Genomic DNA, 72,089 nt, shown 5'->3' with positions numbered 1-72,089 from the left:
CAGACAGTTTTCTGGGTCATGTGACCATCATGACTAAGCCGCCTCTGGCGAAACCAGAGCAGCGCACGGAAACACCATTCACCTTCCTGCTGGAGCGGTACCTATTTATCTACTTGCACTTCGTGCTTTTGAACTGCTAGGTTGGCAGGAGCAGAGACAAACTGGTTCATTCAGTGGTTTTTTAAAAAAAGTTTCTCATTTTTCCTATCTTTAGTTCATTTTTCCAATCTTAGGTTCTTCAAATTTCCATATCAGTTTGCAATTTTAAAAAGGGGCATCGTGAAAATTCATCAGCATTTTCCTGAAAATGTCTCCTTATATGCACATTTTTGCAATGCATTTCTCCTAATTTAATGCATTTGGGCATGTTCTTTTTGCTAATATATTTAATGCACACTTTACCCTAGTATAACCATTTTTGTACACGTTACCCAGCTGCAAAATCACATTGCAAAACTTGGAGAACAACAAAACTTGGAGAATTTCAAGAGGTGCTTGTGTTTTGGTTTATCCTGACCCTACCCCATTAAAAATCTATTTGCCTTTCTCACTTACTGAAATCTGAAATGAGTCCCATTTGTATGCCTAATGCGTTGGCCAACAAGCAGACTCTGCCCATTTGCATCACAGCTCACAATGGCTAGTTGTGAACAGCTTGGGTACAATCTCCTTCCTGCTCCATCAATAGGAGTATAGCATCTAGATCAAGGGAAGTAATAGTGCCACTGTATTCTGCTCTGGTCAGACCTCACCTGGAGTACTGTGTCCAGTTCTGGGCACCACAGTTCAAGAAGGACACTGACAAACTGGAACGTGTCCAGAGGAGGGCAACCAAAATGGTCAAAGGCCTGGAAATGATGCCTTATGAGGAACGGCTAAGGGAGCTGGGCATGTTTAGCCTGGAGAAGAGGAGGTTAAGGGGTGATATGATAGCCATGTTCAAATATATAAAAGGATGTCACATAGAGGCGGGAGAAAGGTTGTTTTCTGCTGCTCCAGAGAAGCGGACACGGAGCAATGGTTCCAAACTACAAGAAAGAAGATTCCACCTAAACATTAGGAAGAACTTCCTGACAGTAAGAGCTGTTCGACAGTGGAATTTGCTGCCAAGGAGTGTGGTGGAGTCTCCTTCTTTGGAGGTCTTTAAGCAGAGGCTTGACAACCATATGTCAGGAGTGCTCTGATGGTGTTTCCTGCTTGGCAGGGGGTTGGACTCGATGGCCCTTGTGGTCTCTTCCAACTCTATGATTCTATGATTCTATGATTCTATGCTCCAATCTAATTCATTTCAATGGACCTAATGGAAAAGACCTCCCCACTAAATGGCATACACACCTTATTTAAAGTCATGGTAGAAAACAAGAGGCCCTGTTGGCATTTGTCAGAGTAACCTCCTTGTAGTAATTTTGCCCACTTACATCAGCAGATGATGTAACCCCATGGGTTTAAATAGCTGCTAGTGGGCAAGCCATTTTTAATGGCTTTCTGAGTTATTAAACAATCTGATGTAATTAACACCCATGCAAATATAGCTGGTTCGTAAAATGCAGGGTGTATAAGAAGCAGGGAAAATTGAAAGACAGATTTCCAGGGACTTCTTCTGAAGCATGTAAAATATTTATATACATCCTTTCAGCCCATTTTTAGCAAGGTGGACCAAGGCAGGAATTTTAGCTGTCTTCCTTTTGATTTCCCTCTGTTCAAATGCCTTGTTAGATTTCCACCGTAATGTGGATACACAGCTGTCATGTGACCATTTAAATGTAGTACAACATGGGTTTTAAGTTGAGCTGCTTTGCAGTTAAGCCTACCTTTGCCACCTGGCTGTGAGTATGCACAGCCAAGTACAGCTTTCCAACCCCCTGAATGCCAGTACAGCCATCAGAAAAGTTGGAGACTTCAAGCAATCTAGACAGAAGTCTTCATGCCTGTCCTAACAGATCTCCACTCTTAAAGAGCTCTTCTGTTAGGTGGGAAAGGAGGGGCCCCTTGCGCTGAAGTCTAGGTGCTCTCTTCCCTTGATGTATGAGCATCGCTGTCACAGCAACAATCAATCAAGCATAGTCATGTGCCCAAGCTGATCCCTTGGTTTCAGAAAAGTTGCTGGATCCACAACACTGTGCACACACATTGACGCAAGAGCTTATGCAGCCTGAGGACTAAGAGACTGAGTAATAGGTTAAGGAAATCCCTCATTTGAACATTGGCCCTGCCTCAAACTCACTAGTTACCCTTAGACAAGCAACTCTCCTTTGGCCTGTTTAACACCCCCCCCCTCCAACCAGGGGCAGACTTTGGTCTTTCAAATTTCAGTGGCGCCCTCTGCGAGGCCAAAATTCAGCGCTTCTCTGCCTCTCACCTTCCATTTTATTCAATTCAATACATTATGACACCCTGAGGCCTCCCCTAGACTCAGTGCCCAGGGCAGCAGAAATGATCATGCTGCACTGAATCAGTCTCTGCCCCCCCCCCCGCACACCTGTAAATGGGAATAATAACTGCCCAAGAATATCCCTCAGATATGCAGATGACACAACCTTGATGGCAGAAAGTGAGGAGGAATTAAAGAACCTTTTATTGAGGGTGAAAGGGGAGAGCGCAATATATGGTCTGATGCTCAACATCAAAAAAAGGAAGATCATGGCCACTGGTCCCATCACCTCCTGGCAAATTGAAAGGGAAGAAATGGAGGCAGTGAGAGATTTTACTTTCTTGGGCTCCATGATCACTGCAGATGGTGACAGCAGCCACAAAATTAAAAGACGCCTGCTTCTAGGGAGAAAAGCAATGACAAACCTAGACAGCATCTTAAAAAGTAGAGACATCAGCTTGCCAACAAAGGTCCGTATAGTTAAAGCTATGGTTTTCCCAGTAGTGATGTATGGAAGTGAGAGCTGGACCATAAAGAAGGCTGATCGCCGAAGAATTGATGCTTTTGAATTATAGTGTTGGAGGAGACTCTTGAGAGTCCCATGGACTGCAAGAAGATCAAACCTCTCCATTCTGAAGGAAATCAGGCCTGAATGCCCACTGGAAGGACAGATCGTGAAGCTGAGGCTCCAATACTTTGGCCACCTTATGAGTAGAGAAGACTCCCTGGAAAAGACCCTGATGTTGGGAAAGATGGAGGACACAAGGAGAAGGGGACGGCAGAGGACAATATGGTTGGACAGTGTTCTCGAAGCTACCAGCATGAGTTTGACCAAACTGCGGGAGGCAGTGGAAGACAGGAGTGCCTGGCGTGCTCTGGTCCAGGGGGTCACGAAGAGACGGACGCGACTAAATGACTAAACAACAGCAACACCTTGAAAACACAGTGGGAAATTTGGGACATAATGATAACCATCTTTATCAGGCCAAAAGGAGCTTCATCTTCCTACCCCCCCTGAGTCCTGGTACATCTGACAGGCCAAATATTTCATTCTTTGATGACGCAACAGTTAGTTATACTGTGTGGGATTCAAATATAAAGGGCATTTATGGAGAAATGTATGTGTTTAATGGAGGAGCTGTTAAGAGCCCTGAAAGCTCTTATGCAGCTAATGAAGTGTTTTAAGATTCCTAGCAAACACCAACCTTGCTTGATGACATACACGCTGCCCTATACTATGGGGGAAACGATGACAGAATAGGCAGTTGAGTTGGTAAAAATGACTATAGGTGGCTCATTTGGAAAAGTTTCAGCAAGATATGTTCTAAGCCATGTTGGCCTGCCAAATTTAGAGGCTGAAATCAAAGGATTAACAAGGTGAGCCTGATCTGAAACATACAGAACTAGAAACATTAATGGAAAGTGCAAAATAAACCAGTGGATTAGCATTCAAATCCGTTCTTTAATGCTGAAGCCCTCTGCACAATTCATTGGAAATAAGCACCGCTGAATGAAGTGGGATTCTGGATTGGGCTCCATGTATTCTTAAAGACTCGATAACAATTATTCATGCATTGGGAAGGGAATGCATGAGGAAATAACCCTTTTGCAAAATGTGTTGCATTTGTCAGAAGACGGGCTATATCCCTACTGAACAAACACAGAAGAGTGTGTGTGTGTGTGTGTGTGTGTGTATTGTCCAGTAGCACCTTAGAGACCAACTAAGTTTGTACTTGGTACAGTGGTACCTCAGGTTAAGTACTTAATTCATTCCGGAGGTCTGTTCTTAACCCGAAACTGTTCTTAACCTGAAGCATCACTTTAGCTAATGGGGCCTCCCCCTGCCGCCACACCGCCGGAGCCTGATTTCTGTTCTCATCCTGAAGCAAAGTTCTTAACCTGAGGTAATATTTCTGGGTTAGCGGAGTGTGTAACCTGAAGCGTATGTGTGATGGTTCTAGGGGTTGCTTGTGCGTAAATCAGCGCCACACCTGGCTGGGTTGCCTGAGTGAACCTTTTCTGTCCGGACAGCCACTCGCCTGTGGCTGTCTCAATCGCTGGCAGAATCCGTCAGTGGGCGTTTCTTGAACTTCTTCCAGCAAAGAAGCTCTTTGATGCCTAGTCTCCTCCTACTCTCCCTGCGCGGAAGCCTTCTGCGCAAGGAGGGTGTGGGCAGCGGAGGACTCGTGCTCTCCCCGCTGGTCCCCGGCGAGGAGTCGTGGGACTGCCTCGCCGACTCCCCCATCTGCCCCCCTTCTCCACTGGTGCTACGCTGATTTCCTTCCCCAGAAGATGGGCTGCTTCTCCCCATCCCGGGACGCTCTCCGGAATCCCTCTGGAGCCCTCCCTCTCCCTCTGGCTCCGATGGCAGTTCCCTGACATCCACCTCCTCCCCAGGACCCCCTCCACCCCCGGCGCGATTTTCCGATACAACCTCCTCTCTTTCCTCGGCGGACGGTGCGGGGAATCCCCTGAAGGAGCTGTCATCATCATCCTCTGAGGATTCAAAACCAGCCTCCCACCCGCTCAGATCTCTCCCCGCAGGTTGAACCTCCCAGTCTGATTCTTCTCCCTCTGACACCTCCCCTCCCTCATCTTCGGAGGCAGGAAAACCCACAAGGTCCCCTTCGTCGTCTGTGGGTCCAAATTCTTCCTCCCAGAATCTAGCTAGTGGTTTTGGCTTATCCGGGAACAAACTGTGAAATTCTTCCACCAGATAGCCGTCACTGATTGATTCAGTGGGGACCCACATGTTTTCCGACCTGGGTTCTCCCTCCCAAGCTACCAAGTACTCCACCTGGCGACCTCGCCACCTTGAATCGAGTATTTCCGTGGCTTGGTTGCGGTGTTCCCTCTCCTCTACCCGCGGGTGGGTGGTGACTCCTCCCTCCCGCCCCGGAAATTCCCGCCCCTCCCTGTACGGTGAAAGTAGGGACCTATGGAACACCGGGTGTATCTTCATGCTGTCCGGCAACTTGAGTTTGAATGCCACTGGGTTCACCTGCTGTGTTACCTCAAAAGGCCCCGGCCGCCTAGGCTGCAACTTCTTGCACCTTCCCTTTAGGGGTAACCCTTGGGTTGACTTCCGTGTATGCATTTTTAAAAAGAATTCTTTAGTTGGAGAACTGCTTTGCAAGATTCAGAGAAGTGTGAATTTCAAAGGATGGTTGTGCTTCAGTTTATATATTGTTTTGGAAATTGCAAATTTAAATAAATGCATACATGCATAATTTTATTTGTATACTTCCTTTCCACAGTTTGAGCCATGCTCAGGGCAGCTTGCAACATGAAAAACAACAACACATAACTAAAACATAAGTAGTCAAAAACCATAAACAAAACATTTTAAAATGCACAACCAAACCGAACAATTTCTACAGAAATCACAAGATCTAAAATAAAAATACCAACCCCCCCCCAACAATAACAACACTCCCACCAACAAAACTCCATCTCAAGAGTCTGTTCAGCAGCCTCAGCTTTAGTAGCCACAGTCAGTCAATGCCCTGCCCTCCCCGGCCAGGTAGGAACACCTGCAGGTTCACAGCCAAAGTATATGGACATTAGAGTGATGTTGGATAGAAATTAAGTGGTTACCAGCTGTAATGTAAAGGTTGAGTAATAAGTTACAATAAGTTACAACAAGTTACAATAAGGATTTGCTGAGTTAAGAATTTGAACTGGAATACAAAAGGGGGAGGTGAGAGGAGGTCTGGGAAACAAGTTAATGGAAATAAGTAATGGAAATTATATTTGTTTTAACTGTTTTTTTAATTTTGTATTTTTGTATTTCTATTATTTTTTGTGTATTTTTTGTTTTTTGTATTAATTTGGAAACTTTAATAATATATTTTATTTTATTTTTTAAAAAAAGGTTCACAGCCAAAGTATGAACTGAATGAACATTTCCCCATCCCTGCTCTTGAGAAGCCATCCTCTTGCCTAATGATGATGATCACTATTTAGTATCCTTCAGTGAGAGGCAATACACCCTCCTTTAGCATTAAACGTGTTGTAGGAAAGAGTAGAAAAATTGATGTGGGAGAGGGAAGGGCAGCACAGGAAGAACCCTCTCCTGGCCTGGGAGGGGGAGGGGTCTGCATTGGTTACCTTATGGAAAATAAGGGCAAGATTTTAAACTGTCTGTGTTCATAATCTCCAATCTGGAGCAGAGGAAGGAAACCTACTGGGCGCATACTGCCTCAAGGCATAGCATTAAACTGGGGAGAGACATTCAGTTTAATCTCTGGCATGACAGATACTCTTGAGGGAATTCTATGTAAATATGCAGTGCATGTTTTCACCCCTTTCTTTCTTTCCTTTCTTTAAAAAAAAGAGAGAGATGAGCTACCCTCAGTCGCATTGCATTGCTGCAGCATTTAGTTCTGCCTTCAAGGAGACGAGGTTCAGTTTAAAGTGTCCCCCTGGGGTTCCACTACACTACATCCTCTGGGCCGGTGCAAATCATTGGCATCACAGGAGATTACCTCCTGAGGTACAGAATTCCTGATGCACAATCTTTTGAATAAGCCCAGTGAAAACGCACAGCAGTCAAGACTCCCAAGCTTGTTCACAGGCTTTCCATGGAGGTTCAGAGGTCCCACACCATCTGCAGAGCACAGTAACATGAGATGAAATTGTAAGTTTCTATCAATTTGCCTTCTAGATTTGAGACCCTCGGGATATCTCAACCCCACATGCCGGTAATAACAGGGCTTTTAAAAACAGTAGTCTTGGGACTCCTCCAGACATTCTTTTTGTTGTGCAAAAAAAATTCCTTCCAGTAGCACCTTAAAGACCAACTAAGTCAGTTCTTGGTATGAGCTGTGTATCTGAAGAAGTGTGCATGCACACAAAGCTCATACCAAGAACTGACTTAGTTGGTCTTTAAGGTGCTACTGGAAGGAATTTTTTTGTTTTGACTATGGCAGACCAACACGGCTACTTTTTGTTGTGCGTTCATGATGGTTGATGTCATTGGGGCGGATACATAAAGCCCTTTCCTGTCAGCTGACGTCCATCAGTCAGAGGCGTTGCAAGGTGGGTGCGGTGCACCCTGGGTGCCACCTCTGAGGGGGGTGACAAAATGCTGTGCGGCAGTCAACAGCTGTGAGTGACACTGTGTGGCGATCACACAGGGTCCTCAGACGTTTCACCATCTATTGATCCCTGTGCCACCACTTTATTTCTCACTACCACCACCCAGGCCCTACCTGGGAAAATACTGAGTCCAGTCAGGGTTAAATTGGAACATAAACTTCTGTTTATCCAGACCTATAAACTTCTGTTTATTTATTGCAGTTTAACAAGCGTGTGGTTTCATAAACGGTCTTGGTCAATTACAGTCATGGGGTGCCTATCCAGACCTATAACTTCTGCTACCTGCTCTCACTCACTAAACCACCTCTCAGATATTTACTTGTCTTCCTAGCTCCTAACTGTTCCCGACTCAGCTTATTTCGCTACACTAACTCAACCTACCCACAGACTCTATCCCAATTCACTCCCACTCCAACCAACCACCCAACTCCCAATGAACTCCTCCTTCGCCCCTCCCAGAGCTGGTTTTATATTCCCTCTGACTCCACCCCCCTGGGTTCTGATTGGGTAACCTGTTTAACTATTTCATCTCCAGCACTCTCATATGTTAACGTCACACACTGTTACTTTGGCGCCGCAGGCTTCCCGCTGCCAAAATGGTTCCCCAGTTGTATGGCTCCTCGTTACAAGGCATGTGATTCCCCCCCCCCCAAAAAAAGCTCAACAATGTTGGCTCCACCCTCAAATGAAATAAAGTCAAACCATTGTTGTAGACAATAATAATAATAATTAAATGTGGGGGGGGGGGCATTGACAAGAAATTTTCTGCACCGGGTACCACCTAACCTTGCTCTGCCACTGCCATCAGTTGGCAGGAGATTGAAATGGCAGTGGAGGTGGACAGAAGTCCCTATTTCATCACTGGGTTCACATTTTCCTATTGGTAACTTCTGCACAGGACTGTTTCCTTTGTTGTCAGCTGCTCTCAGCATGATTTTTGTGTGTGGAAAAGCAGCACACAAAGAAAATAAATGAATGAAATGTAGAGATCCTGGTTTTGCTCCTTTTGCTGTCCAGTGCAACTTGTTCTTCAAACGTACGCCTAAGAAAGCGTGAAAGCAAACACGTGCATCATATGGCTCCATGCTTACTCAATTGGAAACTTGGACGTGTTGCCAGCATGAACAGCGGCCAGGGATAATGCAGTAGGAGTTGTAGTCCGACAATATCTGGATGGTCACAGGTTTCCCATAGACAGATACAAGAGAGAGGCAGCGGTTTCTTTGACCTTGGCCACACTCTGCCCCAACAACAGTGCATCCAAGATAGCAGAAATGTTCCCCACACCAGCTGCTTTGTAACCAGAATCTGGATGGGCATCCTCATCACAATTGACAGCCCCACCCCCTCTTAAATGCCTCTTTTGTATTAGGCAAGGGGGTCCAGCTTCATTAAAAAGATCTGATCGAGATTCTATTAGATTCACATTAAGAGCCTCGCCTAACAGCAAACTAAACAGCACTTGTGCCTAGAGTACGCCTACCAATAACCAGGGAAAGAAAGTTCTATTTATTCAGAGCCCTTTTTAGGGTGGCCTTTTTGGTTTACAACAAAAGGTAAGTCCAATCCCTAGCTAAACTAAGTCAATATTGAAAAGCACTTTAAATGAATGTTCATTTTATAAATGCTTTGCTCATGTATTTGTTAAAAGGTCATTAGATGCAGTTCCTTTCTTCAGCATCTTATTAGAAAACATGTCTTCAAAAAGATGCATTCATTGTAAATTCCTAAGAGATGAGGCCACAGCAAGCTGTTACAAAGCATATAACATGGAGATGTCATTAAAACAATGTGGGTGCCTGTTAAAATCAGAAACATTTAATTTTATTAGGAAATGTACTGTAAAGCAAAGTCTCCTATAACGCCAAACAAGCAATGCCAAATCCCTCTTCTGAAATCAGCTTTCCTCAAGTCCTAGCAAACACACCTTCCTTCCTTCCTTCCTTCCTTCCTTCCTTCCTTCCTTCCTTCCTTCCTTCCTTCCTTCCTCCCTCCCTCCCTCCCTCCCTCCCTCCCTTCCTTCTCTTTCTTCCTTCCTTCCTTCCTTCCTTCCTTCCTTTGAAAAAGCAGATGTTGTAAGGCTTCGCCAGCAACTGTAAGCTGGTGATATATACTCTGAAATCTAATATTTAAAATGAGCTGTTCCTACGAGGAGTATCCCCACGGTAACCACTAGTAGCAAAGTAGGGACTCAACTTGGCAATATGTCTGAGCTCAGGGAACTTCCCACTTGTGGAAACCAGCCTTCAAAGATGCAGCACATCTAAATTCCAAACTGATGCAGTAGCATCAGGGTATTTCTGCATGTGCTGAACAATGACACTTGCATCCAGGAAATATAAGAGAGAAAGATGTACGGGAGGCACTGAGAAGATAAATGAAATAGTTCAAAGAGGCAGTTAGAAGGCTGATCTTTTCGGTCTCCTATTCAGGCTCTATATTATATTTTAATATTTTAATACAGCACTATATAGAATAATTGGTGCTCCGGTTATTGCCCATGCACTTTCAGGGGTTATAACAGTAGATCCCACACAGCTGTTTCACCTTCAGTATCCATATCTATTTAGCTGGATATATTTGTTGCACACTTTTTGAGTTAGAAAAAATACCCATAGCATCACTTAAGAATGGTCCACAATTCATCATCACATGTACACTGGCAGCAGCTCCCCCAAGGACTGAATGGAGTCATTTTACCCCCTTCTCCTCCCCTTTTCCTGCTGACAATGAGTCCCACTATTACCAATTCCTGTCAGCTCCAGCTAGCATGGCCAATAATCAAGAGGTGATGGGAACTCTACTGTAGGGCCACAGGCTCCCCATTCATGAACTATAGGATTATGTGCCCCTCTCACATGAAGGCCTGATCAGCACGGTTGAACCAACCAGTTCAACTGAGCTAGTGTTGGCATAATATGATCTCTGTGACCTGCCTGTTAAAAGGCAGACCACTGGGTTTTTGACCAGCTGCAGCTCCTGAACCATTTGCAAAAGTAGCCTCACATGAAAGAAAACAGCAAAAGTCCGTTCAATAGTTTATGGGAGCAGAGAGAGTATGGACCCTCCACCTTCTAGATTCCTGGGGAAATATCCTTTAGCTGTCCATTCAAATGTTTATTAATAGTCACATAAATGTTGGGGGCCAAACATGTTTTAACACTGAATGCTGTGCACTGAGAAGAGTGTTCAGCAAGGTGCTTTGTGTCTGAGAACCCTTCTCCTAATTATAATTCCCAGGATTTGCTGTGATGACACAATGGCTGTTAAATCAATTCACACTTGTGGTGTACATATGCCTTTAGTGTTTGTTCTCAGATTCTTTTCTCATTATGTATCATTGGAAGGGGAGGGGATTCTGTACCCACAAAGGAGGGATGGTACAAAAATTCTTTTGGACATTGCACTATCTGAACATTTGACCCAAGTTAGGTAAGTCATTGAGGGTAAAGTGAAGTGGGCTAATTTTAATATTACATGGTTTCCATTTATTAGTTATATTAATAAATCTCAAATTCCCAAACATCAGTGTAGGGTCTACCTTCAATAATGAGGACAACAGCAGTAGAACGTATCTGAAGAAGTGTGCATGCACACGAAAGCTCATACCAAGAACTGACTTAGTTGGTCTTTAAGGTGCTACTGGAAGGAATTTGTTTTGTTTTGACTATGGCAGACCAACACGGCTACCTATCTGTAGCAGTAGAACGCTTATGTTTACTTACAATTTGTTTTATTCAGCAAACTCCCCCCCCCCACTTGTTTGTTTTGGTTATGGTTTCATATGTACATCCGTTCTTTGGTATTCAGTGGAATCTTCTAACATACTTCTACAAAAATTTAACAAAATTCTCTTTATAAAAAACCAGGGCACATTGATATAATTACTAGCATTTTTATGGGATTATATGGGGGTTTGGAGTGTTCCACAGGTGGGGAAACTATCTGCCTCTGGAGACTGATGGACCCTGAAAGTTTCCAGGTGATTTTGAGGGTTTTTTCTGGCTAATTTGGCTGGTGTCCTGTCAAAGCACTGGACAATCTGTGGCATATGGAGATGACCCCGGTGGGTAACACAATCACTCTTGAGCACCGTCTGTCTCTGAGCAGAATCTAAGATGCTCCATGGTATGCCCTGGGGCTTAGAGTCATAAGAGCAAGTTGAGAGGTGGCTTCAGTGCAAGTGGAGGAAAGCTACCACTGAATGCAACTGAACACTAGTACGTGCTCATTTTCAAGCCTACTCAATGGCAGTAATACAGCAAAGAAGACTTTTCTCCACCTTCACTGCATCTTCTCAGTGTTGTTTTTTTAAAAATAATATTTATTCAAGTTTTAAAGGTTACAGAGGAAAAATGGAAAAAACACCAAATTAAGCAAAAAAAAAGACAATACATCACAATAAGTAAAAACAAACAACAAAAAGAAAAAAACACAGAAAAATACAAACAATTAAAAACAAACAAACAGATCAAACCTTCCCATAACTTATCTTTCATTTGCTTATTTCCTTGACCTCCTCACACCTCCCTTTTTTGTATTCTAGTTCAGTTAGATATTTCAGCAAATCCTTTCCATCTTTGTTTTTATCCTGATAATTTATCTTAATATACTGTAATTTTACATTCTCTTCTTTCACCAATTAACAATCCATTTTTACTTAGTCCTTTATAACATTTCTGCTAAAACCGCATTACTTCATTCCAACATCCTTCTAACATTCCTTAATTTTACAATGTTTCTGCAGATAAACTTTAAATTTCTTCCAATCTTCTTCCACCAACTCTTCTCCTTGGTCTCCGATTCTGCCAGTCATTTCCGCCAATTCCATATAGTCCATCACCTTCATCTGCCATTCTTCCCGGGTGGGCAAATCTTGTGTCTTCCAAAACTTTGCAATAAGTATTTTTGCTGCTGTTGTGGCATACATAAAGAAAGTTCTATCTTTCTTTGGCACCAATTGGCCGACCATGCCCAGGAGAAAGGCCTCTGGTTTCTTCAGGAAGGTATATTTAAATACCTTTTTCATTTCATTATAAATCATCTCCCAGAAAGTCTTAATCCTTGGGCATGTCCACCAAAGGTGAAAGAATGTACCTTCAATCTCTTTACACTTCCAACATTTATTATTGGGCAAATGATAAATTTTTGCAAGCTTGACTGGCATCATGTACTGCATCTTCTCAGTGTTGCCCATTGAAGCCTTTTTTCATTCTGGTCCTGGAGAGAAGCTAGAGTTCACAGTGGCCCTCTGTGACTTGTCTGCAAATCACACTGGGGATAAAGTCCTTTGCATCAGCTGTGACTTGGGCTTATAGCAGGTCAGTCTGGTGAGGCTTTCAGAGCACTAACAGATCCAGTATTTTGGATGCTTTTCAACTATGGTTAAGAAAATGAACACAAAAATCGAACAGGACTGAATATGCTACTCTCATTCTAAATTCGAAATATCCCCAGTGAATGATATTTGAGTTATTCCGTCTTTGACCCACAAATGACTTAGGCAGATGTGTTTGCATTGGTGGAGTCGGTGCACGGAACGTTTTGTACTGGCAGAGGCACAACAGCATATAGCGCAAGGTACCATTTGAACATGTTGCCTGTCAGTTGAAATCTCACTTTAACCAGTTACTAATTACTCTCATCTTTCAAGGGGAAATGGGCGTAAATGTTTGGCTCCATTCTGGAATAGATGCAGCTAAGGCAGATTTCTCAGTCCTTGCGGTGACAGTTCTACAATGACTTCTATGCAACGCCGAGCCACACATTAGCCACCAGCAAGAAACCTCAGATCTATGCTGAAAAGGGCCAGGAATAAACAGGTTGGTTTCTGGTGCTTGTATTGCTTAAACCCCATCAATTCCAGTATGTAAGTTATGCACATGTAACATACACCACTCCTTACATCATCCCTGAGCAAGGCCATTTCAGTTTAATGCTGGGACAGCTGTGGCTCAGGTTTCTGGACTGGTAAGGAACCTTCCGTGATGTCAGATTTAAGACTGTTCTCAAGGTTGCCAAAGCCCAAGAGGAAAGAGAAGAAAGAAGTAACTCATGCCACTAGAGTTTCCACCTTAACGAAAGCAAGAAAAGACTCAGGGGTGGGGTGGGGTAAATCACGCAATCTTGGGATACTCTCAGCCCACAAAAGTGGAGCCTGCAGTTTTTCCTTCTGTAGTTCACTATGAAATTGAGTAGCAATAATTTAGGCTGTTCAATATGTCATAAATGGATACGCAACAGACATCAGCTACACATAGTGGGACTGTGCAACCGTCTGTGATCCAGAGAAAAAACATCTGTGCAGGTAGGGAACTCCTCTTGCAGCTTTACTCACTATTTCTGGCTAACCAGGTTTCCCTGCTAAAGTGATAAGCCCCTGTATTCCATTTAAAACTGGGGCCTGTCTCTTCTGCAGTGGATATTGCTGCAGGCAAAGAAAGAAAGAAAAGTTAACAAAGTTTTAGCTCGTATGCAGTTCTCCCACTGCACATGCATTGGATCTTTTCCTTAGTCAAAATTCCTGTTCATTTATATAGCAATCAATGCACTCCTTGACATGTCTCCTCAGAAGGAAGCCTGAGTTTGATGTGTATAGTTTTGCACTCAGTGTTGAATAGGGCTGGGAAGAGAAGCCACTTAGCTAAGAATGTTGTGGCATCTGTTTAGGAAAAGGGAACCAACTTGGACTTCCTTCCTTCTGGAAAACACCTACCATATGGTCTCCAAAACAGAAATCCCACTTTTTCCTACTCTCCTTTAGTGAGGACCCATAATTTCTGTTCTTTCTCCATTCCTTAAAACGCCTATCATATGATCTCCAAAACAGAAATCCCACTTTTTCCTACTCTCCTTCGGTGAGGACCCATAATTTCTGTTCTTTCTCCAGCAAATGAAACTAAGGGCCAAATTAGGTGAGATGCCATTCAGGCATTCCCAGTCCCGATCAGGCCTGCCATGCCTGAAAGAGCACATATTGTTGTGTTTCTTCCAACACAAATAGCAGGCGCAGGGCCCCCTGATATGGACTGCCTTCTACCTCCAATTGGCTGTTTACTTCCTTAAAACCATTCACACAATTGCTAACTGCATGAATGGTGATTCATGTTTGTCCCTGACTCTTCTTAATGCATCTTCTGTAGATAAAAAAGGAAAGCCAAGAGTTTGGTCCTTTCAAAAAATACCCACCAACTGGATTTTGAAGGAGATTTCCTTTCTAAATATTTACAGATTGACTTTATATTTCACACCAAATTGGTCATGAGGCACCATTTCCCCATATTAAATGGAAGTTGAATTTGCCTGAGGTCACACAATGGCCATGGTTTGTTTAACTTAGCTATGGCTTCATTGAACATGTGAACTCACTCAGCAACCAACCAGGGATTTTTGTCTGCCAACAAATGACAATGCCAATCCCTGGTTTGCTGCTGGCCTATGAACCATGGCTTATTTTAACTATGGTATAAGTATGTTATCATGTCTGATCCTAACACTCTTGCATAATCATGGTTTATGTAGCTACCCAATCCCAGACACTCGCCAAGCTATAAAGGAAAAAGGTAAGAGCAGCTGGAAACAAAGCAAGCTTTGGGGAAACAAGCCATTATTTGTTTTATCATCTCTGATATGATGTATAGTTTATTGAACAAACTTATTTAAAACAAACCTTGGCTTAGCATTTTGTGCAAATATAGTTGGTAAGTTCATGGCATAAGCAGGGACATGTTCAAATCTAACTCTATATCACCTACTACTGCTGCCTAGGGAAAAAGTATGCCATTAATCTGGGAGTGGGGTGAATAACAACTGAGGCAAGGGAAACGTGCCACTGCCTATTGAAGTCCAACAGGGAACAGACATCCCAGCAAAGACCCAGGAGACACTGTGAGGTTTATATCTCCAAAGGTGGCTCCTCCTATTCCTGGTCATTTGCTGGATCCCAATGCACACCTGGACCTTCTCTAGTTCCTCTGTCCTCCAGTAGTGAAGACCTAAGAGCACTTCTCTGGACACCTGATACTGTCTCCACTCTGGGGATGGAGGTGAAGGGGAAGAATCTCAGGTCCAAGTGAAATGTGTGGGGCTGTCAGGAGATCAGGCAAAAAATCTTTAGGGCTTGGTAACTTTGGCTGACCCAACTATGACAGCAAGCTCTTCAGGCTCCCTAGAGTCCTATTGTCTTCCTTGGGAGTCCCCCTTGGAGTAGGGGTAGTTGAATCAGCAGATTTTAATTTCAGTTTTCCACATTTTGACATCAGTTTGCAGCTAGTTAGTTTTGTTTTTTTAAGAAAAAACTCCTCATGAACTTTTTTTATTTAAAAAAAAGTACTCATGAAAATTCATTGGCATTTTAGCACATATTTCTCCTGATATAAACATTTTGTCTGCAATTTTGTCCAATAGACACATTTTTGCAATCATTTTCTCCTAATATAATGCATTCTTGTATGTTATTTTCACCAATATATGCACTTTTATGCACACTTTCTTGTAAAATATACATAGATTATTTAGTTGGGAAACTAAACAAGAGAAGCGCAAATTTCAAAAAACAAGTAGCTGTGTTTCAGTTTGTATATTATTTCAGGACCTGTGAATCAGGTAGGTGCTGTTTTGGGTAATGAAATTCTTGCAGATCTATATCCTAACAATTATTTGCCCTAGTAAATGTCCTATTTTTTTTAAAGAGCAAATGAACTCCGTCTTCTCCATATCGAGTGCATTTCTAGCATAGATTTTAGTGGTTTCCAGTCTTTCATCAAAAAAGAAAGTGACTGGGATACCAGTCCTTTCCAAAAAATAGGATTTTTTGATGGATTTGAAGGTCTGTACAGTGGTACCTCGGGTTAAGTACTTAATTCGTTCCAGAGGTCCATTCTTAACCTGAAACTGTTCTTAACCTGAAGCACCACTTTAGCTAATGGGGCCTCCTGCGGCTGCCATGCCGCAGGAGCACGATTTCTGTTCTCATCCTGAAGCAAAGTTCTTAACCTGAAGCACTATTTCTGGGTTAGTGGAGTCTGTAACCTGAAGCGTATGTAACCTGAGGTACCACTATATCAATTTTTTTTTTTTTTTTTTATGGATTTGAAGGTCTATATCTAAATTTTGCTCACTGGAAGGACAGATCGTGAAGCTGAGGCTCCAATACTTTGGCCACCTCATGAGAAGAGAAGACTCCCTGGAAAAGACCCTGATGTTGGGAAAGATGGAGGGCACAAGGAGAAGGGGACGACAGAGGACGAGATGGTTGGATAGTGTTCTCGAAGCTACCAGCATGAGTTTGACCAAACTGCGGGAGGCAGTGGAAGACAGGAGTGCCCGGCGTGCTTTGGTCCATGGGGTCACGAAGAGTCAGACACGACTAAACGACTAAACAACAACAACATCTAAATTTTATTTAATTAAGCTTAGAGGCAAAGGCTCCACAAGAAGCACTCATATTTCATATGGGGCTGAAGGAACCACAAAAAGTGCACCTCGATAGGCTGATCACCAGGAATGGAGAAAAATGTTCAAAAGCAGCCTAGATGCTACATGAGTTTGTTGCAGCTCTGCCTGCAGACGGTCCTAAGTTTGATCCCTGGCAGGGAAGGGCTGGAGGTGTTCCTTGCCCGAAACCTTGGAAAGCTACTGCCGCCCAGTATGTGCAATACTGAGAGAGATAGATCAATGGTCTGACTCAGTATAAGACAGGTTCCTGTGCTCCTAACGCCATCTCCTCCCACCAGAGGAGTGTAAATTAATGTCATCTCCAGTGACTCAGCAGGCTGTGCAAACAAAAGCTCTTGACTAATAGCCCATCCTTCATGATGCCAAACAAACAATAACACACACATGAAGCAATCAAGGAAACAACTGCTGGGACACTTAGTGCCTGATCTGTAGTAGGAATTGGCTAGGACTGTGGCGCTCCCTAGCCTCCTTAATGTGTTCTACACAAGTAGCACCACTAGTCCTGCTGCAGAAACTGCATCCCTCCCTTGCGCTTGATCTCTACATGTTGGGTGTGCATGTCTGCAAGAGAGAATTTAGTATACACAGAGTTCCACCAAATTGCGAATGCAAATTCTGCAGGCTTTCCTCTCCTCTGGAAACCTATGCACACAGAGGTCTACACCTGAAGGCTTCACTTCTGCAGATGTCCATACTTAATGCTGGATGTTGAAGGGATAAGGAGATTGCATAGCAGAGCCCCCCCCCTTTGCAGTTTCTGTACCTTCTCGTTCCTTCTTCTGAAATTGCAGAGTGGCGTGTTCTCCTAACATATCAGATGAGTGGGTGGTCTTTTGTGGTGGTCCCTGGATCCCCTGCCCCTGTTTGACATTGACATTGACTTTGTTTCTAAAATGCCTTGGTGCACTTCAAAGTTCAGCACCGGTGAGACCCCCCACCCACCAGCTTAATGTCCCAGAAGTGGTGATACATATGAAATAGCAGGTGCAAATATGACACAATCTTGTGCCTGGTCCAGTTCTCCAAGTCCTTTCGGTACTTAGATTAGGCTAAGAGATGATGACTAGCCCAAGGTCTTTCAACGAGCTTTATGGTTGTGTGACAATTCTAAACCTGGTCTCTCAGGTCCTACACCAGGGGTCAGCAAACTTTTTCAGCAGGGGGCCGGTCCACTGTCCCTCAGACTTTGTGGGGGGGGGGAGGACTATATTTTGTGGAAAAAAACAATGAACGAATTCCCCACAAAGAACCCAGAGATGGATTTTAAATAAAAGGGCACATTTTACTCATGTAAAAACACACTGATTCCCGGACCATCCACGGGCCGGATTTAGAAGTCGATTGGGCCGGATCCGGCCCCCGGGCCTTAGTTTGCCTACCCATGTCCTAGACCAACACACTAACCATGACACCAAACCACATCTTTTGGTTAGTATAACTCTGAGGGAACAGCAGGTAAGAACTGTTCTCTATTTTGTGCAGGCTGCAGTCAGTGGCATAGAAAGGTCAGGTACCCAGTGCAGAAAATTTATTGTCACCCCCCCTATTGAAAAAAAAAATATATTATTATTTGCCTGCAAACATGGTTTGACTTTCTTCCTTCCTTCCTTCCTTCCTTCCTTCCTTCCTTCCTTCCTTCCTTCCTTCCTTCCTTCTTCGTTTTTTTTTTTTTTTGCAGAGCCAAAGTTGTTGAACTTTATTTGGGAGAGTTACAGATAGGTAGCCGTGTTTGTCTGCCATAGTCAAAACAAAACAAATTCCTTCCAGTAGCACCTTAAAGACCAACTAAGTCAGTTCTTGGTATGAGCTTTCGTGTGCATGCATGTGGTATCTGAAGAAGTGTGCATGCACACGAAAGCTCATACCAAGAACTGACTTAGTTGGTCTTTAAGGTGCTACTGGAAGGAATTTTTTTTGTTTTTATTTGGGAGAGCCAGAGTTTCATTATTTTTGTTATCTGCCCTTCCATTTGCTGCCATGTTCCTGCACATGTCCCTCTGACACTGCCCCCAATGGTGATTCAACTATGGTTGCCAATGCGCTTTCCCTTCCAATTATGGGTCTCTCCCCCAATCCTCAGAGAGGGAGGCCTGCAGTGGTCCAAAGTCTTCCCAACCACCCTTCCCAGGAGCTTATGATAAACATTCAAACACACTATCATGACATTATGAGAGGAGAGACTCCATTAGGCAAGGCTTCATTCCACCTGCCTTGCTCCACCCTCTAGTCTCTTCTTCTCAATTTGTATTGTATTATTTTATGTACTGTGGCTTGCCATTGTTTTATTGATTATAGTTTAGAAACTATTTATTGTAACGAGTGGATTTCTGTTTAACTTTTATATGTTGATATTCTTATTTTATACTACTCTAATAATTGTTGAATGTTACTTTTTGATGTAGGTTGCTTATTTTAAAGTTTTGTTTTATTATCACATTTTTGTTTTTTGTTTTTTATAGAATATTTATTAAAGTTTTCACAAAGTAATACAATGTAAAAGAAAAAAGAAAAAACAACAAAAATACAAAAATAATTAAAAACAAATAAAATTTTCATTACTTACTTTCTTTTAACTTATTTTCCAGACCTCCTCATACCTCCCTTTCTTGTATTCCAATTCATATTGTTAGTTCAGCAAATCCTCACCATTAGTTTTTACTTATTTCTAAGTCTTTTTTTCCCCATATCTCTTAAACATTACAGCTGGAATCCACTTAGTTTCTGTCCAACATCAATCTAACATTCATTAATTTTACAGTATTTCTGTAAGTAGTCTTTAAATTTCTTCCAATCTTCTTCCGCCGACTCTTTTCCCTGGTCTCGGATTCTGCCGGTCATTTCTGCCAGTCCCATATAGTCCATATTATCACATTTTTGTATTGCATTAGATTGTTATAAGATGTACATTTTTTGTTTCTTCAGCTTGTAAACTGCCTTGAGGATTGTAAGATAGAAAGATGGTATACAGTCAGACCTCAGCTTATAGATGCTTCGGGTTCTACGATTTTGGGTTCGCACCACGCCGAACCTGGAAGTAGCGGAATTGGTTACTTCCAGGTTTTGGTGCTTGCGCATGCACTGAAGCACTAAATTGTGCTTTGCGCAAGCACAGAAATGCCGAATCGCGACTCATGTATGCGCACACGCGGCGCTGCAGGTTGTGAACGTGCTTCCCGCACGGATCACGTTCGCAACCCGAGCGTCCACTGTACAAATAATAATAAAAAATGACGATGATGATATCGCCACTAGCACTGAAGTGTTCTAGCTCTCCCATGAAGGTAGAAGTTACTGTCACTAGACCCCACCCATGGCTCCAATCTAAATCAGCGTTGCTCATCAGGAATATCTGTTTAGACTCGTATAACACATTTTAACTGTTTCCCTCAAATGTTTTATGGTGTTTAATAATACAGCTAGCAGTTGAATAATAAATGAGAGGAGGGAAATTAAAAGGTAATAGCAAAAGGGGATCTGATATGTTTTCAAATGAGATTTGAAATGACACGAAGAAAGAAAGGAACAGGGCCAAGAGCACTTCCACATGACCACAATTTCCCCCCAAACTACTTGGAAGAGTACCTCATTCCAACCAAAACATACCCTAGGCACAGTACAGAATATGCACACCGTGCTATGTGTTCACTATTTCATTTCCCTGGCATTCCTGTCTTGATTAGGTCTCTGTATAGACATTTTCTATGTAGTAAATGGAAACTGGTTATGAGACCCTTTCAGAAGTCTGTCTGGGGGTCTACACATTCAGTGAAGATGTGGAGTTGTTGATGCAGTCGTAGCAGGCTCTGGCCCAAATTTAAATGCACATCTGCAACATTCCTGCAAGAGCTAAGCCAAAATTTCCCAGAATCTGTTTTTCTGTGAATTTGTCTGACAGTTTTTTTTCTCTCACCCCTGCAGAATTTTATCTGTGGCGCTGTGGAAGATGCAAAATGGTGACCAGGCTGCTGATACAGTTTTTTTATAAAAAAATCAAAACAAGCAAGCAGAGCTTTGCAGGGGGCAGTTAAAGTGTTGTTTTTCTGCTAATGGTAAGCCCCATCTCAAAGAAACTGCTGGAGAATTTCTACCCAAAGAGAACTTTGGTGAAATGTTCCCTGCAGAAAAGGTGGAGAATTTTGAGTATAAAGCTTTTCCCAGTGGAGGTGGGTTTCCCAATATTTTACTACTATTTGTTTATTAAATTTATTGGCCACTTTTTGCCTAGGTAATTCAACCAGCATAACAGAAAAAAAAGAAAAAGAAAAAAATCCTGTTAAAACATCCCACCCACAGACAATTAAGACCATTAAGAGCCAAAGGCCTGGCAAAAAGAGAAGAGGCTTCGTATACAAGTAGGCGTGTTCCAGGCATGCACTGGAATGTGCAATGGGAAGAAAGCTTGCCGATGGCACAGCCTCCTCACACTGTGTGTTGGTTCTTTAAATGTCTGGTGGCACAGCCATCCTTTCTGAAGGGGCAAACATCAAAAACCCCTTTGTTGTTGCAAGAGTATACATGTCTTCTACATTATATAGGGCCACACTCAACAGCTACAATGTGCATAAGAGACACATGCTTACCAAAGTTTATGTTAATTTTACAACAACAGTTGTACAATTTTACAACAACTGATCAGTTTAAAAAAGTGTGGTTGGTGACTCGTGTGCACAGGGCATATGTAGAAGGCGAATAATACCCTCCAAACAAATAGAGACATCATCATCATCATCATTATTATTATTATTATTATTATTGGCCCACCCATCTGACTGGGTTGCCCCAGTCACTCTAGGTGGCTTCCAACATATATAAAGACACAATAGAACATTAAATGTTAAAAAACTTCCCTGTGTGGTGCTGCCTTCAGATGTCTTCTAAAGCAGGGGTCGGCAAGGCTTACCAGGCATGGGCCGGATCACTCCCACGGAGATCTTCCGTGGGCCGGGCCGGTGCAGCGTGATGCCAGAAATCGCATCTATACATGTCCGCGGCGCCGGAAATCGCTTCTGCGCATGCCCAGACGCCGGAAATCACGCCTGTGCAGAAGCGATTTCCGGCGTCTGGGCATGCGCAGAAGTGATTTCCGGAGCTGCAGAAGAGAGTCCCTGCACCGCACTACACTGGTTTAGCGCAGCGCATGGGGACTCACTGAGTGGACAGCTCGGTTCGGGGGTGGATCATGGGCCGGTTAAGCTACCTTCATGGGCTGCTTCCACCCCATGTTATGTTATGTTGCCGACCTCTGTTCTAAAGGTTGTATATTTACTTATCTCATTGGCTCAGGGGTCGCATAACTCCATACCATCCGATGAAAATAAGGACGTGCTACCACACACTCCAACATGTCTCAAATGAAAAAAGGGACATCCTAAGGAAAAGTTGGGACGCAGGTGGCGCTGTGGGTAAAACCTCAGCACCTAGGGCTTGCCGATCGCATGGTCGGCGGTTCGAATCCCCGCGGCGGGGTGAGCTCCTGTCTTTCGGTCCCAGCTCCTGCCCACCTAGCAGTTCGAAAGCACCCCTAAGTGCAAGTACCGCTTTATAGCGGGAAGGTAAACGGCGTTTCCGTGTGCTGCGCTGGTGCCGGCTCGCCAGAGCAGCATCGTCACGCTGGCCACGTGACCCAGAAGTGTCTCCAGACAGTGCTGGCCCCCGGCCTCTTAAGTGAGATGGGTGCACAACCCTATAGTCGGACACGACTGGCCCATACGGGCAGGGGTACCTTTACCTTTAAGGAAAGTGAGACAATCTGGGATCAAATCAGAAACCTGGACGGCTTCTGTAAATCTGGGACTGTACCTGGAAAATAGGAACACTTGAAGGGTCTGTGATGGTGTCATATAGATACCCCATAAAAAGAAACATAGAAAAAATGTCCACAGCAAATGCCTAGTCTTACAGAAAACACTTTTTGGCTCTGTCATTCCCAGAGAAAAGAACAGAACCAAAATTTTATTCAATATAGCAATGATAAACCGGGAGCCAATCAAGTTGTGACCTGGCAAGCTGAATATAGCATTGGCTAGAGAACAAAGGGGCATTTGAAATGCTAAGTTCTTAGACAGAAAATTGGGAAATATCTCCAGGGGTAGAGAGGAGATGTTAGATGATATAACAGTTGACAGGCATTGTAAAGAAAACAGTAACTGAAGCTCCCTGCAGATGGATCACTTGGTAAAATATTAAACTGTGGAAATGCTAATCTTGTCCATCATTCTAAATATGAAAATGGATCACGTCACTTTTAATGCAGAAAAGTAACCACTTACTAGGAGGACTGGATTAAAAGGTCAAGTGAGAAGGGTGACCCAAAATAACTGAAGCCTTACTAAGGCCGCCAACAGGTTGTCTTGTCTGCTTCCAGATGCACTTATAATGTTCCAATGCGGGGAAGACCATATTACATTACAAAACATTTTCAGGTGCGCCGAGTCAATGTGGTGCTGTGGTGAGAGGGACATACTAGGGTCTGAGAGACTAGGCTTCAGATTGCCACTCAGCCCTAAAGCCCATGGGGTGCTTTTGGGTCAGTCATGATCTCTCAGCCTCACCCCCTCTCACAGGGCTGTTTTGAAGATAAAATGGAGAGGAAGAGAAGTGTGCAGGCCTTCTTGAAATGCTTGGGGAAAAGGGGAGATAGAAATGCAATCAATCAATTAATTAACTCGTCATGCTGAGCCTCCGCTGACATGTACTAGCTTAAACTTGCTCCTTTAGGTACTTTTAAGGTTTGAGCTTTGGAAAGTCTGCATAACAATGAATCAGGCAACGTAGGCTCTCTTCAGGCCATTGCCTTGTACATGGCAGCATTGAGATGAGGTCAAATCAAACCAAATACTACCTTTATTGGCATCACAGTATAAAACATTTCAGGTCACTGGGATAATTAAAAGGACAAGGGTGAAGCTGTTTTGGGTCACACTGTGATCGTGTGCACTTAGATATTCTGCTATGCCCTGTCTGTTCCCCGAAAGGATGGTTCGTTGGGAACCCTTTCGGGTAAAATTGTGCCTAAAAAAGAAGCTACTAAAGCAGTGATATCGTTGCCCCAATCTGCCAAGAGAAGTCTCATTTGACTTCTTCTCAGAGTTATAGGCCAGAGGTCCAACATTTTGCTCAGCGTCGGTTAGTGAGGTCTACTATGTGGAGAGCATTGAATCATTGAATCAGATACTTCTTGGTTGCAGACACACAATCAGTCTTGATATGGGGTATGTGAGAATCTACCTTTGGTCACTGCCAAGGGGAAGAAACTTAATCTCGCAGGCATAAAGGCTCTTCGATGGGAAGGGAATAGTAGATCCTTCAGATATTTGGCACAGGTTCCGTAGGGCGTTATAATACCTAAGGCCTCCGGAGAACAGGATCTTGGAGTATGAGGTAACAAGCGCTGTCTTTCATGGTCATAGAGATGAGGTTCTTAGGCTACTGAAAAGGCTGTGATAAGGCATAGAAGACACAAAGAAGTCTCTGTAGCATCCAAGGTGTTTTCTTCATTCTGGAATCTACTCTTGTACACTAAACCTGTAGAATATGCAAAGTTGTTTCTCTTGAACGTGGTCATCAAGAGACCTTATTAAAGCGAGTCTCATTTTCTGCCATCGTGCCTGAGATGCTTGGTGTGATGATGTTCAGTTTCAGTTAAGCAAATACCACAAACATCCCCCCCTCCCCAGAATAGACCCAGGCTGTACTTTTATGCATCTGAAGCATTCTGACATGCTTTCATTAGTTTCGTTTTGCACTCTCACGGGCTAGATGCTTTCAGAAACTTGAGAGACATTCCTAGATTCTAATGAGTTTTGTATTCTGTCCTGTCTGTATCTGTTCTTTAGGGTTAATGGTAATTGCGGGGGGGGGGGGGGCAGGCCAGGCAGGTGGAATAGACATGTTTGCATGCAAAGCAACTGTGCCTGGATGAGGGAGGATGAATTTCTGCATTTCTGCCAAACAGAATATGGTCAGCATGAGGAATCAACAATGAGTTATTCCTGTTAGGTGGAATGCACAATGTAGCTTACCTAAATGTTATGAGGATATGTTCCCAGGGTGTGGTGCAAGTATACTCAAACAAAGGAACCTGACACAGTTTTTAAATAGAAGGCACAGTTACCTTACACTGTCATAAAAAAACTAGCCAGTACTTGGTAGGGAGGAATACTTAAGAACCTGAGACCAGTTTTTCATTCACACTTAAAAACACTTGACATTTTAATGAGCAGATGGTGGATAAAGAACCTTGTCAGTTTCTACACCCCAAAGAGAACAGGAAATGACATATGAGGGTTTCTAACATGACAGAGAAATGCTTACATGAGTTGAAAATTAAGGGATTGGGTCTTATTGAGTGGTGATCTTATATTATAAAAATTGATTAAGCACTAATTAGACATTTTGAAGAGTAAAAGAAGATTGGGCTCAATCCTATCCTGCGTAAATCTCCTTTATGCTGCTCCTTACAATTTAGGCAGCCTCAATCATGATGTTATGGGATTTCTTTGTCTATGTAAGGTTTACCACAAAAGGGGGGGGGGGGACAAAGAAGATTCATTTAAGAACTAAGTAGTGGATTTGAGAACAAACTGGAAGAAGTGGTTTGACCAGAACATGGAAGGGTGATAGAGAAATCATGCTTTCCTATCGAACAGTACGGGAAAGCTTATTTATTTATTTTTAAAAGAAAGATATAGAACAAATGGATGAAGTGGATGAACAACTGTTGTGTTTTGTAATAAGGATGTCTACTATTATTATTGAGCAGTGTTTTTTTTTTCTTTTAAAAAAATGTTTAGAGGTACTCTCATTTTCCTACTCATATTGAAATACTGTCCCTCAATGAGGCCACAAAACTTCACAAAATGTTTATGCGTACCCCTGCGTCCGTCCAGAAAAAAGCACTGTTACTGAGGCTTGAGGCTCTGATGTAGAAAGAAGAAAAAAGGAAGCTGAACATCTTAACCAGGATCACTGAACTGGCTGGCCTTTAAGGTTTAGTAAAAGCAGAGTAAGAATGACAAAAATAGCAAACCTTCCAAGTGTCGGGGCTACCACTGAAAATATTCTGTTTCATTCCTAGCAGCCTATTACTCACCTCAGTCACTGGTGTTGTGCAATGCCAGGTCTATAGGCAACAAAACCGCCACCGTGCGAGATTTCTTCATCTCGCAGGGGGTCGACCTGGCTTGTGTGACGGAGACCTGGGTGCGTGAAGGGGATACTATTACCTTACGAGAGATGGCGCCCCCGGGTTTCTCCGTCCTCCACCAGTCGCGGACTGTGGGCCGGGGGGGAGGGGTGGCATTATTAATCCGGGAAGATTGTTCTTTCAGGGCTCTACCATCACCATCGAGCCCCGGCATTGAATGTGTTGGCCTAGTGTGGGGCTCCGAGGAGAGCTTGGCTGTCTGGCTGGTGTACCGGCCACCTAGCGCACCAGCAGCTACCCTGTCAGGCCTGCTGGAGGTGGTGGCCGGCTGGGCCTTGGAGTTCCCTAACCTATTGGTATTGGGGGACTTCAACATCCATGCTGATGCCACTCCCTCCTCACAGGCTCTGGACCTGGTGTCTTCCATGGCGACACTAGGGCTCTCCCAGTTTGTTTCGGGCCCCACACATCAAGCAGGCCACACGCTGGATTTGATCTTTGGCGTCGGTGTAGATGTGATCATGTTTCCTTCGATGAAGGTGCCATGGTCTGATCACTACGCACTGAAAGCCAGGATTGATGTTCCACCCCCACCCTGCTTAGGTGGTGAGCCGATTTGGGCTCGCCCGCAGAGGCTGATGGACCCTGATAGATTCCGTCAAGCCTTGCAGGACCTTTCTCCCCCTGGCGACTCATTTACTGAGCTTGTTGAGGGCTGGAATACCCAGCTCCTAGCAGCCATCAAGGAGATCACACCTAAGCGCCCTCTGCGACCCCGCATAAACCGGGCTCCCTGGTTTACCGAGGAGCTCCGGAAAATGAAGCGGGACCTCAGACGGCTAGAGCGAGTATGGCGGGGTGCCCGTGACGGAGCTTCAAGAACATCTTATAGGGTTTTTATGAAAACCTATGAGATGGCAGTGAAGGCCACTAAGAAGTCCTACTTCTCGGCCTCCATTGCATCCGCTAGCTCTCGCCCGGCGCAATTATTTCGTATAATTTGGTCTTTAACGTCCCTCGAAGGACAGCCAAATTTAAATAACAATTTGACACACAGCTGTGAGGCATTTGCGAGCTTTTTTTGCGGAGAAGGTCCTGTTGCTCCGCCATGACCTCCCTGCCAATTTGGATACAATAAAGGAACTGGAGGCCCCTCGACTGTCCTCGGGTCCAGTATTGGACCACTTTGACCGGATATCCCCAGCCGATGTGGACAGACTCCTCCAAGCTGGAAAGCCCACCACTTGTCCTCTCGACCCGTGCCCGTCCTGGCTGATTAGAGCGTGTCCAGATGAGGTGCGGGCCCCCCTGGGGGATATCATCAATTTGTCCCTTGGCACCGGGACATTCCCAGGGGAAATGAAGGAGGCAGTGGTGTGCCCGCTTTTAAAGAAAACATCATTAGATCCCTTAGATCTATCCAATTACCGCCCAGTTTTGAATCTTCCATTCCTGGGTAAGGTGATTGAGAGAGCGGTTGCTGAACAGCTTGGTAGGTTTCTGGATGAAACATCGGCTCTGGATCCATTCCAGTCCGGCTTCCGTGCTGGTCATGGGACCGAGACGGCTCTGGTCGCCCTAACAGATGATCTCTGCAGGCAGCTGGATCGAGGCGGGTCGGGGCTGCTGATTCTTCTAGACCTGTCATCAGCCTTCGACATGGTCGATCACGAACTCCTGGACCACCGCCTTGCCAACGTGGGGATCCAGGGCACAGTCCTTCAATGGCTGAGCTCGTTTCTCTCTGGTCGGGGACAGAGGGTGGCGCTTGGGGGGGAATTGTCATCCCGCCACTACTTGGTGTGTGGAGTGCCCCAGGGTGCGATACTCTCCCCGATGCTTTTTAACATCTTTATGTGCCCCCTCGCCCAGCTTGTCCGGAGTTTTGGGCCGGGCTGCCATCAGTATGCTGATGACACCCAACTCTATTTGTTGATGGATGGCCATCCTGACTCGGCCCCAGACACACTGATCAGATGCTTGGAAGCTGTGGCTGGATGGTTACGTGGGAGCCGGTTGAAGCTAAATCCTTCGAAGACAGAGGTCCTCTGGCTGGGACGGGACGATATGGGATTGAGGGGGCAACTCCCATCTCTTGCGGGGGTGCAATTTGTGCCAGCACTGTCCGTTAAGAGTTTGGGTGTAATCTTCGATACCTCCCTCTCCATGGAGGCGCAGATTGCAGCTATAACAAAGGCGGCATTTTTTCATCTCCGCCAAGCTAAGCAGTTGGCTCCTTACCTCTCTCGCCCTGACCTAGCCACTGTGATCCACCCGACAGTCACCTCCAGACTGGATTATTGTAACTCGCTCTACGTGGGGCTGCCCTTGAGACTGACCCAGAAACTCCAGCGGGTGCAGAATGCCGCAGCGAGAGTCCTTACGGGGTCTTAGCTGCGAGATCACATTCATCCGTTGCTATACCAGCTGCACTGGCTCCCAGTGGAGTACAGGATCAGGTTTAAGGTGCTGGTTTTAACCTTCAAAGGCCTATACGGCCTAGGACCCTCGTACCTATGGGACCGCCTCTCCTGGTATGCCCCACAGAGGAACTTACGGTCTTCAAATAAAAACATCTTGAAGGTCCCAGGCCACAGAGAGGTTAGGCTGGCCTCAACTAGAGCCAGGGCTTTTTCAGCTGCGGCTGAAAAATGTTATAATGTTGCACTGTTTTAGTGTTGTTAGCCGCCCTGAGCCCGGCTTCGGCTGGGGAGGGCGGGATATAAAAAATTATTATTATTATTATTATTATTATTATTATTATTATTACTACTATTGGTGGGCTCACAAATGCAATCTCCATGGCCAATATTAAGGGCCAAGCAGACTCAAATAAGTGTAGGCAACCCTACAAGCAAAAAAGTTTACAAAGCTATTGTACTACCAACCTTATGTATGCTTGTGAAACATGGACCACTTACAAACGCCATCTCCAACTCCTCAAAAGATTCCATCAACGGTGTCTCCAAAATTTTTTACACATCACTTGGGAAGAAAGGCAAACTAATGCCAGTGTATTGGAAAAAGCAAAGATCACCAGTGTTGAAGCAATGATTCTTCAACATCAACTTCGTTGGACTGGTCATGTTGTGCGGATGCCTGATCATCGTCTTCCAAAGCAACTACTTTATTCCGAACTTAAAAATGGAAAGCGTAATGCTGATGGTCAACAAAAGAGGTTTAAAGACTGCCTCAAGGCAAATCTAAAAAAATGTAGTATAAACACTGACAACTGGGAAACACTAGCCTGTGAGCTCTGCAGTTGGAGAACAGCCTTGACCAAAGGTGTCATGGGCTTTGAAGACACTTGAACTCAGGACGCAAGGGAGAAACATGCTAGGAGGAAGGCACACTTGGCAAATCCACACTGTGATCAACTCCCGCCTGGAAACCAATGTCCCCACTGTGAAAGGACGTGTGGATCCAGAATTGGCCTCCACAGTCACCTACGGACTCACTGTTAAAACCGTGTTTATGGAAGACAATCTTACCCGGCTACGAGTGATCGCCAAAGAAGAAGAAGAAGATAAGCAGCCTGCTTGTCAGGGGGTTGGACTCGATGGCCCTTGTGGTCTCTTCCAACTCTTCTATGATTCTATGATTCTATGATTCTATGATTCTATGATTCTATGATTCTATGATTCTATGATTCTAGTCCCAGTCCAGTTAAGGCTTTAAAGATAACAACCATCATTATGAATTGGGCCCAGGGACATTTTACCAGGAACAAATGTTTTTCCCAGCTTAAGAGATTTGAAACTGTTGGCCAACCAGATTTCCCTTCCAAATGCAGCCTTTCAAAATAATTCTGCACATGCCCTCCTCATACTACAGACAGGTGATTTGTCTGTAGCATTTCAATTATGCATTGCTTAATTATTTGTCAACTAATTACCTTCTTGAATATCCCCAGGTAACAGGAGAGTTGGCTTCCCTTTGCTCATTGGGCCATGAAGGAAAGTAGTTCAATAGCACATCCCTTCTGGTACCTTCCAGACAAAGGACCTTTTGATGAAGGAAACTTAAGAAATTTCCTGAATGAAATGGCATTAACATAGGACAACCTGGACTAGCTCTAAAAGCAATAATTAACATGTAACATTCATTATGGGGGCTTGCTCCTATGAAAGAGAAGCAATTGATTGGTGGTTTTTTTTTACAGGTTTAGTCTAAATCTGTTTAAGTCAGGAAGAGGTGAAAGGATTGAAGGTTAATCCTGAAAGTAGCCTATAATTGTTATTTTGATCCTGAATGCTCAGGCAGCAAATATGAATATTTGCCCATGTATTAATTGATTGATTGACTGACTGACTGACTGATCGATTGATTAAAAAACGAAACTCAAAAGAGAAGTATTCAGTTGTGGAGGCATGAGCTGAACTATTCTCAGAAGTTTCTGGAAGCCTAAACTTGGTGTGACAGAAATGTTGTATTTCAGGGAATGGTGAACTGCATCAGTCATAATCCAGAACAGGGGCCCCCAAGTCACAGCTGGCACAGGGGCTGACAGCTGCCAGACGGCCAAACTACATGTTCTATTAGTCAAGCCTTTTTAAAAGCATGTTTATTGCTGCCTCTTTAATTTCGTACAAAAATCCACTGATTGAGGCCTGATCCAGCACCTGAACTGGATATGGAAACCGCAGGCTCTTTCCCCTTCAAAATAAAAGTGGTAGTGTTATGCATAATTTTTTTTTTTTTAAGTATGGCGACATTTGGCCCAGAGACTTCCACCAGAATGACCACCAAACACTATCCTAGTTTTTTAAAAGCCTTCAGATAGATACACAGTCCTGGGTGTTGGTGGCAAACCAAGGGCAATTGGGTGCCACTAAGAAATCCCTGCATTTCTCCCTCTCCTCTTCCTAATATGCCAAGATGTAGGGTGTCATTGCTCTAAAAACTTCACTCATTGATACTACCCGATTAGGGGGATATAATGGAGTATCCTGGAAAGGGTGGCTAGCATCTGAGCATGAGCCTCCCACACTGCAAGATCACCACCCTTATTATTGCAAGCGTCACTCGTGTGCATTACTGACAAAGACGCAAGCAGAACATACTGGAGGCATGCTCTTACAGAAGGGCACCATTCTGCTGATCCTGCATCTGTGTCCCAGAGAAAACACCTGCACCACTAGCCATCTTGCAATTCCAAATACTCTTGCTCTGAAACTGCCTCTAGTTTATGGTTTCCAGATTTCTTTCAAGGAATCGGGGGACACTTAAAAAAACAACAACAACATGCTTCATTATTTTAGGAAAGGGTTGCCCAGACTTCTAGACCTTTTTTGGGGTGGGAACCCCAAAGTTGTCAGGCACACACCTTGACACAAGGCAGGTGGAGAAGCCCATCTACAAACACACAAACGCCTCCCCCCAAAAAAGATTGGGGTGGGGTGGGGAGAGAGAGAACGAGTAAAGGCGCTTGCTGGTCTTGGAAAAACATGCATTAAAACACACACACAAGGCTCCATCTCTCTCTCTCTCTGTCTTGCAACATGGCACAGCTCTTTTCTAGGCTTCTCCTCCTCTTCTTCACCGCCTCAGCACCTCGTCCACCCCCCTCAACTCAGGCGCGCAGAGCCCACAGCAGAAGAGCAGGGGGCTTTGCACGAGTTTGGGGCGAGCATTGTGATGTTAACATATGAGAGTGCTGGAGGTGAAATAGTTAAACAGGTTACCCAATCAGGACCCAGGGGGGTGGAGTCAGAGGGACTATAAAACCAGCTCTGGGAGGGGCGAAGGGAGGAGATTGTTGGGAGTTGGGTGGAGTGGGAGTGAATTGGGATAGAGTCTGTGGGTAGGTTGGGATAGAGTCTGTGGGTAGGTTGAGCTAGTGTAGCGAAATAAGTTGAGTCTGGAACAGTTAGGAGCTAGGAAGACAAGTAAATATCTGAGAGGTGGTTTAGTGAGTGAGAGCAGGTAGAGGAAGTTATAGGTCTGGATAGGCACCCCGTGATTGTAATTGACTGAGACCGTTTATGAAACCACATGCTTGTTCAACTGCAATAAATAAACAGAAGTTTATGTTCCAATTGAACACTGACTGGACTCAGTATTGTACCAGGTAGGGCCTGGGTGGTGGCAGCGAGAAATAAAGTGGTGGCACAGGGATCAATAGACGATTCGCTGCCACCACTTTCCTGTGTGATCACCACAAGCGTTGATCGAGGAAGCGAGCCAGAAGGAAGCTGTCTGGCTCGTGCCTTGGTTTAAATACCCCCCCCCCCCGCGCCAGCGGATTGGCTGGCTGGAACTTTGACATGACTGGGACCTCCAGTGCTGCTCTCTGCCATGGCACCCACCATGTTGCCTCACCGGAAGTCCCCAGGCATAAATCAGGGACATTAATTAAAATCCGGGGACATATTTTGTTCGGTGACAGATTGGTGAATCTGTCTGGTAACCCTACTCTAGTTTCTTTCTCTGCCAGCCCTTATAGCTCTGTCATTTCTCTAAACTCTGATGGGTACTATATTCCAGAGGCTGGAGAAACTGCTTTTCAGGCTACAGGAGCGCATTCCCCACTATCAAAGGCTCTTTGGTTTAAATCCCTGACCGTTTACAGAGATTGAATGATCAAACTCACAACAATATATTCACTTACATATTTATGGGGTGCCAGCTGCTATATTATTCCTCCATGTGATTGTATCAGTACCACTTATTTTGATGCCCTTGAAAGTGTTACCCTCAAGCTTGCTGCACAGTAAATCTGCAACCGGAAACTAGGACCGTGCTTCTGATAGGATAGATTCTGTTGAGAAATTTTGCTTGTGGGAGAAGAGTAAAGCTAAGCCATCCCATACCCATGAGACTTGCGCTGCTGAAATCACAAACATCTAATGGAGCAACAAATGCCTTACTTGCTCCGATGCCTGCAGCTGACCACATCTAGCCTTCCTAAGAGACACTGCGGCAAAAAATAGAAATTACTGGGGGGGAAATGTATAAGGTTCTCAGAGGAAAGGGAAACTTCTGATAGCTAAACCTTTGAGTAAATGAACATAACCATCAATCACAGCATGAGAGATATTGAGATGCATTTTGAAAACATTGATTTCATACCATCTTTACTTATAGATGTTTCTTGTTTTAGGCTTCACTGAAATTAAACAATGTGTGTTCTGGATCCAAGATACAAACTTGCTATTTTTGGATGCTTTAGTAGGAGGAAACGGATATGTATTTCAGAATTTAAGGGCCTTATAATTCATTTTAGGGCTGGTTGTGGTTAATTCTTAAATGCTAATTCCAAAAAGAAAATGTTAGAGGGTTTTTCAGGAAATCAATACTTTATTATACAATAATTGCATCTGCAAGTTTAATGTTCTTCATAAGACTCAGAAAGGACAGGAAGGGATGGTAAGGTCAACAGACACAAACGGTGGTCCTATGACATGGAGAAATGGAGGTCTGGAAAAGTAGCTAGATGTCATTAAAATATTTTCCCCAAGTACAACCTTTATTATGGAAACCAAAGTACTAGTACATCTGTCTGGATAACACTTTGGCCCAGAAACAGATAATAAACCTAACCAGTGTCTCAACTGAAATCACTGCTTAGTTAGTTGGCCAAGAGCTTTGATTATTCATTTGTTTAACTGAGCGATTTGTTTCTCTTAGGGACAGTAATTAAATTTCTTTGTCCTCCCAAATCTTCCTCTGGCTCATTCCCCAGTTGTTCCAGCTTCCAACATAGAATCAGTGGAGACCCAATGATAGGGCTATATACCCTGGAGGCTGAATTGAGCTGAAAAACCATTCTTCCAAGAATTTCTGGGTCATTGTCTAATTGATAGCAGTATTGGCATGTTTCATATTCCAGCATGTTCCAGCTCCACAGGCAGTTCTGATTCTCAACCCAGCCATGTGTGACTACTGTAGGCAGTATATTGGAACCCAAAACAGCTCTGCCATATGAACCTAAAAATGGTTCAGCCCCAAGAATATTGCAATATGCACAGAGAAAACCAGCACCACGTTGATCAGGTTTTGAAAGAAGCACCCAGCAAGCAAATGATTTGTGCTGCTGCAGTAAGCTAAAAGGCATCAGAGCTTGTTTTCAGGAACTGTCTTCCCATGAAGTATAGATATGTACGTGCAGAGATACACACACACCCCAACACACCTCTTTCGCTTACAAAGGAGACTCACTGCATGTTCCAGCACATTCTGGGGAAGCATTTTGGGGAACTGGCCTGGTGCTCTGTATGACATGATAAGCCACAGTTTGTCTTAAACCATAGTTGAATCAGGATCATGCCTCTCTTCTCCCACGCAGCTTCACCCACCCACCAACAAGCAGTGCCTACGTGGCTCAAACAAACCATGCTGTAGTTTATTGTGACATGCAACCCCCCCAACATGGTTTGCTTGTTTCTTCTCATAGTCTGGAAGTGGTAGGCCAGGAATGCGCATGGCAACAGTGCTCATTTTATTCTTTTTAAGTAATATATATATATTATACTGTTCTACAACAAACCTGCGCATACCCCCAAGCAAATGTACTTAGCATCTGGACAGCAGATGCAAATTCCATTTTACTCCTTTAGTCATGATGATTCAAGTGAGTTTAAAATGTGAATCCGCATGTCCTCAGAGTATTTTGTTCTTTTTGGGGTTGGCAAACTGTTTTCTTTGTTGCTCTCCTGTCAGGGAAGGTAGAAGCCTGTGTAAAACATGGCATGTCAGTGGGGGCAGGGAATGAGAAATCTGGATGTTCTTTAGCTTCACACGGCCAACTAAAGGGATGGTGTCTGTAAGAGCATTAGTTGTAGGATCTCAAATCACTTTTCTGCTTAGGAACCACATGTGAGGTCTCTGGAGGAAAAGTGGGATTTAAGTGTGGCAGGCAGATGATCTCTCACTTTCTGCCCCCGCCCCCCAATCTGACGGGAGAATTTGATAAACAAATGGTGATACTTTCCAATGTAAAATAAACTAGAATATTCTCTCTTAAAGCGGACATCTCTCCCAGGTATTATTTATGAAAATATTAACTCTTGAACAGGACGCGGGTGGCACTGTGGTCTAAACCACTGAGCCTAGGACTTGCTGATCAGAAGGTCAGCAGTTCAAATCTCCGCGACGGGGTGAGCTCCCGTCGCTTGGTCCCACCTCCTGCCAACCTAGTAGTTCGAAAGCACATCAAAGTGCAAGTAGATAAATAGGTACCGCTCCAGCGGGAAGGTAAACGGCATTTCCGTGTGCTGCTCTGGTTCGCCAGAAGCGGCTTAGTCATGCTGGCCCCTTGACCCGGAAGCTGTCAGTGGACAAACGCCGGCTCCTTCGGCCTATAGAGCGAGATGAGTGTGCAACCCCAGAGTCGTCCGCGACTGGACCTAAAGTCAGGGGGTACTTTTACCTTAACTCTTGAACATTCGATATAGAGGAGAAAATTGCACTTTTCCATGCTGAGGCACCCAAACACCTGAACTAGACTTTGGTGTTTTAACAAAGGAGGGAAGGGCAAAAACTTGCCCAGCCTGCAGTCTTGACTAGCTCCTTTGGCTGGTTGGCAGTAGATGACCCTCAGGGTCCCTGTCAACTCTACAAAATTCTATGATGCTATGAAAAGTGCAAAAAAGTCTGCTGCTTACTAATTTACCGTATTTACACAAATCTAATGCGCAACTCATTTTTAAAAACCTTGAAACCCTCAAAGTATTTGCTGGCGACTGTAAATGCACCATCAGGTTTTTTTTTGCACGCCCTAATTTTTGCAAGGTAGTGTCTGTCTCCCAAAGGCTTGCACAGCTGTTTGTTGCAGCAGCCCTAGGTGAATGGTGCCTCTTGGGCTGGCCAGGGGGTGCTTCCCAGGCCCCTGTGGGACAGTGGGAGGAGGCCAGCGGTGGAGGAAACCGCTTGGGTACTTGTGGGGCAGGGCACACCGCAGGGCCTCCAGAGTCTGTCTGCCTCCTCCCACTCAGCTGACCTACAGCTGGGGGGAAGGCAGCGGGCGAACTGTTTGGGCAGTGCGGAGCCTGTGTGGGCCCGAGTCACCACATCTCTCCCAGGACGAACGCGTGGCTCAGGTGCACTGCAGGCCCCGTGGTGAGAGCCGCCAGGTATTTTGTCACCCCCCTCAGTGGTGACACACGGGTCAGACTGTCTTGGGGACTGGGGGGCAGCTCAGAGACCAGGGGCGGCAGCTTGTGGCTGCCCATAGGACTCCCAAAGAGAGGGGAGATGAGGCTGAGGGCACACCCCACAAGGGAGGGTGTTCCAAAAGGGGTGAGGGGCTGCCAGCTCTGCAGGCAAGGGGTGACACAACTGGGTTCCTGAGCCCCTCAGGGGTGCTGCAGAAAGAATGCAGTAGGTCAAGGGAGCAGTGGACTCAAAAGCTCTGCAATAAAGTATGAGGAATTGTTTGTGTTACTACATAACCCACCACACAGCCTAGAGTACCAGGTGTGGTTGGAGCAATGCAAATGTAATATCATTTTTCTACATATTTCTACATTTATATATGACCATCTTCCCCTTTACAGACCTGTTAGATGATTAAAATCACAGGGAGAGGTTTTACTGGAGGCACTATATTCTGCAGACTCTCATATGGCAGTGATCTGTAAACAGGCATATTCTGACATTGAGCCTGCTGTTTGGAATGTCCTTCCCTCTGCTATATGGGGTGCATTGTCCGTGGTGAATTTTAGATCTCTGTTGCAGACTTACTTTTTCACCCAGGCTTTTCCTGACCATTAATGCTAGACACTGTACATTGATGCATATTTTATGTTTTAAGTTTTTATATTGATGTTTTATATTTTTGTGCTTACAGATTATTTTAACAAATAAGTGGTTTGGAATTGCTTTGAAATAAATGGCGATGATGAAACTATTTCCTTAAGGTCAGATAGGAGATACTGTTTAATTTCTTATATAAAACCAAGAGCACACACAGGGAGAGTTTTATTCCCTGTTTGTTCATATTGGTGCTGCATTCTAAACGAAAATGGGGCAGATTTACTGTTTGTACTTTTGTATCTAGTTGTGGCATGCTAGCCCTTCAACAGAACTCTTGCATATATGCCACTGTCGAAAGACAAACAGCGAAAGACTTAAAAGTCCATCCTCCCATTTTAAAAGAAACCACAAGGAGACAATAGATACAAAGCGAAGCCGACCCAAGAGACTTTTCTCTATTTCTTTCATGAAAGTTCAAAAAACTATCGTCTTGTGTTCATGAACACCAAAGGAGGGGGCAGAGTGGAAAACAGCCGAGCCCCTTCTCTTTCTGCTAGTGTCCACTGTGGAATTTATGTAGGAATTTATGTGTTACTGGAGAAATTTAGAGTGCAGGAGGATATTCATGCTACCTAAAAATGCTGGGGGACTCCTTATGGATGGGTTGTAAGCTCCTGGCAAGCATGCAGATTTCCTCCCCATAAAAACCTGATTTAAATAGCTTACCAGTATGTTGCACATATAGTAAAGGTGGAAGATATACATTTATTGAAAAGAAGATCGTAAACCTAGTTTGCATGCTGAGAGAACATCTGGCAGTTTATCGCCCACATTGTTCATCAACTGCTTGTTTCGGTCAATCTCTTGCAAAGAACTTGGGACAAAGACGGGGTGAAAATGCCATAGAAATGCAGGCTTTGTTCTTAGTTTGCATAAAGTAATAGCAAAATTAGTACTAACCTCCATCTTTTCACATTGAGACACAGGGACATATCTCCCATATACTAAGCTTTATTTGCAAGGAGGGGTAGCTTTTCTGGATATAGCTTAATTCTCTGTCTCAAAGTGCTATAATCTCTCCTGTCCGTGATGGAGTTAATCAGCTACCAATGTTCTAGGATATTGTAATTCATCAAAAGTGGACGTGCAATCCATGCACACAAGAAACACAAATAAGGAGAAATTGTACAATTTTTTTTTTTAAAAAATGCCATTTTTATTATTTTCTGCTTCCATATTCAACTAATGACAAATTTTTAGGTGCCTTCAAGGAGAGAGGTTGTTTCTCTTGCAAAAGCTGGCACAAAATCCTGTAAATGAAATCTTGCTCACCAAAATTATGCAATAGTTTTCTGTTTTTATAATGAATTTTAAATATTGTTATACTTTGTATGTTTTTTCTTTGTTAACATTTATGCTCACCACTTCGAAATTTCTGAATATTAAACAAAACATAAATGCCACAGACATCAAGTTGTGGGAGGTCTTGAGCAACAAACCTGCTTCCTTTCGTAAATAAGGAAAATGTGCTGGAAAGGTGGCCTAAAACTTGCTCTGAAAACATACCAGGGGGAATGCAGTTTGGAAGTCTCTGAAGAGTATAAGCCGTGAACATGGGTATCCTTGGTTAAAATCTTAGCCAGGAATAATTAGGTTGCTTTATAATTATCATTAGGTTGCTTCACTAGGAGAAGCCAAAGAATTCTTTGCAGAATTGTATATGCCAGAGATTTCTCATAGTAAAGGAACGAACAGGTATATCTTTGATGATAAGGCAGAGCCAGACGACAAAACCAAAAAACAAGATCTTGCTGCTTCTGCTATTGGAGTTCTAGCTGAAGACAGACAAACAATTGCACAAGAGCTGAAAGCTGGGCTATGGAGTTTCATATCATTCCTTCCCTGCACCCCCTGCACCTGCTTCAGAAATGACAAGAAATTTATGCCCCTTTCAATTATTAATCCTCCCTCAAAAAACGCCATCAGTTAAAAAGACCAGCTCATTGAGAACCTTTGGCCTAACATGGTGATACTAATGGGATGAACGTACATACTATGACAGCGGTTCTCTTTTTTCTTTTCTTTTCCTTTTTAAATTTTTTTATTGATATAGCAAGAAAAGAAAAGAAAGAGAAAACACAGATACAGAATTACACACAGGAATAACAATAAACACAAAATTTTCTTAAGAAACAATAAAAAACATAAGTTGGTCTTAACACTATAGACCCGACCTCCCATCTATTCCTTATTTCAATTTCATCTTACTTATTGCCAATACACACTTCTATCATAATTTAACTTTTTCTTAATACAGTGGTACCTCGGGTTAAGTACTTAATTCGTTCCGGAGGTCCGTTCTTAACCTGAAACTGTTCTTAACCTGAGGTACCACTTTAGCTAATAGGGCCTCCTGCTGCCGCCGCGCCACCAGAGCACGATTTCTGTTCTTAACCTGAAGCATTATTTCTGGGTTAGCGGAATGTGTAACTTGAAGCGTATGTAACCTGAAGCGTAACCAGTGGTACCACTGTATATCTTAACTCTTATGCCTAACTTGCAACTATTACTGAAGTTCCTCGAATGCTGCAACAGAGTTTAAACTACTATATTTCTATTTCAAATATTCTTTGAAAACCTCCCATTTTGAGACAAATTCCTGTTTTGATTTATTCTTTATTTTTTTCTGATAGACCATCTAATTCAGCATATTCTGACAACTTTTGGATCCATTCATGTATAGAGGGAATTTCAATACTCTTCCATTTTGCAGAAATAAGAACTCTTGCTGCCGCTGTGGCGCAGAAAAAATATACCCTTCATTTTTTGCGAAATATCCAAATGCTGCGTAACTCCCAATGTGTTGTGGTCCGCTGGGCTGCCTTGAATGATGGTGGGGGAAGCCATGGGCAGCAGCAGCCTCTGTCCCTCCTTCTTTCCCTCCTCCCTCTTAACAGATAGATGAGTTTGTGCAGATTAGATTAATGGAAGTGGCCACTTGTGGCAAAAGCGAGGGTAGCATCACCTGCCAAGGGTGCTTGGCGGGAGGAGGACGGCCTGCTGAGGGCCTGAAGGACCCCTGCCCTTGCCTCTTTCCACCTGGCGTTGGGGTGGGGCTTGACAGGCTTCACAAGGACTGCAGCTGCATTTAACTTGTTTTTCATTTTCATCTGTGTTGTTTTAAATGAGACCATCTTGGCTGTGAGCCCTGGAAGACCTGCCCCCTGCCTTGCTGGCCCTTTCCCATCTGGCCTGGGAGAGCGGAGTGCGGACTGACTCCAGCTACAAAAGTTAAGGCTGTTGTACAGATTCTTGGGCTGAAGTATTGTTGAGAGAGCTGTTGCTGTTATTGATATTATTGTTGTATCTTAAGTTTTAGATCTTATGATTTACCTTGAAACTGTTTCCATCTGGTTGTGTACTTTTTGATGTGTTTTTATTTATTGTTTATGACTTCTGTTATGTCTGTAATGATGTACAGATGAGCATAGTTTCAACTATGGAAAGGCAGGATACAAATAAAATGATGATGATGATGATGATGATGATGATGATGATGAAATGTAGTGCCTGCAGACAAGTCAAAGGGGTGCCACAGAAAAAAATGCAGTTGGTCAAGAAAGCCATGGACTCAGAAAGGTTGAAAACCTCTGTATAATAATAATAATAATAATAATAATAATAATAATAATAATAATTATTATTATTATTATTATTATTTACAATTTATACCCCACCCATCTGGCTGGGTTTCCCCAGCCACTCTGGGTGGCTTCCAACAAAACACTAAAATACAATAACCTATTAAACATTAAAAGCTTCCCTAAACAGGGCTGCCTTCAGATGTCGTCTAAAAGTTTGGTAGTTATTTTTCTCTTTGAAATCTGGTGGGAGGGCGTTCCACAGGGCGGGTGCCACTACCGAGAAGGCCCTCTGCCTGGTCCCCTGTAACTTGGCTTCTCGCAGTGAGGGAACCGCCAGAAGGCCCTTGGCGCTGGACCTCAGTGTCCGGGCAGAACAATGGAGGTAGAAACGCTCCTTCACGTATACTCGGCCGAGGCTGTTTAGGGCTTTAAAGGTCAGCATCAACACTTTGAACTGTGCTTGGAAATGTACTCGGAGCCAACGTAGGTCTTTCAGGACCCGTGTTATATGGTCTCGGTGGCTGCTCCCAGTCACCAGTCTAGCTGCCGCATTCTGGATTAGTTGTAGTTTCCTACTGCCTCCAGTCTCCTGCCTCAAACTAATCCATGGGGTCCAGGTGCCATTTGGCACAGTTGAAGGAAGTTTCTCAACAAAGACTAGAAGGTTGCGAGGAGAACAGACAAACAAAAGTTATAACTAGGTTAAGACCAAATCTTCAAATACTCTACCATACCGAACAAGATTATAGCAACGACATTTCTGTTAGTATGCTTACGAGGCCCAAACGGAATACACATGACAGTGTATTCATACCACTGCTTTGCATTAATTTCAGCTTGAACCACATTACTAATTCTGTCACACCTGCTGAGGGGACCCTGTGCTTTCTCTTCTAATGACATTACATCTCAGTATCCATGTGAGTAATTTGTCTTTGATCAGGGATGGAATTTCTTTCCCTCCCCTTGCCCTGCTAGTTTGTCTGTTTGACTATGTGTTTTCTGATCTCTGGGCTAATATTCTCCTTGTCCCCATCAGAAAGAGCACATTTGAATGATAAGCTGGTAACCTGCAAGAAATCCGAAAGTTGCGAAGACAAATTGGCACTAATTTTATGATGTGATTAATACAAGTTGACTCAACATCCTGAAGAAACCAACGTTGCCACCTTGGGAAATACATTTCTGCACCAATTATTCCTAGGTGTTATATCTGATTAATTATGCTCTCACTCCATTAGATAACTGATGGGTAACTTTGCATCTGTCTCCACATTTTTGATTTAACAGACAACTTTATTGAAAAATTCATGGAAAGAGAACAGCTGATGGATATTGTGTCCAGGATCCACTGTATCTCCCTTTCATGCATTATAAAGAAATAAATATTTTTAAAAGGGAGACTGGGTGTGATCAAAGGAAGCTAATTTCCTATGCTGTTTAAAAACACAATCTTCTCATGAATAGCTCTTTTATCCAGAATTCTATGTATCTGGGGGATGCTTCACTTTCCAGTTATGCAATATTGGGGGCTTATCAACTAACAAGGTTTTATGATGCCAAGCAGGGGATCAGGAACTGGCAATATAGCTGGAGATAAATGTGGGAAAGAGTAGATAGTACACAAAATTATGTTACTGTTACAGGGTTGTTGTTGTGGTGGTGGTGGTGGTGATTTGCCCACAAAGCTTTAAAGAACAGCAAACCTCATGCTCACATTCCTCCTCAGAAAACTGGTTAGTTTGTACCATGGTTTGTTAGCTACCCAGATCATAAACCATGATTTGATCCTGCCTTTATCGAACAAAGCAACGTTCATACTAAAATAAAAATGGTATGTCTCTGCTTACCCATTGCTGGGAATTGCAAGTGAGAAGAGGGCTGTCACACTCAAACACTGCTTGAGAGCTTCCCACAGGGTTGGTCACTGTGAAAACAGGGCGCTGGACTAGATGGGACTGTGGTCTGGTGCAGCAGGGTCCTTCTGACATTCCCTACAAGTTTTTAATGAAATGAACACTGATTAGGAAGCAAAAAAAGTTCCAGACATCTTTCAGACACACCAGAGGACAAGGCTCACTACTTCTTGTGCATATAAGGTGCACCCCAGTTTGATGTTATGCCCATAAGGGGCGATTGTTCAGCAGCAATCTGGTAACATGCATAATTTAGACTAGAAAAATAAGGCAGTCATTGCATTGTAGTATATGCCTCCACGAGGCAAACTGATTTTAAGGCCGGGGGATGGAGATTCACAGCAAAGACAGAATGCCTACTCGAGGTTGCACTGCAAAATAATAGCACATTTTAAGATACAAAAACTCCTGCAGAATAATCATACATGGTCTGATTCATGGGTTAAAGAGGAAAGTTATTCCCTTTATCCTTTCTGAAATGGCAGTCCTGCAATCAGAAGACACAGTCCTTCTGCATCAGCAGGAACTTGAGCAGGAGTTCATTTTATAACATTTCTGCTGAAAATGTGAATAAAGTTTGTGTCCTTGTTTAAAAACGAGAAAGCAAAGGTCTTACATTTCAATACTGGGGCAGAGAAAACGAGGGAAGAGCAGAAAGCTACAAAGGTGCTAAGGAAGAATGTACATTAAGAGCAAAAGGTAACAGGATGAATTTGTCACTGCAAATGATACAGACTTAGAATTCATTTCAGCTGCATATGAGGAATAAGCAGCTATACTTCAAATTAGTTTAGATGTTGCTTGTCAAGACATGATCTGATGTTTAGGGTGGTGTTCTGAGTACATATACACATTTTGGGGAGGTTTCACATGTTTTTATTTATGAAAATTATTCTTTTGTAACTCCAAATGGGTTAGAAAATTCCCAAACCATTTAAAATACTTTAAAGTTCTTTTGGGACATAGCCAGATACTTAATATTGTATTACATTTTATAGTTGTCACTTAATCAAGCTATTTAATATTATAGTACATTTTAAAACTGTCACTTAATCACATTTTCTTGACCCTTTTATGTGAATTAAAGATCACTGTAGATAAAAAATGGCATGCTTTAGTTTAAATAGATTCAGTATGTCCAGTCTGACAGTTACTTCTGAGACATTAAAAGAATTCTCTGTGATTAATGTGACCCACACCGTTAAATGGTGTAATGTTCCATTTCTTCAGCCATTAGAGGAAACAGCCTCAGCCACTACAAGTGAAAAACACACCCGGCGGAACATGGACTTGAAAATTGTGTGAGATACTGTAGTGCTAAGCACTGTTAAGGTAACAGAGCAAGTTATAATTTTCCAAAGGTAAAACTCTTGGTTAATTAAGTATTTTGTGTATTGATTGCATTTCAGTGTCATCCCATAACTGGGAAAAGGAGGCTCCACAACTGGAGCAAGTTAGGCAGCTGTGCGAGGAGAGGATAAGTACCACCACCCACTTATTTCAAAGCATCTGGCTCAAACTGTAATAAGGGCACAGCAAAGCACTGTGTTCCTGGAGCTAAATCTCTGTAGGAACTTACTTTTTCAGCTCTGCCCTAGATGTGTAGCCTGAAGGAGCCACAGTAAACCACAAACAGAAACCTATATTCTATTTTGGGAGAGCATACCCTCCAACATTTCTTCGATGAAAATTTGTTGTTGTTGTTTAGTCGTTTAGTTGTGTCCGACTCTTTGTGACCCCTACTACACTTGATCTTAGCCAAAAGGCCGAGAAGCGAAAATCTTATTGGAACTCTGAACAAGGCAAAAGTAATTATCACTCAGAGACTCTACGATGTCGAATTACAACAAGAAGACGCCCTACTCCCGGAGACGTATAGATGTTTAAAAGCTTGGCCTAATTTTGCAGCTGCCCCTTACTTAACTAACATCACTAACGAAGCTTATAGATGGGCTTTCTCCAGAGCCCGCTTTGAGACAATGCCCTCAGCAGTGCTGTACGGCAAATTTACGCGGGTACCAATGCATGCGCGTCTCTGCCCCTGTATGTCTAATAAGGTAGAATCTGTCACTCACATCCTTCTATTTTGCGAATTCTATAGTGAAGAACGAGTTCAACTTATTTTGCCGCTTTTATCAAAATTTATACCCCTTCAACATTATTTGGAATCCTCCCCCGAAATTCTACGAAAATACCTTCTGGAAGATTCCTCAAGCTCAATATCATATGAGGTGGCCAAATTTTGCACTTTAGCAATCAGGAAGCGTAAATCTCTTTTGTTGAATGGCACACTGCGAAGTTCCCTTGTGTAATTTTTTTTTTCTTGATGCTGTTGTTGATTTCCTTTTGTTTGATCTTGTGGTGTTCTGTGTCGCTGGCTTTTGCCACAATAAAACTTGACTTGACTTGACTTTGTGACCCCCTGGACCTGAGCACACCAGGCACTTTTGTCTTCCACTGCCTCCCGCAGTTTGGTCAAATTCATGCTGGTAGCTTCGAGAACACTGTCCAACCATCTCATCCTCTGTCGTCCCCTTCTCCTTGTGCCCTCCATCTTTCCCAACATCAGGGTCTTTTCCAGGGAGTCTTCTCTTCTCATGAGGTGGCCAAAGTATTGCAGCCTCAGCTTCAGGCTCTGTCCTTCCAGTGAGCACCCATTTCCTTCAGAATGGGGAGGTTTGATCTTCTTGCAGTCCATGGGACTCTCAAGAGTCTCCTCCAGCACCATAATTCAAAAGCATCAATTCTTTGGCGATCAGCCTTCTTTATGGTCCAGCTTTCACTTCCATACATCACTACTGGGAAAACCATAGCTTGAACCATACGGACCTTTGTTGGCAAGGTGATGTCTCTGCTCAATGAAAATAGGGGTGTTCTATTCAACAACAACATTAACAAAACTTCCCTACATGTTCCTTTTCTCAGTACTGGATCTGCTACCAGTCCTGCATTAAGCTATAATTCCTGCAATGCTCAAAGGATATACAACTTTCAGCCACAATAAAAGCAGCTTCTGCCACTCTTCAGCCTGAGCATAACACTATCTAGTCAAGGCATAGCAACAAGGGATGTGCGTCGCAGGTACTGAAACAGCAAGACCCTCAATGGAAAATGCCAACCCTTTGTGGGAGTTTTCTCCATATGCTAGATATTCATTTGGTTGGATATGTGCGCTTTACTCAAGCTGCATCCAGTAATTTAGCATTTTTCTCCCATCTTTATCTCAAGTACAGATATCCATTACATGCACACACAGTGAGCAATGCAGGTTCTCTACAATGACAAATGCATCTTCCAAACCACAAAAGCTTCTTATGCAAATTTAGAAAAAGGAAAGAAGAAGAAAATGATGTTTTATGTACAAAAAGAGAACTGGACTATCCTGTGCTAAACTGATAATGAGCAGTGTCCTTGCTTTTCAAATGCTACCTAAGTCCATATTCATTCTCAGCTACAAAGGTCACAAAGAAAAGTCCTTCATTGAAATTGCTTTTAAGTTTTCTTGGGCTTTTCCAGAACTTGGGCGCTAAACATTTTTATTCTGCAAGGTGTTGGCATACATAGGAAATGATATTCTCTCTCTTGTGCATTTTAATGCAATGCCCATCTTATTTTTTCACCCTTTGTCCCCAGATCCTTTTTGTTTGTTTAATTAATCTGACTATAATTGTTCCTTCTTTGTATCTTAATCACAAATCAGATGTACAGTGTTTGCTAACAGCTGTGAATAAAAGAGTAGCCCATTCTTGAAGTGTTATGTATGTTTTTCTTGATAGTTTAATTAGAAAGGGTGAATAATACTCTATTTAATTCATCAAGTAGGACAATTAACAATAACATTGATCTTTTTTGTTTGACAGCAAAATTTGTTTGATTACAGAACTGAATATAATGTAGCCAAATCGCCGTCAGTAATTCATTTCAGATAGTCAATTAAAAATCCTGTGTGTTCAGTACACATGCAAACAATGAACAATGGGGCAAACTAATCAAGGCATGATTAAAAAAATAAAAGCCAAGCTCTGGAAATTGGGATGTCAATGGAGGAATGGGCATGGCTAGCAAGGACAGATTTTATACTGCCTGCCAAAGGGGAGGGCTTTGTCTTCTCTCTGTGGCACCTTCCAGGAATGGCCATGTTGGAAGCTGAACGGGGAATAATCTGTGACCAGTTTCTGTCTTTTTTCTTCAGTGCGATATTTTATTGCCTTGGATGATGTCAGTCTGCACATAAAACATTCTCTTTAGAAGTGGATCAATTGGGCTGCATTTCACTGAAATAAGTGGAACTATGGTAAACGGCTGCGTCTGGCATAGCGTGGGCTTTAGTATGGAGGAAAGATTAAGAGCATTGTGGCATTTACTTCCATAGATCTTGAGAAGCTGGTAGGCATTTGTATATAAGTTGATTGAGGTACACACATCCATTTGACTTAGTGTGCAGAAATCCACATCCACGTTTACTTATTTTTAATTTGTGTATGGGGAACAATGCTGGTCTTTCCCATTCATACCAGTAGGGGTTCCCTTTTCCATTTGCCCCTGCCTTCTAAATTGTTGATTTTATTCTGTATTAGCAACAAAGTCCTTTATAGTTTTCTTCATTTCTTTAAGTGGATTTCTTTCTTTTTGACTCTTTAAAATCACACTATAGGCTCTTTCAAGCAGCACTCATTTACACACATACATGGGATCAAGTCCCATTGAACCTAAGGGGGAATACTATTACGTGTTGCACTTAAAACAAAGAAAAACCTTGAATCAGCCCGTTGCATCTGGCATTGTACTTTAGGTTCTAAAATCTCTATTATTTCTGACCTTAAGTGGTTTTCTTTCCACCCAGAAATATTGGCAAGCCAAAGTGTCTTGCTGCAAGTGGTAGATTTCCAAGTGCTTCACCACTAGTAATTATATTTCTGACCAGCTAGTTTGCTATTATTATTATTATTGCTATGATTGTTATTATTAGTAATTATATTTCTGACCAGCAGCTAGTTTGCTGCTCTGTCTGCTAGGCTGTACTATTTGCTATTATTAGTAGTAGTAGTAGTAGTAGTAGTAGTAGTAATTATATTTCTGACCAGCTGCTAGTTTGCTGCTCTGTCTGCTAGGCTGTACTATTTGCTATTAGTAGTAGTAGTAGTAGTAGTAGTAGTAGTAGTAGTAGTAGTAATTATATTTCTGACCAGCTGCTAGTTTGCTGCTATGTCTGCTAGGCTGTACAGTGGTGCCCCGCAAGACGAACGCCTCGCAAGACGGAAAACCCGCTAGACGAAAGGGTTTTCCGTTTTTGGAGGCGCTTCGCTAAACAAATTTCTCTATGGGGTTGCTTCGCAAGACGAAAAAATCTTGTGAGTTCCCGCGTTTCCCCCCGCTTTTTTCCGCCCTTTCCCTAAGCGCTAAGCCGCTTATCAGCTGTTCCGCTGATAAGCCGCTTCTCAGCTGATCGCTAAAAGCCGCTAGACCGCTAATAGCGCTAATCTGCTAAGCTGTGAATGGGCTTGCTTCGCAAGACGAAAAAACCGCTAGACGAAGAGAATCGCGGAACAGATTAATTTCGTCTTGCGAGGCACCACTGTACACAGAATCCTAGAATTGTAGAGTTGGGAAGGATTCCAAGGATGATACTGCCTTTGTCTGTTCAAAGTGGTCTAAGTAACCCAGTCTAAAATATTACTTTGAATGTTGCACCAGCACTTACCTGTATCGTTACCACGGTAATTCGCACCAACTTACAATGTTAATTTCAGAAAGGGCGGCATTCCATTCATTGTTTGTGATTGCACCTTTAGTCACTCCTCTTTCAGGAAATCACACCCCTGGGCTCTTGCCCCCGTTGATATGGAATTCTGCTAAGCAGCCTTCTGAGCTTATTAAAATTATTTTTACAGAAATACAAGCTACATGTTTGTGTTAGTACTGCACCTGGACTTAGGATGGGTTTTATTTTTGAAAAAGCAACATCACTGTGCTTTTGTTTTATTGATGGTTGTGTATACTGCTTTGTGACCAGAATCGGGATTCAAGGTGACCTTAACAGATGGGGGAACTGGGCCAAAATTAGCAACATGACTTTCAGTAGGGACAAATGTAAGGTTCTGCACTAAGGCAGGAAGAATCAGATGCACAAATATAAGATGAGGGGCACCTGGCTTACTAGCAGTACATGTGAAAAGGATTTAGGGGTCTTGGTGGACAACAGTGTGATGTAGCAGCACCACAATTTAAGAAGGATATTGACAAGCTGGAAGGTGTGCAGAGGAGGGCAACCAAGATGATCAAGGGTCTAGAAACCAAGTCTTATGAGGAATGGTTGAGGGAATTGGGGATGTTTAGCCTGGTAAAGAGACTGAGAGGAGATGTGATAAACGTCTTCCATTATCTGAAGGGCTGCCACGTGGAAGATGGAGCAAACTTGTTTTCTCCTGCTCTGGAGGGCAGAACCCGAACAAATGGATTCAAGTGGAAATGATTGTTGGATCCTGAAGGCTCTACAGTACAGATTGGGTACAGAGCTTAGGGTTTGATAAAGCAGAGTACAGAAAGACTGAGGATCATGCTGGGTTTCCTGAGCAGTATATCCTCTGTATAAAGTTTACATACATCAGAACTCCAGAGAGGTGAGGAACCTTTGAGTAAATCCCTCTCTCTGTCTTTCTCCTGCAGAAGTCAATAGCTGTGCATTTGAAGGGAGAACAGATTCTCCTTTTCTGTGCCTTCAATTGCAGCCCCTTCACTTTCCCCCATAAAAGCAAGTGTCCACCATAGAGTGCGCTGCTCTGGTTACGCCAGAAGCGGCTTAGTCATGCTGGCCACATGACCCAGAAAAACTGTCTGCAGACAAACGCCAGCTCCCTCGGCCTGTAAAGTGAGACGAGCGCTGCAACCCCAGAATCGTCTGCGACTGGACTTAACTGTCAGGGGTTCTTTACCTTTACCATAGACTTTACCAGGAGAACCTTATGGGCCTGCAACCGAGGGCCTAGATTCATGTTATGTTAAATATGTAACATGTAGTGGCATCAGCATTTATTAGTATGTGGGTGATTTTAACCAAGACTGCGGCATGTAGGGAAGAAAATTTTAACCTTCCCTCTTCAGCTGCAAACCTGACAAAAACTGCCTCCCACAGCAATTGGCAGCGAGGGGGGAAGAGAAAAGCTCTTGCTGCTGCCAGTGGGAGGTTTTCTCCTAATACTAATTGCCATCTGCATGTGTGTGTGGTTTTGACACCAGTATTGCCTTTTCGGAGGAACAGTTAAACCACCCCACCCTGCGTGAAAATTGGCTCCAGCACATAGTGTGTGTGGTTGTTGTTTTTAAAAAAACCAACAACACTGATGTTGATGGACACTATGCATTTAAAGCAATGTGTAGTTAGGCCCTCAAATCTTGAAATGGAAGCAAAAGCTAAACCTTTAAAGGCATGGTGTATCTGCAGTAGCTATAGCTGTTGTGAACTTGACCTGGAGTAGCAACCAAGACCGTGGTACTGATGAGAAGGAGCAGCTGAATCAGGGTATTTAGTAGTGCAAGCCATGGTTCCCTTGGACCAGGACAGAGTACTGCTACTTTAAGGCACACTGCTGTTCAGGAAGGGGCAGAGCCTGGGAGGTGGAGTCTAGGCTGAGACTAACAAAAGGCCTCAGCTGCACTCCAAGCCCCTTATTGGAACAAGCTTTCTGCTTGGAGCTATCCAAGGTTCTGCAACAACCATTTGACCCTATCTGCTGCCTGCATGACCATCCATTGGACCTCATAGACTTGTTTTTGTTCAGGATAAAACATGCACCCAAAAAATTTTCAAGATTTGATTTCAGTTTTCCAAAATTAAAACATGAACCAAATACAATAAGAGGATCGTACAAGACAGATTACAGGCTGGCCACATCATATACAGCTTTAAGATACAGATAGGTAGCCGTGTTGGTCTGCCATAGTCAAAACAAAATAAAAAAATTCCTTCCAGTAGCACCTTAAAGACCAACTAAGTCAGTTCTTGGTATGAGCTTTCGTGTGCATGCACACTTCTTCAGATCACAGCTATCTGCCAATCACCCAATCCCACCACCCTTCTGAGTAATACCCCTCCCCACCTTCTCACTATATAGAAGGGTCTGGTGACTTCTGTTTCAGTGTATCTGAAGAAGTGTGCATGCACACGAAAGCTCATACCAAGAACTAACTTAGTTGGTCTTTAAGGTGCTACTGGAAGGAATTTTTTTATATAGCTTTAAGATAGTTAAACCCAGAGTATCTTTCCACAGGCAGCCTTGAGTTGTTGCTAGGTGAAATCCATGCTCTTTTGTGATAGCATACTAAGTAAGAGTGTCCCATATTTTGTCCCAATTGTCTACTGTGTGTTGATTTCCTTTAGCATGGAGCTGATTGGTCCATTTCTCCATAAGGGCTGAATGCCAAATCTGGCTCTACTAGTCTTGCATTTAACTTCGTTTGAGCATTCTCCTAAATGTTGCAATGGTATGTTTGGCAGCAGCCAATAAAAACTTAGTTCCTCTAGATATTGTATTGCATTCCCACACATGGAAATTGGAGCTAGTTTGATACCAGGTGGAAGAGTTTCACCAGTTAGATTTTCAATTCCCTTCAAGAACTGATTCCAAAAGTTACTGACCATTAGACATGTCCGCTACATATGGTAATACAACCCTAAAGACCTGCCCCCTATCCCACAAGTGTGAAAACATCCATCTTTAATTACAGTACCACTTTCACTCACTTTCCATTCACCTGTTCAAGAATGAATATAACCTGAAATAATAGGTTTGGTAGGGAGGGTTGGTGCTGCCTGAGAGACAACACCCTTAGATGGCTTCACTTTGTTCCATGCACAAGAGACAAGATGCTGTGGTAGCTGTGGCTGGTCAAGATACTGTGTTGCCATAGTAAAGCACATGAAAAGAATAGAACTCCAAGCCAGTTTATGATGATACACTTCCAAAGGGCTGTGCATACATTAAAATATAAGACAGTAGTTGCCCACATGCTAACAGTTGGACAGACACACTACAATAGGAAAAAGGAATGGGCAGAGAAGATAGCATTTGGGTGGTAGGTCCTTCACTGGCCAATAGATGGGGGTGAGGGTAATCTCCCCCTGCCAAGATGTTCCTTCTGGGATGCAGGGGGTGCAGCCTCCTAGTGAACCTTTGGTGTCCAGGCCAGCGGCAGAGGCCTGAGTACCCTTCCCTTTGGGTCTGCATTCTCATGGGATTGGGAGGAAAATGCTCTTTCTTACATGGGGGGGGGCGGAAGCATTGTCCCAACAGTTGTTTTCTGGCTGATGAATGGGACCAGGCTGTTTCCCACCTGCCAGTCACCTGGTTGATGACAGAGATCAGAGTCCTTCAGATCTGCAGTTTATATTGCCCATCTTCCTGGACAAAAGGTGTCTGCAGCACTAACATATCCTATATAAGAGGAGTCTACTATTAATATTGGGACGCGGGTGGCACTGTGGTCTAAACCACAGAGCCTAGGGCTTGCCGATCAGAAGGTCGGCGGTTCGAATCCCCTCAATGAGGTGAGCTCCTGTTGCCAACCTAGCAGTTCAAAAGCATGTCAAAAGTGCAAGTAGATAAATAGGTACCACTCTGGTGGGAAGGTAAACAGCGTTTCCATGCACTGCTCTAGTTCGCTAGAAGCAGCTTGTCATGCTGGCCACATGACCCAGAAGCTGTCTGCGGACAAACATCAGCTCCCTCGGCCAGTAAAGAAAGATGAGAGCCGCAACCCCAGAGTCGTCCATGACTGGACCTAACAGTCAGGGGTCCTTTTACCTTTACCTTTACCATTAATATTGAGAAAGAGAAGGGTGGGGAAGAGCAGAGATTCCTAAGGCATCCCAGAGAACAACACATTCATTCCTTGGGACCTCAGCTTTCACAGGCAGAGCTCCATTATAATATTCTCAAGCGATGTGGAATTGATTAACACACAACACAAATATGTACTGTATCTTCTCTCACTGAATGTAGAAACTTTAATGCATGCGTAAGTACCTAAGCAAGCAGATCTCCACTTGTGTGATCTGCTCACTCTCTTTTCACGGTGTACAGATTTGCAGTAGCAGGGCCTACGCACAAATGCATTACTGCACAAAAGTTCAATTTCTCATTAAAGGCTTTATACACAGTGTGGTTAGGTTACGTGGATGACCTACACATGCAGGTGTGTATGAACCAAGCTTAACATGCTCCTCTTTGGAATCAGATACTGAAATCATCTCTAAAAACATGCTATGAGAGAGAGAGAGAGAGAGAGAGAGAGAGAGAGAGAGAGAAGGGGGTCATTTGCCAGTAATGAGCTGGCAAACCCAGTGAAAGGATGACCACAATTTTACATGAGATTTGTATAGAGTATAGACAATGTAAGAAATAATTGAGCAACTTCTGATAGATGACCAAGCTTAAGCTAAAAGCATGTACATGAATCTGCATGTTAACACACCACCATTATATATTTTTTAAGAATAGCTTTCAAACCTCCAGCAAATTTGTCACTTAAGGACCTTGGGAGCGATTTGTCCAGAAGAAGAAGGAGGAATAGGTTGCCAAAGGATGGGACTACAGGAAATCAAAACTGCTTTGTTGTCAGTGAGAATCCAGATTGTGGGCAAGGATGTTATGAATGCTATATAAAGAGCTCTGCAAAGTATCCTCCACTGAACAGGAACTAATGAGAGCTGAATGAGCACATGTAATTGAACAAGCAGCAAGGAACAGAAGAAAGGAAACATCCCAAGAAGAGAAACAGAAACGTTATCAAGAGGACAAAATCATGGCAACATCTGCAGGATGAAGAAACAACCGGGAGGAAAAAGGAATGGCAGAGATGGCAAATGCTGCTAAGTCAAATGCCTGCTGAGATTTGTCTATGAATGCCCTTCGTAAGGAAGTATCTGCTGTGCACAGAATTGTATACAGTGCAAGAAAGGACCATTATGTGCTGGTCTCAAGGCAAACTTTTCTTTGCAATGCCACTCTGTGCTTGGGACAAATGGGACAAAAGATGAACACCCATTTGCCTGGCCCCAAACATTGCACAGGCTTGTGTTTATATGGTGAGTTTGAGACTCTGTTCTCTGGATACTACAGAGGTTGGGGCATGTAGGGAAGCAGCTGCTGTACTTAGTTTGAGAATGAGTCTCCATGAAACTGGTGCCACCCAGTCCTAATGGGTTGTGCTCTCAGAGCAACTCCCAAGAATGAGGTATTACAAACAATAATCTTTGTGGTGGAAGCGGAAATGGAAATTCAATGTATGTCAGTCTTCAATTCAGCCAGTCCCAAAGACAGATTAAGTTCCTTACTTTGATATCATGCAAACCTTTTATCATCCTCAATGCCATCTCTCCAACACGGATGCCAATATTTTTGTGGGAGTAAGATAGCGGCTTAATGGGGCGTGTCATGTGCATGCACACAGAGGCTCCCATTCACTCTAGCAAAAGAGGTATATCTTTGCGCACAGAGATGGATGCATTCAGCTTCCCTCTCCATTCTAGGGAATGGGGAAACCTTTGTGCAAGCTCCATGTGGTCAAATGAGCTCCTGTATATACATGGAGGCACATAGATGTGCATGGATTAGGCTGAAAAATCAATCCTAAACTATTATGCCTGGTAGAACTATGAAGTGAGGCATGGAGGACTAATCTCTTTGTACTGCATAATATCAAAACCGCTTGTATATGTTCAGGAAAGTATCCCAGTGGAAAGGACTAGCAACAATGGAGGATGTGTGTGTGAAGCTTAGATTGCCTCTGTAATGAATGTATGGGGTTGCTCGTGCGTAAGTTGCCACCACTCCTGGCTAGGTAGCCTGGTTAAACCTTTCCTGACTGGACAGCCCTTCACTTCGTGGCTGTTCAGTCGCTAGCAGAATCCGTCAGTGGGCGTTTCTTAAACTTCTTCCAGCACAAAAGCTCTTTGACACCAAGTCTACGCCTACTTTCCCTGCGCGGAAGTCTTCTGCGCAGGGTGGGTGTGGGCAGAGGAGGACCTGTGCTCTCCCCGCTGGTCTCCAGTGAAGAGTCCTGGAGACCCCTCTCCGATTCCCCCAACCGCCCCCCCTTTATCCCTGGTGTTACGCTGATTTCCTTCCCCAGCCGATGAGTTCCCTCTCTTCCTGCTTGGCCCTTCTCCGGCATCGCTTGGTAGCCCTGCCTCCACTTCTGGCTCCGATGTCAGTTCCCTGACAGCCTCTTTCATCTTACTTTTGTTAATGCCAGATTATCACTAACATGGAAGCAGGGCTGTCTTTACCTGGGAGTGCAAGGCGTGTGGGGCACCCGGGTGCCGAATTCTGGGGGGCGCCAGGTGCCCGCCGCTGAAACCACCTATGCCCTTCACTATCTACCTGTTATAAAATAATAAATAATTTTGATCAAGCTAGAAAAACAAAACACATATATACCTAGGTATTACCGAAATGTATACCCACTGTTTTCCTATAAAACCTTCGACTCTGTGCGCTCATTTACCAAAGATGTGCTGCACCAGCAGCAGTGCTTGTCATTCACAACGGTGGCGCTTGTCAGACTCAACGACGGCGCTTGTCATTGTCAACGGCGCCATGCACGCGAAATTAAATTACATCATAATCAAAGTTAATTTGGGGGCTCAGCTAAATTTGGGGGCTCTGGGCAGATCTTTGCACCCCGGCGGCGCATATGCTAAAGACTGCGCTGCATGGAAGTTAAGGCAGGGTAAGCATTTGTCACCTGAATGAGCATTCTTGCCAATGCAGCTTTTACATTTGCGTTACAAAACAACTGAGGTAAGAACTGCTTAGGAGTCCTCTGTAAAAATGCCTATAGAAACCAGATGTAATAAATAGTCTCCTTTTTTTCAGCATAAGCCAAATGCACAGTAGTTATAGGCTATAAGGTTGCCACAACTTTTTCTAAAAAGATCTTGTTCATAAAATAAAGGCCTAAAAAGTCTTTGTTATCATGCCTGCACTACAGATTTTGCTTCCCTTTTGACTTACTTCTTGTTTCAAAAAGCTGTGTTTGCTGTAACAGCTCATTTTTTTCATGCAAAATACTGAATCTAATTGCAGAAATATGTCATTCCTTCCTCTACGCCACATGGCATGAGTTAATGATGATGAATGAAAGTAATAAAGCCAAAATCTTTTCTGTTTTTCAAACTAAAGCTCCTGTTAAATTACTGGGAATTATAGGCATGCATCTACAATAAGGACACTGCAGAAGGTCAAAGATCCCGCTTCCTGCTCTAGGCCAAATTATTCAACAGGCAGTTTGGTTTGGACCTACAAAAACATATATTTTGCTGAGAATGATGGGAGCCACCTATGAAAAGGAGCTTAGCTGAAAGCTGGAGTTTTCATTAGAGGGCTTCTTTCTTTTCCCTGTGGAAAGCTGTATATGACTCACCAGAGACCCAGGCTTGCCTCATACGTCTGTGGAAGCTATTTTTGGATTTTCAGACTTAATTCATTCAGGAGTTGGGTCTTGATGAGATGTCAGTGGGGCTCTGCTTCCTCAATGCAAGTCTTTATTCTGCTGCACTGAAATATGAAGCAGGTTCCAGACTGGCTTGTGTCTTTTACACCTGTGCAATGTGGCAGCAAAATACAGCTAAAAGCATTTCACCCAGGTGCAAGGCAGGGCTGAAGTTGCTACCACCGCCATCCCTGTCTTGTTTGGTTTGATCGTTTCATTCATGGTGCATGAATGAAATGAATGAGGTTCCATATCATATTCAGAACCCAGCATCAGCCACATTATTCTAATTATGTATGTAATAATATGTATGTGTATATATGTGTATATATATAAAATATTGCTCAGTCTTGGTAGAGTGAAACTGTCACACTTCCAGAAGAATATACTAAATTAATGAGATAAAGAGATAAATGAGATAAAAAATGAAAGCCCAAAAATGAAAGCCCAATTAAAAAACCAATTCAACCAATGGGACTTCAAATTCATGTGCTTGCTTTGGATCAGAATGACAGATTCTCAGAGGAAGGTTTGCATTTATAGCAGACTTGTTCATCTTTCATAGTCCCCCCTCCCCCATCTTCTCATGGTCTTCTCTTCCTCCCCATAACCTACAGCCCATTCCTTTATGCATGGCACATCGGCTAGCAAATGTTGTCTCAGTGGGATTCCCAAAGTATCAGTTGGATAAAATACAAATCTCTCTTCTGTTACTGTTTAAACAACAGATTAAATAAAATGGAAGATAGCGAGGCCACTTGGGACCATGGTATATTTTTAAATCAAGGGGGGGGGGTCCAGAGGTGGATACATTTGGGGGTTTCTAGCAGGCTTAGCACCCACTAGTTTGGCCACCTCTGCTCACTCCTCCCAGCATGGAATGTACAGTGGAATCCTATACAGATCTTCTCAGAAATAAGCCCCAGGTAAGTCTGTGTAGGATTGTATCCACAGTGGCATAAATAAACAAAAAACCCCACTGATGTCAAACAACATGACACAGGGGAGAGAGAAAAATATCAATGAACTCAGAAACGCATTTCTCATTTATTTCTCAATAGCAAGTCTTTTCTGGAAATGCCTGATAACATTTTTGATATGGGATAATATTCCATCTTTCTAATGTTTTCTCTTTTTTTCCTTTTTAAAAAACAGTCAGGGATATAAGATAAATTTGATCCTGTCACTTTTATCCACAAATCTCCCTCCGTCCTGAGTAAATGTACAATGCTAGCTTTCTGGCTTATAATTTCTAAAACACAGCCATCTGTTTTCAAAGGATTAAGTCCATTTCTTAGGCTGGAGGCCTGTTCTTAAAGCAGCATGATATATATGGCATAATAGATTCAAAGGAGTTGCTAATATAATGTCAGCAAGCCTCTCCCATGTTGCAGCCTGCCCCTATTGACAAGAGGTTCAAGGCATCTGTTTCCCAAGTCACGGGGGGCTGGATGAGATGACCCTCGTGGTCCATTCCAACTCTATAGTTCTATGATTCTATGAGAACCATGGTTGCCAAAGTTAAAGATCCATAAGAAGTTTTGTGTGTGTGTGTGTCAGAGTTCCTCCCAGACCCCTCTTAGTCAGCATAGGTACACAGAGTGACTGTGGGCACACAGAAAAGAGCAAAACCAAGCATACCATCTACATAGCTACAAGCATGGAAGGATCTGCTTTCCATTCAGAAGAAGGTCCCAGCTTGAATCAATGCATCTCCAGGTAGAGTTCGGAGGTCTTAAGCCCTGAAGGGCCACTGCTAATGGTCTGACTCGGTTCAAGGCAACTTCCTGTGTTCCTAAGCAACCATGGCCATGAAGAACATGAGAATATGGCCTTTTCCAATTTAGGAGCAGCAGACATCTCTGCAAAGACTCGCTTGTTCTAGACAACAGCAGGAAGAGCTGAGTATGGCTGAGTAGAACTGAGGGTGAAAGTCGAATGAGGGGGCAGAGGCAGGAGGCCTGTAGGGAATAGGAGCCAATTGAAGTGGGGCAGAACTAGGAATCTGGGCAGGGTCTGGGAAAGGAGATGGAAGCAGTGGGTCTAAAAGATGAGGACTGTGAAGTTGGGCCAAGAGAATGGAAGATGAAGCAAATGTAGACAAGGACATTCATTGCACCTGGCAGTCACCTGCCTAAGATATAGCCATGGTGGGGTGGCTGGGGGCTGTTTTTTTCTGCAAAGGTATGTGTAAGAGAGTGGACGCGGGTGGTGCTGTGGGTGAAACCTCAGCGCCTAGGACTTGCCGATCGCATGGTCGGCGGTTCGAATCCCCACGGCGGGGTGCGCTCCCGTCGCTCGGTCCCAGCACCTGTCCACCTAGCAGTTCGAAAGCACCCTCGGGTGCAAGCAGATGAATAGGGACCGCTTACCAGCGGGAAGGTAAACGGCGTTCTGTGTGCTGCGCTGGCTCACCAGATGCAGCTTGTCACGCTGGCCACGTGACCCGGAAGTGTCTGCGGACAGCGCTGGCTCCTGGCCTATAGAGTGAGATGAGCGCACAACCCTAGAGTCTGGCAAGACTGGCCCGTACGGGCAGGGGTACCTTTATCTTTACCTGTGTGTAAGAGAAGAGACCTACTTCCACCCTTTTTGTACACTTTCCTCTATTTCAACCATCCTCATTCAATAAATCTGCTGCTGCTTAGAATAGGGCTGGCTCCAGCTTTTGTGGGAGTCCTTCAGAATGTGGCCTCTGACTTCCGGGTTGGCGCGACTGGCTAATGGCGGATTCCCTCCGAGCTCCGGAGGGAATCGGCTTAGCAGGGGGCTGGGTCTTGCCGTGCCGGCGACACGGAGACCCTTAAAAACCACGGGCACGGAGCCCGTGGACATGGTGACTCGGCGGGCACCATAAGCGCCCTCCCGACTCGTGAAGGAGCATTTTAAAGGCTAAGGATCGGGTGCCAGGGAGTGGCGTGGTGCTGTGAGTCCTTCACTTCCCCTGCCGAGCGAAGCCGCAAGCCATTCTTCGGTCAGCGCTGACTTCTTCCTATTAAATTTGGACTTAAAAGCAAGAACAACAACCCGTGAGTAATTTGAAAATTGGATTACAATATATTTGGATTTGGATTTGGCACGAGCGGGGGAGCTGAAAAAAAAGGAAGTCCATCTCCCCCCTATTGTAAACAGCTCAAAGCAAGGACCTGTCAACTAAGGTCGTGGGAAGAGCCGCTGGGATTGGATAAAGATACAAATTCCACGGATTTAAAAGGACTAAGCTAATGTGCTGGAGGACTAGAGTTTATTTTATTTGAATTAAGTACCATTCTTCACAAGCCCGGGAGTAACCCGAGTTAAGAGCCTGCTGAGGATTTATAGAAACCTTTGACAGCTGTCAAACTAGCTGTCAAAGTTGGAAGAATTGAAAGTTGAAACTTTAACCGGTTATATCGTTACAAAATATTGAAAACAAAGAAAGATTGTTGCAAACAAAGTTGACTTTTGGGTCGGAGGGGAAAAGAACATTAAGTAACCAGAATCCCTCTAGAGGGGATTCTTGGATATTACAAGAATGGAACTAAAACAGGGAATACAGGAAATACGTGCTGACTTGAAAAAGCTGATTTCTCTCATGGGAAAGTTGTTAGAGATGAATGAGAAAGGCCTTGTTTTGTCTACGAGCCCCTCAAACCCGAAGTTATCTGAAGATATACCAACTGAATTGGAAAAGGACTCGCTGCTCAAAACACAGGCAGCTGGACAAGAAAAAGAACCAAAGATTGAGGAGGAGAAGGTATCTGCCAAGCAGGAGGAGCTGAAAGAAGGGATGGCCAAGATGATACAGAAGAGAAAAGAGAACTGGAGACCTGCTAAGAAGAACCTTAAATTGACCAAGGAGAAAGTCGGACTAGCTGGGACATATAGATTTTGGAAACAGTGTTGGAGCACCACCTGTAAACAAGTAGGTCTCATTGGAAGAATCACGGTCAGCACCGAGAAAATACATCTTCGACCCTGGGTGTTAAGCAAGAGAGACTTTCGAAGAAACCGGCTGAAAGGGGCTGAGAGAGACTTGCGAGCCTTGGACGTAAGATTACCAGGCTAAAAAGATGGACCAAATGGATTTTGGTTAGGGATGGAAACCGGGGAGGGAAGGGTGGGACCTAACAGTCCAAAGGGGGTCTGTTCTTTCTTTGCTTTAGGAGTATAAAAATTATAGGTTTTTTTATTATTATAAAAATGGGGAATCGGTGGATGGGAAATAGTGGCAATCTTAGGAAGGGTATATATATTTTCCCCCCTCTTTTTCTTCTTCTTCTCTATATATAGGGCTAAGGTATATATTTTAATAAATGGCTAAGGTATAATAATGAATTAAAGCTCAATTTTATTATAAAAAATTATCTTAATTAAACTAGGGTTAAGTGATTTTAAATAAACTATGTTTTAGGATATTAAGTGGAAAACTTGCTTGAATAAACAATTGAAGATGGAATACAATAAGGGGAGATGCGGGGAAGTCTTGAAAAGAAGTTAAGGAAAATGAGTCTAAAAGGTGGAAACCCTCTTTGTTGTTTTTTGTTTTCTTCTCTGGTCTTTTTACTTTTTTCTTACCTCTCTTTTTCTCTTTCTGTTCTGTTATTTGTAACCTTTTGAAAATTTAATAAAGATCATTATAAAAAAAAAACCAGTATGTGGCCTCTGGAGGCCCCTTATCTTAATGGGCCTGGCAGCGATAGTAGAGGCAGCCAGCAGTACTTAGATCAGAATGTTCCTACAATTTCTTGAAACAATGCTACATCAGGAGCATTGTGGGAAATTTCAATGGCATCTTGACATCCAGCGTTGATTATAAGTCCAGGGTAGCTATCAGTGGTGGGTTCATTTTGCAGGAGCAAACACAAAATGTTCTTCCCTTCTTCCATTCCACTTCATCTATTTCTCTGCCATCACCCTCACTACCAAATGAAACCTTTTTCATTATTATGACCCTAGAGAGGGAAATAATCTGGAAAAAGAATTCATTTTGAGCACCAGCATGTCACTGAATTGTCCACCAAAGAGACATTATTTGAAGCTCTGACTTTATCTGAGTAAGCTCATGGTACTTTAGAACACAGTACTTTGGTTTCAAAGTCAGTTTTCATTTTCAGGTAGTCAACAAGGAAGGGCAGTACAGACCTTGTTTTTAACTTGGACGAACAGGAAACAGCAGGGAAGACAGATGCATTACATACTCAGTGTTGATGTGGCATCAAACATAGTTGGCCCTGAAACCAAAACATGCTCACCTAAGACTCTTGGAGAGTATAAACACATTCCTGCCATCAGCTGCTTTGCAATGTGCTGGCAAAGTGAATCTGGAGGCAACCCTGCGAAAGGCCACAAGAATGTCTCTGATGAAGAAAAAGACCAAAGCTAAGGAGGTAGATCTGAGAATGTCCTTAGTGGTTACAGACCCCGATTTGGTAATGATTAGCCAAAGCAGGTGACATATTTTGTATAGCACACTGTCTATCATTCAGACTGATAAAATTTCAGTCTGAGAAATTCAGTCTCTTGGAGTATTGTATAAGTTTTTTTACAGGTGCTGGCAAAAGAAATGGATGAGAACAGAACAAAAATTAAAGAGAAATGAAAGGCCAGATTGTGTATCTAGTTAGTAATTAATTGTTTGTATTCCCTCTTGCCCTCCCTTACACTTGTGCAAAACAGTAGTGCCGAAAGCACGTTTTGATTCGACCAGGCAGCTTGACTGCAAATACAGGCATCATTGCAAAAGCACATGCGGATATTTGCAAGCATAGCTACAGCATGGTGTAGAGAAATCTGTCCTGTTATGCAGTCTCAGAATCAGGTTAATAAGGCTGCATTTATATAGCTATCCTTGGAGCAGATCATAGGCACTTTCCAGTCCTTCTGTTGCCACTATCACCCTGTTATGTGCTAAACAAGCTATTTCCACGCCACCATTAAACCCTGCCATGCAGTGGGATCACAATAGCATTGGCAAATGTTTGCATGCAAGCGCATCATATTGGATCCATTCTAATCTTCACAAGTTTTGATACTGCTTTATTTCAGGAGTCCCTGCACCTAGTCTTTTGAACATCTCTGTACATGTTACATTCTGGGCTGATCAGTGCTGAAAAATCCACAAGAGTTGGGGAAATGGGTGCTACTCCTTTTGCCTATGATGAGATGACAGATCCCATCTTTTGCACTGTTCAGGAAGCCCAGTGGAGGAAGCACTTTTTCCACACAAGCAAACTCCAAGGTGGCTGCATCCTGGTGAGGGACCTCCTCCACAGTTCATGGCTTGCAGGCGCCAAGTTGAGAAAGGAGCTTTATCAACAGAGGTAGGATAAGGTAAGATCCATATGTCCCATAAATGCATCAAGTGGGAGTAAAGTTGTAACAAGGTGGGAATTGGTATACTGACAAAGTTATGATTTCCAGTTTTTTTCCAATGAATCCGGGGACACTTTTTCTTTTATTTATTTCTTTTATTTTGAAGCTGAGTAGCAACAGGGAGTCAGTAGTGGGGATGGTGAGGCCCAAGCACACATGCATATTGTATAAAGGTGCAAAGCCCTTCTTTCGCACCCTGTGAAACATAAATGTGCAGGGTTTTTTAGAAACTGGACAACACCCACCCGCCTGAGCCTCCCAAGCCTCCCCCGATCTGTCAAAACAAAGGGGGAAGGGGGCAGGAGATTTGTACTGCTGGACGTCCCCGGTTCCCCTTCGGCAGCGGCAGCGGCAGCGGCAGTGAGCAGCTCCCGAAGCCAGCCAGAGCCAACTGCGCTACCAGGCTGGCTCTGGGCTGCTGCGGCTGCCACTGCTATGTTTCCGGGGGACAGATTTGCAAATCTGAGGACATTCCGGGGACGGAATTTGTCCGGGGACAGATTTGCAAATCCAGGGACTGTCCCCGGGAACCGGGGACGTCTGGTAACCCCAGAAAAAAGTGCAACTAGGCTGTATGTTTCTAGCCACTGCGGCAATCCGATTCGCACAAGGCAACTTATTTTTAATCAAAAAGGCTAATTTTTATTTGTACGTGTTTCTGGGCATACTGAATTTCTTCTTCATTATTTATTTTTGATCTTAACAGTTTCACAAATGAAAATAACATAATGATGCAGCCCTCCCAATTTCACAAGAGGCCCTCTGGTTTTAGCAGCCCTGAAGCTGCTTTCTCCCTGCCTTCATAGGTTGTGTGATAGCACAGCAAGGCATCACCCTTCTGGTTGTTTTGCCCATGCCCATGCCTGGTTTATTAGGGACAACAGTTTTAACACAGCTGCAAGCTTAATTTCTCTTGAATGTTGCTAGCAAGTGGAGGGAGAATGGGGAGGGGAAACAGCTAAGCTAGGTCCTCGGTTCTCCCCAGACAATGCACTGAAGCTTGAGGTACATGAATCAGGATTGTGCTCCGCAGGTGCTGAGTTGTGGAGTCTCCATGACTGGCACCAACAGAGCTCCGAGTTTCAATGAATAGGACTTTATGAGCAAGGCCTCCAGTGAGTGATGTAACAGTTATTCGGATGGCATACTGGAAATCATTCAAAAGTTATGGCCAGCTTCAGCACAAGAGTGAATAATGTGCACCCAAGGAGTGATAAAAATTCACCCATGAAGAGGAGGAAAATACACATACTCCAATTTTAGACGCATGGGTAATCAAAGATAGGGAAGCCCTCGCCATGATATGATCTGTTATCAGAAACCCTGAAGCAGCTGGATGATTTCTGAACTTTGACTCTCAGAATCCCATCTGGTTGCAGTGTGTAGGGGGGAAATATATTGAATTTGTTTCGTTCAGCCTCTGGACAGCTTTCCCCAGAACTCCCAGTTTAAACAGCGTGATTTGCATGTACATACTGAAAATAAGACTAAATAAAGCACCAGCTTCAATTTCTGATAGTACAGTCCAAGCGAACTGCTGCAAAGTGTATCAAACCAAAGTGCGGCAAATGGCAACTTGGGAAAACTGGGTTTCAGTGTTGCTTCCCAGAAGAACCGTCTGCTCTTTGTCTACTAGCAACTGAAGACTACAGAACAATTGCTTTAATGGACAGCTAGCTTGCAACAATTTTAGCTATTGATTAGCATAGCATTACATTAATTTTAAAGGCAAGAAGCATCTGTCCTTATTATTTGTTATTTGGGATTACAGCACTTATCAGCAATTGTATTAGTTCTTCTGCCTGGTTGCTGAGTCAAGTTAAATGATGATGTACTTCCTGTCTGTGATGTTTATCTCCAGCTCAGTTCAGCAAACTCAGCGGGTCACTTCCTGTTGCTTTGCCTTTCATGTCTGGCACCTTCTTTCAGACAAGTCAATACGTTTTACAAGCATACTCAAATCATGACATTTTTGTATTCTGCATCATTGCTAGGAACTTCTGTTCTGCATTTTACCATGATTCCCCATCCACACTCCTGCTCAAAAGTCGTATATGAAAAATCAGCTGGCAGAAGATGTATCTCTTGGAATGTGAGTATAAATGTTAATTTATATTCTAGATAGTGTCCCTAACTCACTACTAGGAATGGAGGAGAAATTTGGTACAAGTCACATGAGAACCTACCTAATTTTTCACTTCTTGAAAAAATACTTGGACCCTTGACATTCATACCTCTCCAGATTTTGCAATCCAACCATATAATGTGTACAAAGATGCATATATTAGGGGGAAATGTGCATTAAAATATATAAATGAAATTAACATACAAAAGACATATTACAGGGGAAGTGCCTGGGAAAATGTGTATATTAAACAAGTGCATGCAAAAATGCATATATTTTTAGAAGAAATGCATAAGAAATTACGGGTAAATTTAAATGAAACTTTTCCATTAAAAAATGCAAATTTGCAAAATGCAAAATGTGGAGAACTGAATTTATTAGAAAAACGAGACAGAAAGAAACTGAAGCTGACCTATTTGTCTATACCCACTTTCTCTCTAACATGGCTGTCCTCAATGCTGCCTACCTAGGTACTATTCTCTGAAGAGTGGATGATTTACATGCCTATGTGACTTGAAGAATTTTGGGAAGTGTAGTTTGATGAGGGTGCTGGGAATTTTCTACAAGAGTCCCCTTGTCCTCCATAGAACTACAATTCCCAGATGGCTAGGACTGTTCTACCACCAATTTGTGTGTCCCTCACAAGTACATTTTACCCAGGCAGGTAAGTTACTAAATGTTTGGCAAACCAGGACAAAATACAGTTGAAAGGTTCCCCCTTAAACCTTATATTGAAATGGACAAGGAGTTGGGTCCACACTTTCAATATCCTACAGTAGGTTATCCTAAAGTTGTGAGTGCTCAACCATCCTCTGAGTCCTAATAAAATCAGCACTCCCCTTTCGCTTGGCAATGGAAAGCCCTGGGATTTTGAATGTCCTTCACAAGAAGTACAGTGGTACCTCTGGTTACATACTTAATTAGTTCCGGAGGTCCGTTCTTAACCTGAAACTGTTCTTAACCTGAAGCACCACTTTAGCTAATGGGGCCTCCCGCTGCTGCTGTGCATAACGTCAGTAAAATTGGCTAAAATGTATAAAACATGTAACAAGTGTTGGAAATATAAAGAAAAAGAAGGAACTTTCTATCATATGTGGTGGGAATGTAAAAAGGTGAAAGGCTTCTGGGAAATTATATATAATGAATTGAAAAAGATGTTGAGATATACATTTGTTAAAAAACCAGAGGCCTTCCTATTAGGATTGGTAGGTAATGAAATTAATAGGAAAGACTGCAAACTTTTCCAATACGCAGTAACAGCAGCAAGAATACTTCTGGCGCAAAGATGGAAGCAGGAAGAAATTCCAACAGTGGAAGAATGGAGAATGAAACTGACTGAATATGCAGAATTGGATAAACTGACTGGGAAGATTCGTTATCAGAAAGACCAAAAGTTTATTGAGGACTGGGGGAGATTTACAGAGTATCTGAAAGGCATATGTGATGTACAGACAACGCTTGTTGGTTTTGAAGAGTCTCTGTGAAAAATTAAGAAATATTGTAAAAAAGAAGTAAGTGAAAGGTAGAGGAATGGCTAAAGGCAATAGTAAGTTTAGAAATGCGTTAACAATAGAAACTTTAATGAAAGATTGGCAGAGAAATTGAGGGAAGTCAAAAATTGATGACTGTGTGATAAAGTATGAGTAGATTGTGCAAAAATGTTTGAAAAATGAATAAAAATTATTAAATAATAATAATTCGTTCCGGAGGTCCGTTCTTAACCTGAAACTGTTCTTAACCTGAAGCACCACTTTAGCTAATGGGGCCTCCCGCTGCTGTTGTGCCGCTGCTGCTTTATTTCTCTTCTCATCCTGAAGCAAAGTTCTTAACCTGAGGTACTATTTCTGGGTTAGCGGAGTCTGTAACCTGAAGCGTATTTACCACTGTACTTTGGGACGTGGGTGGTGCTGCGGGTTAAACCACAGAGCCTAGGACTTGCCAATCAAAAGGTCGGTGGTTCAAATCCCTGCGACGGGGTGAGCTCCCGTTGCTCGGTCCCTGCTCCTGCCAACCTAGCAGTTTGAAAGCACGTCAAAGTGCAAGTAGATAAATAGGTACCGCTCTGGCGGAAAGGTAAACGGCGTTTCCATGCGCTGTTCTGGTTCGCCAGAAGCAGCTTAGTCATGCTGGCCACATGACCCGGAAGCTGTACGCTGGTTCCCTCGGCCAATAAAGCAAGATGAGTGCCACAACCCCAGAGTCAGTCACAACTGGACCTAATGGTCAGGGGTCCCTTTACCTTTGCCTTTACCACTGTACTTTAAATTCCAGGAGGAACAAAACAAAAATCTCTTTTTGTGACCTTGAAAACACCTTTCCAAAACCATCCTACTCTTTAGTAGTGCCACGTCAAAACCTGTCTCAGATTTCTAAAATGTTCTCTTCCCCCATGAAAGAGGCTTCTGTTTTCCTGCCTTATTTACAGGGCGCATTAGAATTTCTTTAGCGTTTGTTGGGTACAATGTTGAGCTCTCCTTGTTGTTGTGAGGTGGCCAGGGGCTGTGTAAACTCTTTCCTTTCCTTTCCTTTCCTTTTTCCTTTCCTTTCCTTTCCAGCCTCCCCGGCGCTTTGCATTCTCCCTGCCTACCCATCCTTCCTGATCGGAAAACGCTCCATGGGAGGAGTGATCATGTCAGAGAGGTCATCTACCAAGTGCCTGATATAAGCGCCCTCACTCACTTTTACTCTAAAAAAATATTTCTGCACCAATTTCTGTAAAGGTAAAAGCAGCAGCAGCAGCAGCAACAACAAACAGCTGTCAAGCAAGGCATTCTCCCTGCTTTTTTATACTTGCAGGAAAACCCAGCTGAGAATGTCATGGCATTTTCAAGAAGTGCAGGTATTAAGTAAGGCTGTTCCCTGGAGATGAATGAATGTACACTCACACTTTGGCCACCTTGAAAATAAGGTAAGCACACACAAGCACACATGCCAAAGAAAAAGAAAAAGCCCTGCAAACCAAGCATGAGAATTTCATGGAAAATCCCTGTTCCCTTTGATGATTTTTAATGCAATTTCTTTTTTCATTAATTGATGGAGATGATCAGGGAGACATGCGTGACTTTTTTTTTGTAAACTGTGTTTGCACTTGGAAGTCCAGTGAAGTACCCTTCGAGGCCACACACTAGTGTGATTTCAGAAGCTCTGTCTGATTAGCCTTTGGAACTCCTTACTGGGCGCCCATTCTTTGTACCTTTGGACTCCAGATAGCTCACTGTGGACTCAATGCTTTGAGGGTTCTATTTTTCCTGCACCCCTGTTTCTGATGGACTCTGCCTGGAAAATCCTTGATTTGCCATGGAGACTCTTCGCTTTACTGTTTGCAGACAGAACACAAGGAAGGAAAAGTCTATTTCTTTCTCTACCCCACCTCTCTCCCTCTTGTCTGCTTTTCCATTTCTCCTGCAATTCCTCCTCCATTCCCCTTCTCAGAAGTCAAGCAAATATCTTGCAGCTTCCATGGCTAGCAGCTGTCTCACAACCCATCCTCCTCTCCCATTCCTTCTCTGGGACAGCCTTCACAGTCAACAATTAAACTGCCATTCTCTTCTGTACTTTCTCAATAAAAAGGCCATTTCTGGAAAAGTACTCATCTCATCTCTGTTGCTCCCTTAAGTACCTTACCAGGGCACTCCACTACCTTGACTAAGCAGGTCAAAGTTGCCCATGCTGTGCTTTTGCATTGTTCAACAGACAAGCTGGTTTCCGAGCTAGTTCTACCAGACAGGCAACAGACTGTCCTCCAGCAGAATAGCTTCAGGGTCACAGTGAGAAATAGTTCAGGTGAGCCAAATTCCAGAAGCCATCCATGTTCCAGAAGGGCTTACATCCTGAATAGCAAGTAGTAGTTTTCAGATGTGTATAGAGAAGGGTGTCCTGAGCACATCTAGTAGCACCCCGGGGAGACAGAATAATTTAATTAATTTTGTCTTTAGCATAGATATACACACATATCGACCTGGATCTCTAAGTCTATTCTTATTACTGCTTGGCCTAAGGCTTTTCCACACATTACACCAAACACAGGTGCAAGCTGTCTCTACACATGTACACGTATTTGTGTGAATGAGTGTACACTTGATTGAACTATTGTGTCCACATGTGAAGGAACTGTACCCTCGTTTAATGCTACGTGTGACTCTCTGCACAAGTGTATATTGCAATGAGTTATAACTGGTAGCTCACATGGTTAGAGCAGGGCCCAGCAAACTTTTTCAGCAGGGGGCCGGTCCACTGTCCCTCAGACCTTGTGGGGGACCGGACTATATTTTTTTGGGGGGGGGATGAACAAATTCTTATGCCCCACAAATAACCCAGAGATGCATTTTAAATAAAAACTCACATTCTACTCATGTAAAAACACGCTGATTCCCGGACCATCCACGGGCCAGATTTAGAAGGTGATTGGGCCAGATCCGGCCCCCGGGCCTTAGTTTGCCTACCTATGGGTTAGAGCATGGCGCTGATAACACCAAGGTCCTATCTGCTTATGGGATAGCTGCATATTCCTGCATTGCAGGGGGGTGGACCAGATGATCCCCAGGGCCCCTTCCAACTCCGTGATTCTAGGATTCAATGATGCTCTGTACACAGATTGCACACTCACTGAATGTAATATGCGAAGACTCCTCTAGGATGAGGGCAAAGCCAAGAAAACTAGAGTAGACATCTAAATATTTCCAATCAGATTCTAGTTGACTTTTTAAAAAAGTAACAATTGGCTGCCCACAAACAACTCCCACTCCGTATTTTTTAGAATGTGTCAGAAGAACAAAAAAAGCAGCTTAGCATTCATTCACGTTCAATGTGGTGTTACATCAGTAAATTAAAGCAGAGCGTACAATGCTAAGCCAAGACCAGCAGTGAGGAACCTCCAGTACCATGAACTCAAAGTGTCCCACAAGGACATTTCCCCTAAGCCATACCAAACGTACAGGACTGAGGTCCCTGCCGAAAGCATAGTTTGCAGACCCCACCAATCAATTGACCGTCAGTTCCTGGAACCCCCCTGGGTTTCTGTCTGCAGAATTTGATTTTAAATGCCCACACAATGGAAAATGTTTCACCTGATGTCATGACGGTATCAGTGACTGACAGGTGAGGTGGGCAGCCTCATGCACCTGTCAAACTAGCTCGCAGGGCCTGGGAGAACGTAGGATCCAGTCCACAGGCTGATCCAGTTCCCCACCCCCAATCAAGATCTAAATCCTCTGTCTCCCTTTCCCAAAAATGTCAGCTGCAGCTTTTCAGAGGACTGAGAAAAGCTGCAAGAACTAGCCAATAATAAAAGCCTTCTACTTGCATCTTAGACGGAAGCTTTCAGGAGGTTCAGCAATCTCATTAAAAGGATGCATTTTATGCTAGCTTTTTTTGCTTGTTTCAGAGGAAAGAAATATAGATCTCCAAGTGCAAGTATTGGTATCACAATAAAGTAACTAATACCAATATAATACATTTATAGCAGATTTTGTATGTTTGTTATATTGCTTGTGTTGGGCTTTACTTTGGCCTCTATAAGAATATATAGTGCAAAAAAGATATTTAGCTGCTTTTAAATTGAGATGGCTGGATTTTCCCCAACTGCTGAAATAATCGTGAAAGTATTTGGTTCTCTCAGTGGAATTAGAACAGCCATATTTATGGACTTTTGGGGTGAAGGTTTTGTACAATACCTGGGATAGGACCAAAAAAAAAAAAAAAAAAGAATCAGTAAATTACCATATTGATGTATGGAGATATGAATCTCTCCCCAATATTAAGGCTGGGGATTAATACAGGCAGGGTGGGTGTGTTTAGAAAAAGAATATGAAAAGAATCTTTCCTTCCAGAGATACGTATAAAAACAGAATGACCGAAGACATGCCAAGTTCCCATGTGTGATAACAACAACAACCTTATGTACTTTCATCACACTTGCATGTTGTTTAGTAATAAAGGTGTAAAATTATTATTTTTTTCCATTTTATTTTACACTGCTCACATCCAGTATGAGCTACAGAGAGATATCTAGTCCTGTTAATATGAGACTGTGGGAATTGGTCTAAAATCAACCACTCATAGTGGCGTGAAGGAATCTCAGTCTAGAATTTAGCAGACTGAGATCATGTTTCTTAAGAGCAACCAGAAAGTACTGAGAAGCAGTGACTATTCATTCTAATTTTATGGCATGAACTCTTTAAATTGTTTGTTCAAAGAAAATGAAAAAGCTTTCTTTAAAATTCCCAAGACGGTTCTGAGAAGATTAATTATCTCTTCTGTTCCACACAGTAGAGAGCGTCTATGAAAGCCAAATGTTGTACAGGGCATCTAATACGAATGAAGGTAACTAGTATCTAACTGGAGGAGACAGCAGCAAAGTTTTAACACAAACTTCAAGCAAATAGTAGAAAATTAGCAAAGTGAAGTGAATATTTCTTTTAAACCAGCAAGAAATTCTTTTGAAAGCAGCCTGGTAGAAGCCTGGGCACACTTACGTGGGAGTAAGGGCCACTGAACTCAACCGGATTCACTTCTGAATGAATGTAAACAGTTGGGCTGCATGCTGAAAGCAGCAATATTGTGGTATCTCGATGTACAAACTTAATCCGTTCCCGAAGTCCGTTCTTAAACCAAAACCGTTCTTAAACCAAGGCTCGCTTTCCCCAATGAGGCCTCCCACTGCCGGTGCCCTTCCACCGTTCGGATTCTGTTCTTAGACCGAGGCAAAGTTCTCAAACCAGGACACTATTTCCGGTTTTGCAGAGTTTGTAAACCAAACTGGACTGTTCTTAAACTGAGGTACCACTGTCATCTGAAATAGGACCACAGGAAGGTGCTTCGTACTGACTCAGACCATTGATCCATCTAGCTCAGTATTGTCCTGCACTAATTGGAAGTGGCTCGCCAGAAGATGGGTCTCTCCTAGCCCTATCTGGAGATGCCAGGGCTTGAACTTGGGCCCTTCTGCAGGCAAAGCAGATGTTCTGCCATTGAGCTACAGCCCTTCACTTTTAAATCCTGGCGCACCATTTTTTCCTTTCAATATTTCTTTCAACCCTGATTGTAGATCTCCCAAACCACAGAGCTGCAATTCCCATGTGTTTCTGCATTATTTATATCCCCCTGCGGTTTTGTCATTTTGTTGCCCTCCTTTATCTGTCAGTTCTTCCAGACTTTCATAAAACTAAGATATGTTCAGGTGCTAGGTGTATTTTGTTCACCCACACCCTCTGAATTATAGCCCATGAACCTCTTTTTGAAAAACTCTGCCAGAATAAAGCATGCAGCATTTAACGCACTGGCCCAAATTCATATGGCAGAATCGACCATTTGCAGGAGAATTATCTCTCATGTGAGTTTCAGCTTTACAATCAGATCACAAGAGCTACAGGTAAATTACTACAGATATTTTTCAACGGTGACAAGATCAGGGCTTTTTTCCCTGCTGGAATTCTCTGGAATGGCACCTCTCAGGTGGGCGCCAATGCCATTCTAAGAGAACGAGGGAGGTGTTCATGTTGAGTTCCAGAACCTCTTTTTCTAGAAAAATAGCACTGGACAGGATACTACAACCAGCCTAATGCTCAAGTTGTACTTGCTACTCTGGCAGACAACAAATCACTGAATAGCAAGGTCACCACTGGTGAAACCCAACCAGATGGGCGAGGTCTAAGTAATAAAATAAATAATAATTACTACTACTACTACTACCACAGAGCCTGGGGCTTGCCGATCAGAAGGTCGGCGGTTCGAACCCCTGTGACAGGGTGAGCTCCCGTTGCTCAGTCCCAGCTCCTGCCCACCTAGCAGT

At 43.4% G+C, this 72,089-nt stretch overlaps 1 long non-coding RNA gene across 1 annotated transcript; it reads left to right on the top strand.

Moving 5' to 3' along the window:
• Positions 1-64,100: 64,100 nt before the first annotated feature.
• Positions 64,101-70,209, top strand: LOC309338504. Its single transcript, XR_014154946.1, has 3 exons — positions 64,101-64,267; positions 67,097-67,208; positions 70,129-70,209. It is a non-coding gene; the product is annotated as an uncharacterized lncRNA (long non-coding RNA).
• The last annotated feature ends 1,880 nt before the right edge of the window (positions 70,210-72,089 follow it).

Source organism: Podarcis erhardii (genome assembly GCF_964252035.2).
Source record: "Podarcis erhardii genome assembly, chromosome: 3".
Lineage (NCBI taxonomy): Eukaryota > Metazoa > Chordata > Lepidosauria > Squamata > Lacertidae > Podarcis > Podarcis erhardii.
This window is presented reverse-complemented; position numbering and strand designations above follow the sequence as displayed.